Genomic DNA, 72,089 nt, shown 5'->3' on the forward strand with positions numbered 1-72,089 from the left:
ATAACATAATACCTACAGTAGTATCTGTATGTTCACATCATAACATAATACCTACAGTAGTATCTGTATGTTCCACATCATAACATAATATCTACAGTAGTATCTGTATGTATGTTCACTGTATCATAACATAATATCTACAGTAGTATCTGTATGTTTCACGTATAACATAATACATAGTATCTGTATAACATAATAATATCTACAGTAGTATCTGTATGTTTCACGTCATAACATAATATATACAGTAGTATCTGTATGTTCCACATCATAACATAATACCTACAGTAGTATCTGTATGTTTCACATCATAACATAATATCTACATAATACCTATAGTAGTATCTGTATGTTCCACATCATAACATAATATCTACAGTAGTATCTGTATGTTTCACATCATAACATAATATCTACAGTAGTATCTGTATGTTTCACATCATAACATAATACCTACAGTAGTATCTGTATGTTCCACATCATAACATAATATCTACAGTAGTATCTGTATGTTCCACGTCATAACATAATACCTACAGTAGTATCTGTATGTTCCACATCATAACATAATATCTACAGTAGTATCTGTATGTTCCACATCATAACATAATACTACAGTAGTATCTGTATGTTCCACATCATAACATAATACCTACAGTAGTATCTGTATGTTCCACATCATAACATAATACCTACAGTAGTATCTGTATGTTTCACATCATAACATAATACCAGTAGTATCTGTATGTTTCACAGTAGTATCTGTATGTTCCACATCATAACATAATATCTACAGTAGTATCTGTATGTTCCACATCATAACATAATACCTACAGTAGTATCTGTATGTTCCATCATAACATAATACCTACAGTAGTATCTGTATGTTTCACATCATAACATAATACCTACAGTAGTATCTGTATGTTCACATCATAACATAATACCTACAGTAGTATCTGTATGTTTCACATCATAACATAATATCTACAGTAGTATCTGTATGTTCCACATCATAACATAATATCTACAGTAGTATCTGTATGTTCCACATCATAACATAATACCTACAGTAGTATCTGTATGTTCCACATCATAACATAATACCTACAGTAGTATCTGTATGTTCCACATCATAACATAATATCTACAGTAGTATCTGTATGTTCCACATCATAACATAATATCTACAGTAGTATCTGTATGTTCCACATCATAACATAATACCTAACAGTAGTATCTGTATGTTCCACATCATAACATAATACCTACAGTAGTATCTGTATGTTCCACATCATAACATAATATCTACAGTAGTATCTGTATGTTCCACATCATAACATAATATCTCATAACATAATATCTACAGTAGTATCTGTATGTTCCACATCATAACATAATATCTACAGTAGTATCTGTATGTTCCACATCATAACATAATATCTACAGTAGTATCTGTATGTTCCACGTCATAACATAATACCTACAGTAGTATCTGTATGTTTCACAGTAACATAATATCTACAGTAGTATCTGTATGTTTCACATCATAACATAATACCTACAGTAGTATCTGTATGTTTCACATCATAACATAATACCTACAGTAGTATCTGTATGTTTCACATCATAACATAATACCTACAGTAGTATCTGTATGTTTCACATCATAACATAATATCTACAGTAGTATCTGTATGTTCCACATCATAACATAATATCTACAGTAGTATCTGTATGTTCCACATCATAACATAATACCTACAGTAGTATCTGTATGTTCCACATCATAACATAATACCTACAGTAGTATCTGTATGTTTCACATCATAACATAATACCTACAGTAGTATCTGTATGTTCCACATCATAACATAATATCTACAGTAGTATCTGTATGTTTCACATCATAACATAATATCTACAGTAGTATCTGTATGTTCCACATCATAACATAATATCTACAGTAGTATCTGTATGTTCCACATCATAACATAATACCTACAGTAGTATCTGTATGTTCCACATCATAACATAATACCTACAGTAGTATCTGTATGTTCCACATCATAACATAATACCTACAGTAGTATCTGTATGTTCCACATCATAACATAATATCTACAGTAGTATCTGTATGTTCACGTCACATCATAGTATCTGTATAATACCTACAGTAGTATCTGTATGTTCCACATCATAACATAATACCTACAGTAGTATCTGTATGTTCCACATCATAACATAATACCTACAGTAGTATCTGTATGTTCCACCTACAGTATAACATAATATCTACAGTAGTATCTGTATGTTCCACATCATAACATAATACCTACAGTAGTATCTGTATGTTCCACATCATAACATAATATCTACAGTAGTATCTGTATGTTCCACGTCATAACATAATACCTACAGTAGTATCACGTCATAACATGTTTCACATCATAACATAATATCTACAGTAGTATCTGTATGTTCCACATCATAACATAATACCTACAGTAGTATCTGTATGTTCCACATCATAACATAATATCTACAGTAGTATCTGTATGTTCCACATCATAACATAATACCTACAGTAGTATCTGTATGTTTCACATCATAACATAATACCTACAGTAATATCCACATCATAGTATCTGTATGTTCCACATCATAACATAATACCTACAGTAGTATCTGTATGTTCCACATCATAACATAATACCTACAGTAGTATCTGTATGTTTCACATCATAACATAATACCTACAGTAGTATCTGTATGTTTCACATCATAACATAATACCTACAGTAGTATCTGTATGTTCCACATCATAACATAATATCTACAGTAGTATCTGTATGTTCCACATCATAACATAATACCTACAGTAGTATCTGTATGTTTCCACATCATAACATAATACCTACAGTAGTATCTGTATGTTCCACATCATAACATAATACCTACAGTAGTATCTGTATGTTCCACATCATAACATAATACCTACAGTAGTATCTGTATGTTCCACATCATAACATAATACCTACAGTAGTATCTGTATGTTCCACATCATAACATAATATCTACAGTAGTATCTGTATGTTCCACATCATAACATAATACCTACAGTAGTATCTGTATGTTTCACATCATAACATAATATCTACAGTAGTATCTGTATGTTCCACATCATAACATAATATCTACAGTAGTATCTGTATGTTTCACATCATAACATAATATCTACAGTAGTATCTGTATGTTCCACATCATAACATAATATCTACAGTAGTATCTGTATGTTCCACATCATAACATAATACCTACAGTAGTATCTGTATGTTTCACATCATAACATAATACCTACAGTAGTATCTGTATGTTCCACATCATAACATAATACCTACAGTAGTATCTGTATGTTCCACATCATAACATAATACCTACAGTAGTATCTGTATGTTCCACATCATAACATAATACCTACAGTAGTATCTGTATGTTCCACATCATAACATAATACCTACAGTAGTATCTGTATGTTCCACATCATAACATAATATCTACAGTAGTATCTGTATGTTCCACATCATAACATAATACCTACAGTAGTATCTGTATGTTCACATCATAACATAATATCTACAGTAGTATCTGTATGTTCCACATCATAACATAATATCTACAGTAGTATCTGTATGTTTCACGTCATAACATAATACCTACAGTAGTATCTGTATGTTCCACATCATAACATAATACCTACAGTAGTATCTGTATGTTTCACATCATAACATAATACCTACAGTAGTATCTGTATGTTCCACATCATAACATAATACCTACAGTAGTATCTGTATGTTCCACATCATAACATAATACCTACAGTAGTATCTGTATGTTCCACATCATAACATAATACCTACAGTAGTATCTGTATGTTCCACATCATAACATAATACCTACAGTAGTATCTGTATGTTCCACATCATAACATAATATCTACAGTAGTATCTGTATGTTCCACATCATAACATAATACCTACAGTAGTATCTGTATGTTTCACATCATAACATAATACCTACAGTAGTATCTGTATGTTTCACATCATAACATAATATCTACAGTAGTATCTGTATGTTTCACATCATAACATAATACCTACAGTAGTATCTGTATGTTTCACATCATAACATAATATCTACAGTAGTATCTGTATGTTCCACATCATAACATAATACCTACAGTAGTATCTGTATGTTCCACATCATAACATAATACCTACAGTAGTATCTGTATGTTCCACATCATAACATAATACCTACAGTAGTATCTGTATGTTCCACATCATAACATAATACCTACAGTAGTATCTGTATGTTCCACATCATAACATAATACCTACAGTAGTATCTGTATGTTCCACATCATAACATAATACCTACAGTAGTATCTGTATGTTCCACATCATAACATAATACCTACAGTAGTATCTGTATGTTCTCATAACATAATACCTACAGTAGTATCTGTATGTTCCACATCATAACATAATACCTACAGTAGTATCTGTATGTTCCACATCATAACATAATACATACAGTAGTATCTGTATGTTTCACGTCATAACATAATACCTACAGTAGTATCTGTATGTTCCACATCATAACATAATACCTACAGTAGTATCTGTATGTTCCACATCATAACATAATACCTACAGTAGTATCTGTATGTTCCACATCATAACATAATACCTACAGTAGTATCTGTATGTATCACATCATAACATAATACCTACAGTAGTATCTGTATGTTCCACATCATAACATAATACCTACAGTAGTATCTGTATGTTCCACGTCATAACATAATGCACATGTGTATTAATACAAGTGTGAAATAGGACAAGTATAAGGAATTATTAAATGCAAAGCTCTTTAGCTTATTTACACTGTTAGTTTAAATACACTACTGTTATCAAGACATGTTATCACAAGAAGCTAACACTGCTGGTAGATACCCAGAGGGATGTTCTCAGCTTAAATACACTACTGTTATCAAGACATGTTATCACAAGAAGCTAACACTGCTGGTAGATACCCAGAGGGATGTTCTCAGCTTAAATACACTACTGTTATCACAGACATGTCACATGATGCTAATTCTGCTGGTAGATACCCAGAGGGATGTTCTCAGTTTAAATACACTACTGTTATCAAGACATGTTATCACAAGAAGCTAACACTGCTGGTAGATACCCAGAGGGATGTTCTCAGCTTAAATACACTACTGTTATCACAGACATGTCACATGATGCTAATTCTGCTGGTAGATACCCAGAGGGATGTTCTCAGTTTAAATACACTACTGTTATCAAGACATGTTATCACAAGAAGCTAACACTTCTGGTAGATACCCAGAGGGATGTTCTCAGTTTAAATACACTACTGTTATCACAGACATGTCATATGATGCTAACACCCAGAGGGATGTTCTCAGTTTAAATACACTACTGTTATCACAGACATGTCACATGATGCTAACACTGCTGGTAGATACCCAGAGGGATGTTCTCAGCTTAAATACACTACTGTTATCAAGACATGTTACATGATGCGAACACTGGGCCAGTATCAATCAGGCCCATATTTGTAGCTGTGCCATAACAGTTTATCTAATACATACAGTACACATATTGAGATGAGAGAGAAAGAGAGAGGAGGAGAAAAAGGGAGACAGAGAGTGAGGAGAGGGAGAGCGATATGGAGGATAGAAGGGGGAGAGAGGGAAAAAGAGAGTGAGGAGAGGGAGAGTAAGGAGAGAGGGAGGAGAGAGAGAGTGTGTGAGGAGAGATGGAGTGAGCGGGGGAGGAGAGAGAGAGTGAGTGGGGAGAGAGGGAGAGAGGGAGAGAGAGGGGGGAGAGAGGGAGAGCGATAGGGAGGATAGAGTGAAGAGAGGGAGAGAGAGGCATAAGAGAGAGAGGAGAGAGAGTGAGGAGAGAGGTAGAGAGATAGGGAGAGAGATAAGGAGGAGAGAGGGAGAACGATAGGGAGGATAGAGGGAAGAGAGGGAGAGAGAGGCATAAGAGAGAGAGGAGAGAAAGGAGAGAGAGGAGAGAGAGAGTGTGTGAGGAGAGAAGGAGGATAGAGGGAGGAGAGAGTGTCGAAAGAGAGAGTAAGTAGAGGGAGGAGAGAGAGAGTGTGTGAGTAGAGTGGGGGAGTGAAAGGGAGGATAGAGGGTAGAGAGGGAAAAGAGAGGGAAAAGAGAGAGAGAGAGAGAGAGAGAGAGAGAGAGAGAGAGAGAGAGAGAGAGAGAGAGAGAAACTGAGCTGCACTTCCTAACCTCCTGCCCAATGTATGACCATATTAAAGAGACATATTTCCCTCAGATTACACAGATCCACAAAGAATTCGAAAACAAATCCAATTTTGAAAAACAATTCCACAGTGTGCCATCACAGCAGCAAGATTTGTGACCTGTTGCCACGAGAAAAGGGCAACCAGTGAAGAACACACACCATTGTAAATACAACCCATATCTATGCTTGTTTATTTTATCTTGTGTCCTTTACCATTTGTACATTGTTAAAACACTGTATATATACATAATATGACATTTGTAATTTCTTTATTGTTTTGAAACTTCTGTATGTGTGATGTTTACTGTTAATTTTTATTGTTTATTTCACTTTATATATTCACTTTATATATTATCTACCTCACTTGCTTTGGCAATGTTAACACATGTTTCCCATGCCAATAAAGCCCTTGAATTGAATTGAATTGAATTGAGAGAGAGAGAGAGAGAGAGAGAGAGAGAGAGAGAGAGAGAAAGAGAGAGAGAGAGAGAAAGAGGAGGAGGGAGGGAGGGAGGGAGGGAGGGAGGGAGGGAGGGAGGGAGGGAGGGAGAGGGAGAGAGAGAGAGAGAGAGAGAGAGAGATAGAGGGGGGAGAGGGAGAACAGATAAATAAATAGACTGATAAGGAGAATGAGAGATAATCAACTTCATGGCTGTTTATCTAATACAGAGTGCACAGCGAGTCGACAGCTGGAGACGGAGAGAGAGAAGAAATGAATCTGAGTGAGATCAGGGCAGTTCAGGCTCTATCTGAACTAATTCATGGAGCAGCTCTGTTTTTGTTTCTCCAACACCTCCGTAATTAGGTATATGAATTACTCTGCTGATGGCCAGAGGAGGCCTTTATAAACCTCCAGGAAGACTGTCTCTGGCTGCTTGGCTGATATATTTATGAGAGCAAGCAAATGCTAACACTATTGATGTTTCCATAATCACCTTCTCTGGGTTGAAGGGCTAGTCATGAGTGACTGCAAGGGAGTGCTAAGATTACATCCCAAATGGCACCCTATTCCCTATTTAGTGCACTACTTTGACCAGGGCCAACAGTGATGGACTATATGGGAAATAGGGTGCCATTTGGGATGCACCCTAAATGTATCTAACAGATTGTGTAATGGAAGAATGTGGAGAATCTTAGTTGGATAGAGATCAGCCTTGGGCTTAAGTATGACAGTGTTGTAAATTCTCAGACATAAACATATGGACAGAGATGGAAATGTTTTCAACAGGATCTCACTGTTTTACCCAATTTTACTTAAGATTCTGACGTTTATCCATTCTCCAAATGTCACATTTCGTGCTGTTTTGGACACCCTGTGTTCCTTTTCCTGCTGCCACTCGTCCTTTCTGCAAGCTCCACCTCCTCCTTTCTGCAAGCTCCACCTCCTCCTTTCTGCAAGCTCCACCTCCTCCTTTCTGCAAGCTCCACCTCCTCCTTTCTGCAAGCTCCACCTGCATTCATTCTGAATGGTCCAATTAAGGGATAAGGTTTGGGATAGGGTTAAATAAATAAATAGTTACATCACTGGGATTGAACACGCGACCCTCGGAGCCGGAGATAAACCAAAGCCAACGTGATTGTTGTCTCACTCACCGTTGCCCTTAGTGGCTGGTTTTAAAGCCATCTTCCAACATCCTCAGGACACGCATTTCGAAGTGAATCTCGAGCAACCTTGCTGAACGTTTTAGGGGTAAGGTGGATTAATAACTGAGTTACAGTGGTTTTGTTTGAGTGACTTCATTACCTAGTTTTACCTGAGTGCCAATCAAGCTCAGTTTATTTACCCAGGGAAGGAAAATATACATACTGCTCCAGTAACTACTCAGGCTTTGTGTATTAGGGGTGTGTGTGTATGTGTGTGTGTGTGTGTGTTGCAGGTGCCAAGGAGTATTCCCTCTGCAGTACTCCAGAGCAAAGCAAGCCAACATCAGCTGGATTGAGAATGACAATCCTGACAGCATTATAGCCGCACACTCATGAACCTACACACACACAAGCACACACAGAGTCTGTCAGTCAAACCCGCACACAGGCACGCACGCACAGTCACACACTCAGTCACACAAACACACACACACGCACCCCTAATCTGCATCCCCAGGATTTGTGTCCAAACTGCTAGTCTATAGGCTGTGGTCTCTCTGTTTGTTGTCCGTAACCGAGCTCAGACTTTAAATAAACATTGCTTGATAAGCCAGGGGCCAGACCGTGAACTTTAGCCCTTCCAAGTTCCGATTGGGGTCCTCGGCATGAGGTTTACCAGGTGACGCTGTCTACATCCCAAATGCCCCCCTATTCCCTCTATAGTATAGTGCACTAACTTTTGACCAGGGCCCATAGAGCTCCCATCAAAAGTAATCCACTATGTAGGGAATAGGAGGCCATTTGGGAGGAAGCCATGGGGATAGCCCCATATTAATTAAGAACATTTCTGGGGATGGGGAGGTTGGTAAACATTTGGAGTGGGTGAGGGGGTGTTGGTAGGAAATTTACTCTGTCCAGAGTGTCCTGACCTAGAGGTGACTAGGTTAAGAGGGACATGGTGACCTAGAGGTGACTAGGTTAAGAGGGACATGGTGACCTAGAGGTGACTAGGTTAAGAGGGACATGGTGACCTAGAGGTGACTAGGTTAAGAGGGACATGGTGACCTAGAGGTGACTACGTTAAGAGAGACATGGTAACGAGAGGATCAGCTCTTCAGATTTTTTCCCCAGCGATGGACCACCACAGGATCCTTCTCCTTAATCTCGCTTCTCTGCAATCTATGCAATATTTGACATTTAATTTATTATCTTTAAATATATCCATTGATTTCCTTTTTGTAGTTTGATTTGTTTATAAAGCAATAAATACTGAAGCTGTCATGATTTATTATATTTTTTTACCCATATAGTAGCGACTTTAACCCAACAATAGCGACCTCGCCAAGAGGTTCAGCCCTGGTGTAAAGGTTAACATATTGGCAGTCACTGGACTCAAGCTTTATATCCCGGTCTTGGCTACACCCAAAATTGCTACATTGGTGTCAGAAGTGGGATGGCGCCCGTGAGGCCATCAGAGAGGTGTGTAAAGTTGAAGTTGGAAGTTTACATACACCTTAGCCAAATACATTTAAACTCAGTTTTTCACAATTCCTGACATTTAATCCTGGTAAAAATTCCCTGTTTTAGGTCAGTTAGCATCACCACTTTATTTTAAGAATGTGAAATGTCAGAATAATAGTAGAGAGAATGATTTATTGCAGCTTATATTTCTTTCATTACATTCCCTGTGGGTCAGAAGTTTACATCTACATTGCCTTTAAATTGTTTAACTTGATTCAAACGTTTTGGGTAGCCTTCCACGAGCTTCCCACAATAAGTTGGGTGAATTTTGGCCCATTCCTCCTGACAGAGTGTCACGTTCGTCATAAGAATGAGTGGACCAAGGTGCAGCGTGAGTACAGTTCCACATATTTATTACAGTGAAACTTCAAAACAACAAAGAATTAATGAACGTGCAGTACGTAGCGCACATAGGCACTAAACAAAACAATATCCCACAACGCAGATGGGAAAAGGGATACACTAAACATGATCAGCTGCCTCCAATTGGGAACCATACACACACAACAACACAGAAACACAACACCTAGAAACCCCCCCTAGTCACGCCCTGGAAGCTCTGGAAGCGACGCCCTGGAAGCACCGCACTCGCCCTGAAGAGTGTGTCACCAGCCCTGAGTCTCCAGCGACGGTCTACAGCCCAGAACCTCCAGTGACGGTCCACGGCCCGGAGCTTCCTGTGCCGGTGCCATGGCTGGAGCATTCCTCTGCTCCGGCCACGGAGCGGGACTGGACACCGTGCTTGGACTGGGAACCGGCGTCCAGTACCGCTCTATGACCGGAGCCTTCCTCTGCGCCGGTGCCCAGTCCAGGAACGGCGTCCAGTCCCGCTCCATGGCCGGAGCCTTCTTCTGCGCCAGTGCCCAGTCCAGGAACGGCGTCCAGTACCGCTCCATGACCGGAGCCTTCTTCTGCGCCGGTGCCCAGTCCAGGAACGGCATCCAGTCCCGCTCCATGGCCGGAGCATTCTTCTGCGCCGGTGCCCAGTCCAGGAACGGCGTCCAGTCCTGCACCATGGCCGGAGCCTTCTTCTGCGCCGGTGCCCAGTCCAGGCACGGCGTCCAGTCCCGCTCCATGGCCGGAGCTTTCTTCTGCGCCGGTGCCCAGTCCAGGAACGGCGTCCAGTCCCGCTCCATGGCCGGAGCCTTCTTCTGCGCCAGTGCCCAGTCCAGGAACGGCGTCCAATACCGCTCCATGACCGGAGCCTTCCTCTGCGCCGGTGCCCAGTCCAGGAACGGCGTCCAGTCCCGCTCCATGGCCGGAGCCTTCTTCTGCGCCAGTGCCCAGTCCAGGAACGGTGTCCAGTACCGCTCCATGACCGGAGCCTTCCTCTGCGCCGGTGCCCAGTCCAGGAACGGCGTCCAGTCCCGCTCCATGACCGGAGCCTTCCTCTGCGCCGGTGCCCAGTCCAGGAACGGCGTCCAGTCCCGCTCCATGACCGGAGCCTTCTTCTGCGCCGGTGCCCAGTCCAGGCACGGCGTCCAGTCCCGCTCTATAGCCGGAGCCTTCTTCTGCGCCGATGCTCAGTCCAGGCACGGCATCAAGTCCCGCTCCATAGCCGGAGCCTTCTTCTGCGCCGATGCTCAGTCCAGGCACGGCGTCCAGTCCCGCTCCATGACCGGAGCCTTCCTCTGCGCCGGTGCTCAGTCCAGGCACTGCGTCCAGTCCCGCTCCATAGCCGGAGCCTTCCTCTGCGCCGGTGCCCAGTCCAGGCACGGCGTCCAGTCCCGCTCCATGGCTGGAGCCTTCTTCTGCGCCGATGCTCAGTCCAGGCACGGCGTCCAGTCCCGCTCCATAGCCGGAGCCTTCCTCTGCGCCGGTGCCCAGTCCAGGCACTGCGTTCAGTCCCGCTCCATAGCCGGAGCCTTCTTCTGCGCCGGTGCTCAGTCCAGGCACGGCGTCCAGTCCCTCTCCATGACCGGAGCCTTCTTCTGCGCCGGTGCCCAGTCCAGGCACAGCGTCTAGTCCCGCTCCATAGCCGGAGCCTTCCTCTGCGCCGGTGCCCAGTCCAGGCACTGCGTTCAGTCCCGCTCCATAGCCGGAGCCTTCTTCTGCGCCGGTGCTCAGTCCAGGCACGGCGTCCAGTCCCTCTCCATGACCGGAGCCTTCTTCTGCGCCGGTGCCCAGTCCAGGCACAGCGTCCAGTCCCGCTCCATAGCCGGAGCTTGACAGTCTCTAGACCCTGCATCGAGTAGGGGTCTTGACTACCCCCTGAAATCCGTATAATATAGTTTGTCATTTACATTTCAGTAATTTAGTAGATGCTCTTATCCAGAGCGACTTAACGGCTGTTCTGCATCTATTGCAGCGTCAGCGGCTGGCCGTCACTTTCCTTCAGTTATAAGACATGTAATACTAAAACACTGCTTGTTAAAAATGACTTCATGGAAAACAGGAGAATGTCACCTTTAGCATTACAGTGAAAAAAATAATAGTTTACATCAAGTTGTGATTTTGGATGGGAGCAGAATCTCCAAAAACAGCTGATTTCCTCATGAAAGTTATCTACAATGTCCCCTTACAGTATATCTCCGATTTTTTGTAAAGTCAAAGACAACCAAACATTCTGTAATTAAACATCAGTGGTGTATTTAGTCAAATATCAGGCCCAAAACACGTATTTTTCTATTGGCCCCATAGTCTATGTGCAGTAATATTTGTTTAGTAACAACATAGTAAAAGCTGTATATGTGAACATACTACTAATGCAGCGACGTAGCTGGGTTTCTATTCTATGATCCCAGATAGTAGCAGTTGGTATTAAGCTCAGGTGGTCATGGTTATCTTAGCGTAAACAACTGTTTCTGTTTGCTAGTGGGATCAACTCTGTGACATGCAGTGTGTGATGTGTGGTCCAAGCATTGGTTTAAAAAGTGGTACTTAAAGTTACTACTTTAAGTGTGTGTGTGTCTGTGTGTGTGCGTCATATCCCTTAAGGAACAAGAGAAGTGCTCATGACTCTCTGCCTCTTACCATACTTTAGCCTTCATTCCATTCAGATGTATTTATTTGTGTAAGTTAAGTATGTTACCGTCAGCCTACTCTAACGTATTCTTCCTCTCTCTCCAATTGGGTTTACACACAGTCTCACGTAAAAAATAGTTTCCAAGTGAGTGCCAAAGCAAATTCGGGAAAATAAAGTGAGAATATTTCCTTATTTACAGAATAACGAAGGTCCTTGGCCTATTTGTAATGAAACTCGCTGGTTCCAGCCTGGGCCGGCCCTTCGCCCCTTTCTGAGGCGTCTTTGTAGGCCAGCAAATGTCAGACGAAACCACAAATTATCATTGGAGCAAGGCAGGCCTCATGCCTCCCCAGTGTGGCCAAGGATGCCTCCCCTGAAGGTCAGGATTTACTGCATCTGTCCAAATAAACATGTCAAAGCGCTGCAGCGGACAGAGAGAGAGAGAGGGAGAGAGGAGTGGAGGGTGAGCACACTTCACGGAGAGTAAGGGAGTCAGATCCTACACCTTAATGTGTGTGTGTGTGTGTGTGTGTGTGTGTGTGTGTGTGTGTGTGTGTGTGTGTGTGTGTGTGTGTGTGTGTGTGTGTGTGTGTGTGTGTGTGTGTGTGTGTGTGTGTGTGTGTGTGTGTGTGTGTGTGTGTGTGTGTGTTTGTGTGTCAATCTGTGTGTCTTTGAGAGGGAGTGAGGTAGGGTTTCTGCTGTTGCCATGCTCTGGGATTAGGGATTCGGGACTATGGCCACACACCAGCAATTAGACTAGCTTTTTCAATAAAGTATGTCCTGGTTATAATGAACAGCTATAAATACATGTTGCTGTTAGAATGAACAGCTATAAATACATGTTGCTGTTAGAATGAACAGTTATAAATAAATACATGTTGCTGTTAGAATGAACAGTTATAAATACATGTTGCTGTTAGAATGAACAGTTATAAATACATGTTGCTGGTTAGAATGAACAGTTATATATACATGTTGCTGTTAGAATGAACAGTTATATATACATGTTGCTGTTAGAATGAACAGTTATAAATATAAATACATGTTGCTGGTTAGAATTGAAATGAACAGTTATAAATACATGTTGCTGTTAGAATGAACAGTTATATATACATGTTGCTGTTAGAATGAACAGTTATATATACATGTTGCTGTTAGAATGAACAGTTATAAATACATGTTGCTGTTAGAATGAACAGTTATAAATACATGTTGCTGTTAGAATGAACAGTTATATATACATGTTGCTGTTAGAATGAACAGTTATATATACATGTTGCTGTTAGAATGAACAGTTATAAATACATGTTGCTGTTAGAATGAACAGTTATAAATACATGTTGCTGTTAGAATGAACAGTTATAAATACATGTTGCTGTTAGAATGAACAGTTATATATACATGTTGCAGGTTAAAATGAACAGTTATATATACATGTTGCTGGTTAGAATGAACAGTTATATATACATCTTGCAGGTTAAAATGAACAGTTATATATACTGTAAGGACTGACACCAGAGATGAGAAGCAGGAACGGGAAGTCAACATTTAATCAGGAAACAGACAAAGACCAAGACAATAACAGTGTCAACACACAGATACAAAATGACAAACGACAATTAATTCTTAAGCAGGGAACAGAGTGGGGAACCAGACAGATGTAGGGTAGGTAATGACAGAGGTGATTGAGTCCAGGTGAGTCCAATAATCACTGATGCGTGTGACGGGGGGGCAGTTGTGTGTAATGATGGTGGCAGGAGTGCATAATGCTGGGGAACCTGGCACCTTCAAGCGCCAGGGAGGGAGCGGGAGCAGGCGTGACATATACATGCATTTTGTTGCTGTATCTCCCTCTGATATCCCTTTAGCTCTCCCTCTCTCTATATGTCTCTCTCCCTCTGATATCCCTTTAGCTCTCCCTCTCTCTATATGTCTCTCTCCCTCTCTCTATATGTCTCTCTCCCTCTCTCTATATGTCTCTCTCCCTCTCTCTATATGTCTCTCTCCCTCTCTCTATATGTCTCTCTCCCTCTGATATCCATTTAGCTCTCCCTCTCTCTATATGTCTCTCTCCCTCTCTCTATATGTCTCTCTCCCTCTCTCTATATGTCTCTCTCCCTCTCTCTATATGTCTCTCTCCCTCTCTCTATATGTCTCTCTCCCTCTCTCTATATGTCTCTCTCCCTCTGATATCCCTTTAGCTCTCCCTCTCTATATGTCTCTCTCCCTCTCTTTATATGTCTCTCTCCCTCTCTCTATATGTCTCTCTCCCTCTCTCTATATGTCTCTCTCCCTCTCTCTATATGTCTCTCTCCCTCTCTCTCTATGTCTCTCTCCCTCTCTCTATATGTCTCTCTCCCTCTGATATCCCTTTAGCTCTCCCTCTCTCTATATGTCTCTCTCCCTCTGATATCCCCCTCTCTCCCTCTCTCTATATGTCTCTCTCCTCTCTCTCTATATGTCTCTCTCCCTCTCTCTATATGTCTCTCTCCCTCTGATATATTTAGCTCTCCCTCTCTCTATATGTCTCTCTCCCTCTGATATCCATTTAGCTCTCCTCTCTCTATATGTCTCTCTCCCTCTCTCTATATGTCTCTCTCCCTCTCTCTATATGTCTCTCTCCCTCTCTCTATATGTCTCTCTCCCTCTCTCTATATGTCTCTCTCCCTCTCTCTATATGTCTCTCTCCCTCTGATATCCCTTTAGCTCTCCCTCTCTCTATATGTCTCTCTCCCTCTCTTTATATGTCTCTCTCCCTCTCTCTATATGTCTCTCTCCTCTCTCTATATGTCTCTCTCCCTCTCTCTATATGTCTCTCTCCCTCTCTCTCTATGTCTCTCTCCCTCTCTCTATATGTCTCTCTCCCTCTGATATCCCTTTAGCTCTCCCTCTCTCTATATGTCTCTCTCCCTCTGATATCCCCCTCTCTCTCCCTCTCTCTATATGTCTCTCTCCCTCTCTATCCTCTCTATATGTCTCTCTCCTCTCTCTATATGTCTCTCTCCCTCTGATATCCCTTTAGCTCTCCCTCTCTCTATATGTCTCTCTCCCTCTGATATCCCTTTAGCTCTCACTCTCTCTATATGTCCTCTCCCTCTCTCTATATGTCTCTCTCCCTCTCTCTATATGTCTATCTCCCTCTCTCTATATGTCTCTCTCCCTCTCTCTATATGTCTCTCTCCCTCTCTCTATATGTCTCTCTCCCTCTGATATCCCTTTAGCTCTCCCTCTCTCCTGTCTCTCTCCTCTGATATCCCTTTAGCTCTCCCTCTCTCTATATGTCTCTCTCCCTCTGATATCCCTTTAGCTCTCCCTCTCTCTCTCTCTCTCTCTCTCTCTATGTCTCTCTCCCTCTCTCTATATGTCTCTCTCCCTCTCTCTCTCTCTCTCTCCCTCTCTCTATGTCTCTCTCCCTCTGATATCCCTTTAGCTCTCCCTCTCTCTCTCTCTCTCTCTCTCTCCCTCTCTCTATATGTCTCCCTCTCTCTCTCTATCTCTCTCTCCCTCTCTCCCTGTATCTCCCTCTGATATCCCTTTAGCTCTCCCTCTCTCTATATGTCTCTCTCCCTCTCTCTATATGTCTCCCTCTCTCTCTCTATCTCTCTCTCCCTCTCTCCCTGTATCTCCCTCTGATATCCCTTTAGCTCTCCCTCTCTCTATATGTCTCTCTCCCTCTCTCTATATGTCTCCCTCTCTCTATCTCTCTCCCTCTCTCTCTATCTCCCTCTGGGCGGCAGCGTAGCCTAGTGGTTAGAGCGTTGGACTAGTAACCGGAAGGTTGCAAGTTCAAACCCCCGAGCTGACAAGGTACAAATCTGTCGTTCTGCCCCTGAACAAGCAGTTAACCCACTGTTCCCAGGCCGTCATTGAAAATAAGAATATGTTCTTAACTGACTTGCCTGGTTAAATAAAATTAAAATAAAAAATCTCCCTCTCTCTATCTCTCTCCCTCTGATATCCCTTTAGCTCTCCCTCTCTCTCTCCCTCTCTCCCTGTATCTCCCTCTGATATCCCTTTAGCTCTCCCTCTCTCTATATGTCTCTCTCCCTCTCTCTATCTCTCTCCCTCTCTCTCTATCTCTCTCTCCCTCTCTCCCTGTATCTCCCTCTGATATCCCTTTAGCTCTCCCTCTATCTCTATCTCTCTCTCCCTGTATCTTTGATTCTCTTTCTTTGCAGTGAGGTCTAAAGTTGCTGTATATTTTCCTCTCTGTCCAGGAGTCATCCATACGTGCATTTGTAGAAAACATATTTCCATCACTTACATTCACCTTTTAGGGAGTGTTTGCTGCAATTTCTACATTGTGCCCTGAACCTTATTTCGCAATGTAACTAATCTTCAGTTAGATAAATGTAATTGTACCAGTATTCAAGTTGAAGTGCTTTAAGTGCTTTAAGTGCTTATGGCCTTAAACAGCTCGTTGAGAAAGGTCTTAGTGCCAGCAGTACATCTCTGATTTTGTCAATATCCGATTTAAAAAAAAGTTAGTGTGAAGTAAAATCATAATAGTCATCTTCATAATAGTTCTGTAGCTGACAAACCAGTTTAAAATCTATAGGTGATTATCAATTTAGAGCAGTCGGATTAAGTAATAGTAAATTCTGTTTTATTAACAAATGAAAAAACAATCATATCAATAAATGTGAGCATTGCTTTGTGAAAAGCAGGTACTTTATTTAAACATCTATTGCAATGTGAAACGTATTTCCAGAATAAACCCTGATTACGTTTGGTGAAAAAGTGATTTTGTGTCCTCCCTAATCTTTACTGGTGTTATCTACAAACATGTAAATCAGGAGTGTCCTGTAAGATCTCAGAGCAGTCCTCAGGGTATATCATGACAGATTCTCTACCCCCACTGACCTTTCTCCCTCAGCTCCTCTGTCAACAGTCTGCTGGATTGACTAATCTGTTGCTTCCATTACGGTACAGAAAGAGTCTCCAGTGTCCCATAGTTGAGGAATCTTCAGTCCTCCTCTCTTTGTGTGTATGTTTGTTCATGTGTGTGTGTGTTCATGTGTGTGGTTAAGTGTGCGTATGTGTACTATCATCACATGAGTATGTGGGTGCATGTATATTCTTCAGGGAGACCCTTTTTAAAGCACAGTATATACTTTTATCATCCGTGCCATGGTTATATTTGACCTTAATAAAATCTCTTGTGTTCAGCACAAGCTTGAAGTCCTGTACATGGTTCATAAAACAGTGAAGGAAATAAACCATATCTTTTTATGTTGAGCATAAACTGGATTTCTTGTACGTAAAACCTGGTTGACTGTGAAAACGGCTAAATAAGTTAAATATTTTTCCTTTCATTTCAGTTCTATTGGTGTAAATTACTGGTTAAGCCTATACTCTATACACGCAGGTACGCACGCACACACACACACACATACACACACAAACACACACACACACACACACACACACACACACACACACACACACACACACACACACACACACACACACACACACACACACACACACACACACACACACACACACACACGCACAAACTTCACAGTACAGATTCATACTAATAAAGTAGCTGGGCCGTTGGATAAATGTGCACATTATTTTATTATTGGCCCAAAGAGGCTAAACTGTTCCATTAATAATGAGAATGATTGATAGTGGTAATTCACCCTGCATCGTAACTACAGTAGTACACCTTTGTAACCTCGGATTCAGTAGTTCATATTGGAGGAGAGAGAGCAAGGCCTTTTACTCTAGATGTATTCTACCACTGATAAAGTTACTTATGAACAGAACAAATACACAGTATTATTAATGAGTGTACTGTATCTACTGTATTCATCATATTGCCTTTATTGTTGTGTTATTAACTCTCAATCACTGTCTAACCATTTTTATATTATGTATTTGTCATGATGTTTAAGTACAATCTTCATAGAGATACAGTACATTACAACTAAACGTGCGGAGAGTTTGTTTGTATTCGCTACTGTTGAAATGGCCTCCCATCAACTTGGAGCTGTCATTGGAGGAAAACATCCATTTGACAGTGAAGTTGAAAAATCTAACACCTTCTGTCAATCTCTCTGCAGATGTTCCCCATGATTGACTGACACACACACACACACACACACACACACACACACACACACACACACACACACACACACACACACACACACACACACACACACACACACACACACACACACATAGGGTTGAGCAGAGTTGGCAGAACTGGTAGCTCCATGCATTGCAATGGAACAACTGTTTTCCTGAAAGATTCCCCCTGCACTGCCACTGGAATAACAGTCACTCTGTGTCAGTGAGTTCAAGTAAAACAAATTAGACCCATGATTAATGAATGGGAATAACAGCTCAACACACTGACAGAACAGGCCACAGTGATGGGAGTCCCAGACGGAGATCCCCTTCAGTCCCCTTCTGCCCTCAGAGCTGACATTAACCCGTTTAGTATCAACACCAGGTCTCCCCGAGCTCCCATCACTAGGCTGCTGCTGCCCATATAACTCACTCTCACTATGAGCACCTTACAGGGCCCTAGGAGCTCCTCTTTCTAAACCAGGCCAACCTACTACACACAGTCAGTCAGTCAGACTCATGTATATCATAGCAGTGTTAGTTGACTTATGAAAGTCTATGACAGTCTATGCACACACACACCTCTCTGCGTGAAATGTCTAGGATATTGAAATAGTGAAAAAAAGGTTCAGCACAGCTAATTAATTTCCATAATGTAAAATGCAAACACGTTTCTGAGCTGGCTTCTTTGTCAGAGCAGTATTGCGTCTCAGTGGAAAATATAACATGTTTGAAATATTGGTTAGAGTGCCAGCACACAACAACTATCTGGCTCAATAAGTAATATGTTGGAACATAGCACATGCGTTTTCAAAAGAAGAATGTATGTTGAAATTATATATTTTTTTATACAATTCCTAAAAAATGATGTAAAACATATTTTTTCTAAAGAAAAGCTCTGGCTAACATAATGACTGTTATCTGGCTAACATAATACCTGTTATCTGGCTAACATAATACCTGTTATCTGGCTAACACAATACCTGTTATCTGGCTAACATAATACCTGTTATCTGGCTAACACAATACCTGTTATCTGGCTAACATAATACCTGTTATCTGGCTAACACAATACCTGTTATCTGGCTAACATAATGCATGTTATCTGGCTAACATAATGACTGTTATCTGGCTAACACAATACCTGTTATCTGGCTAGCATAATACCTGTTATCTGGCTAACATAATACATGTTATCTGGCTAACACAATACCTGTTATCTGGCTAACATAATACCTGTTATCTGGCTAACACAATACCTGTTATCTGGCTAACATAATACCTGTTATCTGGCTAACACAATACCTGTTATCTGGCTAACATAATGCATGTTATCTGGCTAACATAATGACTGTTATCTGGCTAACACAATACCTGTTATCTGGCTAGCATAATACCTGTTATCTGGCTAACATAATACATGTTATCTGGCTAACCTTTTCCAGGGAACGTTGCACTGCCAAATATTCCATAATGGGGTTGAACGCACACACAAACTTCCTTTGCAAGAGTCTGTGTACAAACCCTTTGCATTTATTGGATTATTCTCCCTAGAGGTAGTATGCATTAAACAGTACTCACAAAATGCAATCAATCTCAGAGTTTGTGTCAATGTGGCTGTGTAGAAATACTTCTGTGTGCAGATAATGGATAACAGCAGTGATGTGTATGAGAGCTCAGTAGACTACGAGACAAAGCCGTACAACGACATTGGGACTGGACGAGACCAGTTGGTCAACAAGTCCAGAAACTGTCATTTGGCGTTGACAGCTATGTTGGAGATGACAGACACGACGTGTCAGCACCCTAAGTGCCCTGCGAGAGTGTTGCCGGTGGCCTTCACAAGGATGTCTTTCTGCAAACCGCTCGCTGCGTAAATATACAATACCCTGGCAAGCATGGAGTCCACCTCCCTCGAGTCTCTGTGGATCCCTAGATTAGAGAACATAATGACTAAACTAAAGAGGTCTTTGCCTCCGTTAAATGCCAATCGTTCAAATACACCCTGTAACCTCCTCCTCCCTGCATTCTAGATCTCCTGTTTACTGTTCGACTGTTAGAGAGCACCTCTCCTCACTCACTACTTCAAGCTGACAAGGAAGTGGAGAGAAATTCAATGCAACTGACATTCTACTTCCCAGAATGCCACTGGTGTAAATATGACACTGACCCTGACAGGCACACCTGTTTTAGATCAATAGCTGACTAACCGAAGTTTGTCAGTATTTAAAAACAGTGTTTTGAAGGGACGTTAGACATGGTGTGGCACATCACAAAGCACAACACATAAACAAGTTGGTTTTAACATCATTCAAGTGACAAACAATAACCACTGCAGTACTCAAAAAGGCTGCAAACAGAAAATGCAGAACATGCAGAAAGTGAGCTCCTCCACCTGCCTGTACCCTCTAACTAAGCTACAGTAGTCTCCAGACCATGTGGCAAAACCCAGAAAGGTATGACAAGTGTGTGAACTATTGACCCTGTTTATGAGCTTCCCTGGGGGGCCTAAGAGGGACAGACTGTTTGTAAATTGAATAAGATGTTCACCCTGTGAATTGATTTCGTTTGACACCAGCAAGGTCTTGACAAAGAAGCACTACTTTCTCTAGACCTCCCTCGGGCTACTGAACTGTTCATTTGGTCATATGTAACTAAGGGCCCTCGAAATACTGTGACTACAGGCAAGTAGACATGCAGGGACAGGTTGGGAAGTTTGGTAACTGAAAGAGGGAGAAGTACAATCAGAGAGAGAGAAGAGGGGAGAGAGGGAGGGCAAGAGAAGATAGATTGTCCTGCAAGTTCAAGGTTAAGGAAAGTGGATCCATGTCTAGAATAACAAATTGAGAGAATCAATCAACCTGTAGTTTTGGTAACTGGTCTATTCAAATGCAACATAAATTACTGACATTTTAGATTCCATTTGTCTGCCTTTTCTATTTCAGGTCATGTGCCTTTCAGCATGTCCTTGTTTGTCAACTGAATATTGTTTAGGTTTAGGTAGGGAATTACTTTTAATGGTAGAGGTTAGGTTGAGATGGACTTAAAGGTAGAGGTTAAGGTAGAGAATGACTTAAAGGTAGAGGTTAGGTAGAGAATGACTTAAAGGTAGAGGTTAGGTAGAGAATGACTTAAAGGTAGAGATTTAGGTAGGGAATTACTTTTAATGGTAGAGGTTAGGTAGAGAAACTCTTCCGGGTTGGAGCGAGCAGTCGCATCCGCACTTCGGTCTGCACTTCGGTCTGCAGGTAGTATAACTTTTCATTACATTTCATTACATTTCATTATAGTACAACGGTTTGATTTGTCTAATCTTAGCAATTTCTTCTTAGCTAGCTACATAGCCGTCTTTGTATCAAAGATAATTGCGTAATTATCGTATTTCGTCGTCCTAACGTATCTGCCCAGCAGCTAGCCAGCTAGCTAACGCCCACCGTCTACATAGCTAGCTACATAGCCGTCTCTGTATCAAAGATAATTGTGTAGATAATTGTGTAGTCTAGAGCGATTTTCTAGGTTACCTAGCCAGCTATTGTCGTTCTTTTAACGCAACGTAACGTAATCAACACTGCTAGCTAGCTAGCCAGCTAGCCCCTGAATCAACAACGCAGCCAGCTATTTGTCGTCCTTAACGTAGGAGACATTGCTAGCTAGCTAACAGCTAGCCAACGTGTACCGATTAGAACTCAACAACCCGGTCGCATTCTGCCTCGCTCCACAGGTAGTATCACATTTTCATTTCATTTCATTACAGTACAACGGTTTGATTTGTTTGATCGTAGCTAGCTACATAGCTAGCTACATAGCTGTCTCTGTATCAAAGATAATTGTGTAGTCTAGAGCGATTTTCTAGGTGACTAAAAGGTAGAGGTTTAGGTAGAGAATGACTTAAAGGTAGAGCTTTAGGTAGAGAATGACTTAAAGGTAGAGGTTAGGTTGAGAATGACTTAAAGGTAGAGGTTTAGGTAGAGCATGACTTAAAGGTAGAGGTTTAGGTAGAGATTGACTTAAAGGTAGAGGTTTAGGTTGAGATTGACTTAAAGGTAGAGGTTTAGGTTGAGAATGACTTAAAGGTAGAGGTTTAGGTAGAGAATGACTTAAAGGTAGAGGTTTAGGTAGAGAATGACTTAAAGGTAGGGGTTTAAGTAGAGAATGACTTATTGGTAGAGGTTTAGGTAGAGAATGACTTAAAGGTAGAGGTTAGGTAGAGAATGACTTAAAGGTAGAGGTTTTTTTAGGGAATTACTTTTAATGGTAGAGGTTAGGTAGAGAATGGCTTAAAGGTAGAGGTTAGGTTGAGATTGACTAAAAGGTAGAGGTTTAGGTAGAGAATGACTTAAAGGTAGACATTTAGGTAGAGAATGACTTAAAGGCAGAGGTTAGGTTGAGAATGACTTAAAGGTAGAGGTTTAGGCAGAGAATGACTTAAAGGTAGAGGTTTAGGTAGAGAATGACTTAATGGTAGAGGTTTAGGTAGAGAATGACTTAAAGGTAGAGGTTTAGATAGAGAATGACTTAAAGGTAGAGGTTAGGTTGAGAATTACTTAAATGTAGAGGGTTAGGTAGAGAATGACTTAAAGGTAGAGGTTTAGGTTGAGATTGACTTAAAGGTAGAGGTTTAGGTAGAGAATGACTTAAAGGTAGAGGTTTAGGTTGAGATTGACTTAAAGGTAGAGGTTTAGGTAGAGAATGACTTAAAGGTAGAGGTTTAGGTAGAGAATTACTTAAAGGTAGAGGTTAGGTTGAGAATGACTTAAATGTAGAGGGTTAGGTAGAGAATGACTTAAAGGTAGAGGTTTAGGTTGAGATTGACTTAAAGGTAGAGGTTTAGGCAGAGAATGACTTAAAGGTAGAGGTTTAGGTTGAGATTGACTTAAAGGTAGAGGTTTAGGTAGAGAATGACTTAAAGGTAGAGTTTAGGTTGAGAATGACTTAAAGGTAGAGGTTTAGGTAGAGAATGACTTAATGGTAGAGGTTTAGGTAGAGGATGACTTAAAGATAGAGGTTTAGGTAGAGAATGACTTAAAGGTAGAGGTTTATGTAGGGAATGACTTAAAGGTAGAGGTTAGGTTGAGAATGACTTAAATGTAGAGGGTTAGGTAGAGAATGACTTAAAGGTAGAGGGTTAGGTAGAGAATGACTTAAAGGTAGAGGTTTAGATAGAGAATGACTTAAAGGTAGAGGTTAGGTTGAGAATTACTTAAATGTAGAGGGTTAGGTAGAGAATGACTTAAAGGTAGAGGTTTAGGTTGAGATTGACTTAAAGGTAGAGGTTTAGGCAGAGAATGACTTAAAGGTAGAGGTTTAGGTTGAGATTGACTTAAAGGTAGAGGTTTAGGTAGAGAATGACTTAAAGGTAGAGGTTAGGTTGAGAATGACTTAAAGGTAGAGATTAGGTTGAGAATGACTTAAAGGTAGAGGTTTAGGTAGAGAATTACTTAATGGTAGAGGTTTAGGTAGAGAATGACTTAAAGGTAGAGGTTTAGGTAGAGAATGACTTAAAGGTAGAGGTTTAGGTAGGGAATGACTTAAAGGTAGAGGTTTATGTTGAGAATGACTTAAAGGTAGAGGTTTAGGCAGAGAATGACTTAAAGGTAGAGGTTTAGGTTGAGAATGACTTAAAGGTAGAGGTTTAGGCAGAGAATGACTTAAAGGTAGAGGTTTAGGCAGAGAATGACTTAAAGGTAGAGGTTAGGTAGAGAATGACTTAAACGTAGAGGTTTAGGTAGAGAATGGCTTAAAGGTAGAGGTTTAGGTAGAGAATGACTTAAAGGTAGAGGTTTAGGCAGAGAATGACTTAAAGGTAGAGGTTTAGGTAGAGAATGACTTAAAGGTAGAGGTTTAGGCAGAGAATGACTTAAAGGTAGAGGTTTAGGTAGAGAATTACTTAAATGTAGAGGTTAGGTTGAGAATTACTTAAATGTAGAGGGTTAGGTAGAGAATGACTTAAAGGTAGAGGTTTAGGTTGAGATTGACTTAAAGGTAGAGGTTTAGGCAGAGAATGACTTAAAGGTAGAGGTTTAGGTTGAGAATGACTTAAAGGTAGAGGTTTAGGTAGAGAATGACTTAAAGGTAGAGGTTTAGGTAGAGAATGACTTAAAGGTAGAGGTTTAGGTAGAGGATGACTTAAAGATAGAGGTTTAGGTAGAGAATGACTTAAAGGTAGAGGTTTAGGTTGAGATTGACTTAAAGGTAGAGGTTTAGGCAGAGAATGACTTAAAGGTAGAGGTTTAGGTTGAGATTGACTTAAAGGTAGAGATTTAGGTAGAGATTGACTTAAAGGTAGAGGTTTAGGTAGAGGATGACTTAAAGATAGAGGTTTAGGTAGAGAATGACTTAAAGGTAGAGGTTTAGGTAGGGAATGACTTAAAGGTAGATGTTAGGTTGAGAATGACTTAAATGTAGAGGGTTAGGTAGAGAATGACTTAAAGGTAGAGGTTTAGATAGAGAATGACTTAAAGGTAGAGGTTAGGTTGAGAATTACTTAAATGTAGAGGGTTAGGTAGAGAATGACTTAAAGGTAGAGGTTAGGTTGAGAATGACTTAAAGGTAGAGGTTTAGGTAGAGAATGACTTAAAGGTAGAGGTTTAGGCAGAGAATGACTTAAAGGTAGAGGTTTAGGTTGAGAATGACTTAAAGGTAGAGGTTTAGGCAGAGAATGACTTAAAGGTAGAGGTTTAGGTAGAGAATGACTTAAAGGTAGAGGTTTAGGTAGAGAATGACTTAAAGGTAGAGGTTTAGGTAGAGAATGACTTAAATGTAGAGGTTTAGGTAGAGAATGACTTAAAGGTAGAGGTTTAGGTTGAGAATGACTTAAAGGTAGAGGTTTAGGTAGAGAATGAGAGGTTAAAAAGGTAGAGGTTTAGGTAGAGAATGACTTAAAGGTAGAGGTTTAGGTTGAGATTGACTTAAAGGTTTAGAGGTTTAGGTAGAGAATGACTTAAAGGTAGAGGTTTAGGTAGAGAATGACTTAAAGGTAGAGGTTTAGGTAGAGAATGACTTAAAGGTAGAGGTTTAGGTAGAGAATGACTTAAATGGTAGAGGGTTAGGTAGAGAATGACTTAAAGGTAGAGGTTTAGGTTGAGAATAGACTTAAAGGACTAAAGAGGTTTAGGTAGAGAATGACTTAAAGGTAGAGGTTAGGTTGAGAATTACTTAAAGGTAGAGGTTTAGGTAGAGAATGACTTAAAGGTAGAGGTTTAGGTTGAGATTGACTTAAAGGTAGAGGTTTAGGTAGAGAATGACTTAAAGGTAGAGGTTTAGGTAGAGAATGACTTAAAGGTAGAGGTTAGGTTGAGAATGACTTAAAGGTAGAGGTTTAGGTAGAGAATGACTTAAAGGTAGAGGTTTAGGCAGAGAATGACTTAAAGGTAGAGGTTTAGGTAGAGAATGACTTAAAGGTAGAGGTTTAAGAATGACTTAAATGTAGAGGTTTAGGTAGAGAATGACTTAAAGGTAGAGGTTTAGGCAGAGAATGACTTAAAGGTAGAGGTTTAGGTAGAGAATGACTTAAAGGTAGAGGTTTAGGTAGAGAATGACTTAAAGGTAGAGGTTTAGGTAGAGAATGACTTAAAGGTAGAGGTTTAGGTAGAGAATGACTTAAAGGTAGAGGTTTAGGAATGACTTAAAGGTAGGTAGAATGACTTAAAGGTAGAGGTTTAGGTAGAGAATGACTTAAAGGTAGAGGTTTAGGTAGAGAATGACTTAAAGGTAGAGGTTAGGCAGAGAATGACTTAAAGGTAGAGGTTTAGATAGAGAATGACTTAAAGGTAGAGGTTAGGTTGAGAATTACTTAAATGTAGAGGGTTAGGTAGAGAATGACTTAAAGGTAGAGGTTAGGTTGAGAATGACTTAAAGGTAGAGGTTTAGGTAGAGAATGACTTAATGGTAGAGGTTTAGGTAGAGAATGACTTAAAGATAGAGGTTTACGTAGAGAATGACTTAAAGGTAGAGGTTTAGGTAGGGAATGACTTAAAGGTAGAGGTTAGGTTGAGAATGACTTAAATGTAGAGGGTTAGGTAGAGAATGACTTAAAGGTAGAGGGTTAGGTAGAGAATGACTTAAAGGTAGAGGTTTAGGTTGAGAATGACTTAAAGGTAGAGGTTAGGTTGAGATCGACTTAAAGGTAGAGGTTTAGGTAGAGAATGACTTAAAGGTAGAGGTTTAGGCAGAGAATGACTTAAATGTAGAGGTTTAGGTTGAGATTGACTTGAAGGTAGAGGTTTAGGCAGATAATGACTTAAAGGTAGAGGTTTAGGTAGAGAATGACTTAAAGGTAGAGGTTTAGGCAGAGAATGACTTAAAGGTAGAGGTTTAGGTAGAGAATGACTTAAAGGTAGAGGTTTAGGTAGAGAATGACTTAAAGGTAGAGGTTTAGGTTGAGATTGACTTAAAGGTAGAGGTTTAGGTAGAGAATGACTTAAAGGTAGAGGTTTAGGTTGAGAATGACTTAAAGAGTAAGGTTTAGGTAAAGGTAGAGGTTTAGGCAGAGAATGACTTAAAGGTAGAGGTTTAGGTAGAGAATGACTTAAAGGTAGAGGTTTAGGCAGAGAATGACTTAAAGGTAGAGGTTTAGGTAGAGAATTACTTAAATGTAGAGGGTTAGGTAGAGAATGACTTAAAGGTAGAGGTTTATGTTGAGATTGACTTAAAGGTAGAGGTTTAGGTAGATAATTACTTAAAGGTAGAGGTTAGGTTGAGAATTACTTAAAGGTAGAGGTTTAGGCAGAGAATGACTTAAAGGTAGAGGTTTAGGTTGAGATTGACTTAAAGGTAGAGGTTTAGGTAGAGAATGACTTAAAGGTAGAGGTTTAAGTAGAGAATGACTTAAAGGTAGAGGTTAGGTTGAGAATGACTTAAAGGTAGAGGTTTAGGTAGAGAATGACTTAATGGTAGAGGTTTAGGTAGAGGATGACTTAAAGGTAGAGGTTTAGGTAGGGAATGACTTAAAGGTAGAGGTTAGGTTGAGAATGACTTAAATGTAGAGGTTTAGGTAGAGAATGACTTAACGGTAGAGGTTTAGGCAGAGAATGACTTAAAGGTAGAGGTTAGGTAGAGAATGACTTAAAGGTAGAGGTTTAGGTAGAGAATGACTTAACGGTAGAGGTTTAGGCAGAGAATGACTTAAAGGTAGAGGTTAGGTAGAGAATGACTTAAAGGTAGAGGTTTAGGTAGAGAATGACTTAAAGGTAGAGGTTAGGTAGAGAATGACTTAAAGGTAGAGGTTTAGGTAGAGAATGACTTAAAGGTAGAGGTTAGGCAGAGAATGACTTAAAAGTAGAGGTTTAGGTAGAGAATGGGAGCTGGGGAGAAGATCTGAGCCAAGGTCAATGGTAGATTTTTTTTCTGAAACAGCAGGATGCTTTTGAAGAGGCCAGGAAATCCCTGCAAGCTGACAGTAGGAAATTAACATATCTGGTTTATCAGTTATGTCTAGGATTCTAGCCTGAAATCCATACAATATGTCCAATACACACAATGTACTTTAGACTGTAGTTACATCTCCTTCACAGTGTCCGTATTAGGACAGTCTCAGTGTCAGCTGGACTTGTATCAGTCCTCTTCAAAAGATGAATGATACTCACATGGACATAGCATGAACCAGAGCTAGCTGGCTGTCTTCCAGTACAAGGAGAGAGGAGACGGCAATACATCTGCTGGAGTCTTCTTCTGGACTAAAACTTTCAACACTCAAAGCTCAGATTTGATACCTCTGTTTCAGCCTGGAGCAAAGTGTTAGACATCAACTGCTCTAGTAGAAGTGGAGCTTTTTCTGGAATGACTTTATGACTTGCAGGGGAAAAGTCTCTCCTGTTAAGTTAATAATGACGTTCTGAGTGTTGAACAAATGCCCTGACCAAGGAGTTAGACTAAAGACAAATGTGTTGTAGGAGTAGGGTGAGTACAGGGAATGAGAGTCATGCCCCATCCATCAGGGAGTGTGTACATGCTCACATGCATACGCACGTACACACACAAGCACACACACATTTACACACCTCTCACAGTGATTAGACTCTCTCGGGAAACCTCTTCCCCTCAACTGGCAGGAAATGACAGAGTGAAATTATTGTAGAGAAAAAAAGCTATTTCATTTTCCAAAGTTATTTTTATTAAGGAAATGAGTCTGAGGCGTCTTGTACTTGTTACAGTAGGACCTGGCCAAGCAATGGCCTGCAGTCATTCAGTAAAATCAACATGTGAGAAAGACTATGTTTGAAAAAGTGAAGAGATTCATCTGATATTAGAGGTACTGACAGGCAGCTAGTGGCAAGTAAGTTACTGTAAAATTTACAGTAATCCATTCACAGTACAAATGTACAGGTTGTTCTGAAATAAGTAATTCTTTTGGAGAAACAATTAGCAACCGCATTCCCCTTTCTTTTTCAGTTATTAAAATTCAAACAAATATACAATAGCTTGAAGAGTTACAATATTGACACAATACCATCAAATATGTTACAAGGGTACTATTTTTTTTACATATAAATCATATCACTAGGAGTAAAACGTATATGCATACAACCTCTTCACTACAGAGGGGAAGGGTTGTGTAAAAGCAAGGAGAGAGAGAGAGAGAGAGAGAGAGGAGAAAGTGAAAGAGCTCATTGTTTTAGTTCGTAAAAACCAGTAGCAGATAAGGGCCACATGTCTCTATGGAAACCAGAACCACCTGGAGCCAGAGTCCAATTATGGAAACCACAACGTCAACAGGAACGCGTGCTATAGTAGGGAGTGAGAGTAGAAGAAGAAAAGAGCTCCTGATTATGCAAACTATAATCAGAAGGCTAAATATATAAACTAAAAGGTTGTGTGGACACTGCGCCACATCACAGTTCATTTCCATCAGGCCAGGTAAGCTATCACTCAAGGCCACAGGCCACAGGCCTCAGCCCGATGACACATTTACAGCGCTTATAATGTGAGAGACTGTCACTAGTCCAGAAACCATATCCTTTTATTTTTACAGGGCGAATGCTGAATACTGTAACGGTTACGTGCTTCCTTAAAACGCGTCTAAATCACCCACATCCCAGTGAGTGGAGACATTAAGCTAATATCTCCCCTAATAGCCCCTAGCATGTCTGAGGTATGGGGAGTGAAGAGTACTACATGATGAGTACTGGACACAGTAAGACTGCTGTTGTGAACATTCCATTATGAGAGAAGACTTGGTCATTTAAAAAAATATATATTTCACCTTTATTTAACCAGGTAGGCATGATTTACAACTGCGACATGGCCAAGATAAAGCAAAGCAGTGCGACACAAACAACAACACAGCGTTACACAGGGAATTAACAAACATACAGTCAATAATACAATAGAGAAAGTCTATATACAGTGTGTGCAAATGAGGTAGGAAAAGGGGGGGTGAAGCAATAAATAGGCCAGAGTGGCGAAATTGTTACAGTATGGCAAATGAAACACTGGGGTGATAGATGTGCAGAAGATGAGTGTGCAAGTAGCGGTACTGGGGTGCAGAGGAGCAAAATAAATCAAATACATGATATGGTGATGAGGAAGTTGGTAGGGCTGTTTACAGATGGGCCATGTACAGGTGCAGTAATCTGTGAACTGCTCTGACAGCTGGTGCTTAAAGCTAGTGAGGGAGATATGAGTCTCCAGCTTCAGTGATTTTTGCAGTTCGTTCTAGTCATTGGCAGCAGAGAACTGGAAGGAAAGGCGGTCAAAGGAGGAATTGGCATTAGGGGTGACAAGTTAAATATACCTGCTGGAGCGCTTGCTGCGGATGGGTGCTGCTATGGTGACCAGTGAGCTGAGATAAGGCGGGGCTTTACCTAGCAACGACTTATACAGTGGGGCAAAAAAGTATTTAGTCAGCCACCAATTGTGCAAGTTCTCCCACTTAAAAAGATGAGAGAGGCCTGTAATTTTCATCATAGGTACACTTCAACTATGACAGACAAAATGAGGAAAAAAATCCAGAAAATCACATTGTAGGATTTGTAATGAATTTATTTGCAAATTATGGTGGAAAATAAGTATTTGGTCAATGACAAAAGTTTATCTCAATACTTTGTTATATACCCTTTGTTGGCAATGACAGAGGTCAAACGTTTTCTGTAAGTCTTCAAAAGGTTTTCATGTTTCATGAGCTGAAATAAAAGATCCCCGAAATGTTCCACACGAACAAAAAGCTTACCTCTCTCAATTATTTTGCACTTCTTTTCTAATTTGCCATGATAATCCATCCACCTGACTGGTGTGGCATATCAAGAACTTGATTAAACAGCATGATCATTACACAGGTGCACCTTGTGCCGGGGACAATGAAAGGCCACTCTAACATGTGCAGTTTTGTCACACAATACAATGGCACAGTTGTCTCAAGTTTTGACGGAGAGTGCAATTGGCGTGCTGACTGCAGGAATCGCCACCAGAGCTGTTGCCAGAGAATTTAATGTTCATTTCTCTACCATACGACGCCACCAACGTCGTTTTAGAGTAATTTGGCAGTATGTCCAACCGGCCTAACAACCGCAGACTACGTTTAACCACGCAAGCCCAGGACCTCCACATCCAGCTTCTTCAACTGTGGGATCGTCTGTGATCAGCCACCCGGACAGCTGATTAAACTGTGGGTTTGTACAACTGAAGAAATTCTGCACACACTGTTAGAAACCTTCTCAGGGAAGCTCATCTGCTTTTCATCCTCACCAGGGTTTTGACCTGACTGCAGTTCCATGTCGTAAGCGACTTCAGAGGGCAAATGTTCACCTTTGATGGTCACTGGCACACAGGAGAAGTTTGCTTTTCACGGATGAATCGCAGTTTCAACTGTACCGGGCAGATGGCAGACAGTGTGTATGGCTTCATGAGGGTGAGTGGTTTGCTGATGTTAACATTGTGAATAGAGTGTCCCATGGTGGCAGTGGGGTTATGGTATGGACAGACATAAGCTATGGACAAAGAACAAAATTGCATTTTATCAATGGCAATTTCAATGCAAGGAGATACCATGACAAGATCCTGAGGCCCATTGTCGTGCCATTCATCCACCGCCATCACCTCATGTTTCAGCATGATAATGCACAGCCCCATGTCGCATGGATCTGTACACAATTCCTGGAAGCTGAAACTGTCCCAGTTCTTCTATGTCCTGCATACTTACCAGACATGTCACCCATTGAGTATGTTCTGTGATGCTCTGGATCGACGTGTACGACAGCATGTTCCAGTTCCTGCCAATATCCAACAAATTCGCACAGCCATCTAAGAGGAGTGGAACAACATTCCACAGGCCACAGTCAACAGCCTGATCAACTCTATGCAAAGCAGATGTCAGAAGCTGGCTTGCTTCTGAAGCTAAGCAGGGTTGGTCCTGGTCAGTCCCTGGAGGGGACACCAGATGCTGCTGGGAGTGGTGTTGGAGGGCCAGTAGGAGGCACTCTTTCCTCTGGTCTAAAAAATATCCCAATGCCCCAGGGCAGTGATTGGGGACTCTGCCCTGTGTAGGGTATTGTCTTTCGGAAGGGATGTTAAATGGGTGTCCTGACTCTCTGAGGTCATTAAAGATCCCATGGCACTTATCGTAAGAGTAGGGGTGTTAACCCCGGTGTCCTGGCTAAATTCACAATCTGGCCCTCAAACCATCATGGTCACCTAATAATCCCCAGTTTACAATTGGCTCATTCATCCCCCTCCTCTCCCCTGTAACTATTCCCCAGGTTGTTGCTGTAAATGAGAACGTGTTCTCAGTCAATTTACCTGGTAAAATAACGTATTTAAAAAGAAAATTGTCATGCTGCATGAGGCAAATAGTGGTACTGACTGGTTTTCTGATCCACACCCCAACTTTTTTTGAAGGTGTCTGTATTCTCAGTCATGTGAAATCCATAGATTAGGGCCTAATTAATTAGTTTTACATGGACTGATTTACTTACATAAATTGTAACTCAGTAAAATGGTATAAATTGTGGCATTTATATTTTTCTTCAGAATAATCTCATGCTTCTTCCATAGCAGCTGGCCTCGCCTAACCATAAAATGTCCATATAACTGCAGTATAACAATATCCTATCATGCTTGACTTCCCGCGGAGTCTGTTTGGACAGTTGACTCAGCGGTGGCTGCAGTTGTAACTCTGATTCAGAGGGTTTGGGTTAAATGCGGAAGACACATGTCAGTTGAATGCGTTCAGTTGTACAACTGACTAGGTTTCCCCCTTCTCCCTTTCCCTTTGTGTTTTTATTCTCAGCCTCTGATTGTGAGAGGCAGTCAGGCAGAGTCGGCACTAGCTGCTGTCATTGCTCAGGCCCGAACTCGGTGGCCAAATTACACCCAACAAGGACTCAACGAGCCATAGGTCTGACGGAGACCAGTTAGGCTAAAATTAACACAAGCCAAAGTGACTTCATAGGTCAGATCACTGCATGTCGTAAGCAATGGTAATTACATGCTAACAAATTCAGTGCACACCTCCAGTTGAACATTGCTTTTCCAGCCTGTCGGTCGGTTTGTCTGTGTGCTGCTAGGTCTGTCAGAACAAATTGGTCTGCATGGAGAACATCACCACAGATGGAGGAGGTGAGATGTACACAAGACAGAGTGGGGTACTATGAGGTTCTGGTGGTAGGTGTCATGTATTGTCATATTATGTCTTGTTCCTGTTCTTTCTCTTCACTCTGTCTCCCTCTGCTGGTCGTATTAGGTTACCTTCTCTTTCTCTCCTCCTCCAGCTGTTCCTCATCTCCTCTAACTACCTCGTTCACCCTTTTCCCACCTGTTCCCTTTTTCCCTCTGATTAGGTCTCTATTTCTCTCTCTGTTCCTGCTTCTTTCTTTGTCAGATTCTCGTTTGAGTTTCTCATGCCAGAACCAAACTATCGTCTCGTTTGCTTCACCCTTGTCCCGTCCCGTCCTGTCGGAATCTGCCTGGCAAGTGCATCCTGTACTCAGCTAACTGTCTTATCGTTGGTACTGTGTCCAGTTCATCTGATGCTACGTTGTGTCCAGTTCATCTGATGCTACGTGTGATCAGGTACCTCTGTCCTCTACGACCCGCGCCTACCCAGAGAGACCTGCAGCCTGTCGCCGCTAACCCAGCTATTCTCCTCTGCTGCTAAGAAGGGGGCTCTTTTGTAATTATCAGAAGGACTTTTTGTTTCATTTGTCGCCCTCTCTGCGGGTTGTCTATTTTTCCATTATCTACATCTGAAGAGGATCTATGTCTTCCCTGTGTTTACATTAAAGGACTCTGTTTTTGTTAAACCGCTTTTGGGTCCTCACTCAAGTGCACAACAGTAGGTGAACTGAGGTAGAATATATAAAACCCTTGTAAAGACAGAGTGGGGTACTATGAGGTTCTGGTGGTAGGTGAACTGAGGTAGAGTATATAAAACCCTTGTAAAGACAGAGTGGGGTACTATGAGGTTCTGGTGGTAGGTGAACTGAGGTAGAATATATAAAACCCTTGTAAAGACAGAGTGGGGTACTATGAGGTTCTGGTGGTAGGTGAACTGAGGTAGAGTATATTAAACCCTTGTAAAGACAAAGTGGGGTACTATGAGGTTCTGGTGGTAGGTGAACTGAGGTAGAATATATAAAACCCTTGTAAAGACAGAGTGGGGTACTATGAGGTTCTGGTGGTAGGTGAACTGAGGTAGAGTATATTAAACCCTTGTAAAGACAGAGTGGGGTACTATGAGGTTCTGGTGGTAGGTGAACTGAGGTAGAATATATAAAACCCTTGTAAAGACAGTGTGGGGTACTATGAGGTTCTGGTGGTAGGTGAACTGAGGTAGAATATATAAAACCCTTGTAAAGACAGAGTGGGGTACTATGAGGTTCTGGTGGTAGGTGAACTGAGGTAGAGTATATAAAACCCTTGTAAAGACAGAGTGGGGTACTATGAGGTTCTGGTGGTAGGTGAACTGAGGTAGAGTATATAAAACCCTTGTAAGACAGAGGGAAGTAACTCCTAGATATAAAACTTATTGGCAGCTTTTGTGTTGTGAACAGCAAATATTTGTAATTCGTATATGACTTTGTGGTGTGTTGCTGTAATGTATGTAACGCCATACAATGGACTGCAGGGCTGTTTACGATACTGTTAGGATCAATGAGTTGCAAGAGGCATTGGGTTGTTATACAATCTGTCAAAAAACTCAACAAATGTCACATAAAAGCACACACACCTTCATGGTAGGCCAGGAGAATACTGTACAAGTAAGGGCAAGTGTCATTCATGTACATTTAGTCTTCATTCTGATCCATTGTATTACAAGTCCACTACACACCTCAATCAGAAACATGTGCTCCAGGTTATTAATGGGTTTTAAATATGCTGTAGTATGGTGTCCATATTAGGAAACCTGAACATTCACAAGGAGTTGACAAGTTCTAATGACTCTAACTCAAACTCCTTGTGACTCTGAGGCTGTCCTAATATGGATACCGTACCATGAGAAACTTCACCGGGGTTACGACTCCAACCGTAGGAGTGTGTCAACACAGTGTGAAATATTCCACCATTTTAGCTCCTCTCTCAATCATTGCTGCCCTAAAAGCCAGGTTCAAACCAACATTCTGTTCAGGCTGAATACCGCAGTAAGACATGGTAATGTCATTATCCAGGAGGACACACGAATGGAGGGAGAGAGGACATTTTCTTTCTTGACATTGAAAAATTAACAAGTGTTATTAAACCGAGATTATTGTATTATTTACACCTAGAATATACAGTAGCTACATGATAACATATACTGAATAAACCTCTGTGGTCTGTACATATAAAGTCAAAAAAAGAAAACATTTTGAAAGCTGAGGTATCAACAAATCTATCCTCAACACTCAGTGCTATTCCACAGTCTAGCCACATAGTAAGACGTGTTGATGCTATTCCACAGTATAGACAGATAGTAAGACGTGTTGATGCTATTCCACAGTATAGACAGATAGTAAGACGTTTTGATGCTATTCCACAGTATAGACAGATAGTAAGACGTTTTGATGCTATTCCACAGTCTAGCCACATAGTAAGACGTGTTGATGCTATTCCACAGTCTAGCCACATAGTAAGACGTTTTGATGCTATTCCACAGTCTAGCCACATAGTAAGACGTGTTGATGCTATTCCACAGTATAGACAGATAGTAAGACGTTTTGATGCTATTCCACAGTCTAGCCACATAGTAAGACGTGTTGATGCTATTCCACAGTCTAGCCACATAGTAAGACGTGTTGATGCTATTCCACAGTCTAGCCACAGTAAGACGTGTTGATGCTATTCCACAGTATAGACAGATAGTAAGACGTTTTGATGCTATTCCACAGTCTAGCCACATAGTAAGACGTTTTGATGCTATTCCACAGTATAGACAGATAGTAAGACGTGTTGATGCTATTCCACAGTATAGACAGATAGTAAGACGTTTTGATGCTATTCCACAGTATAGACAGATAGTAAGACGTGTTGATGCTATTCCACAGTCTAGCCACATAGTAAGACGTTTTGATGCTATTCCACAGTCTAGCCACATAGTAAGACGTGTTGATGCTATTCCACAGTCTAGCCACATAGTAAGACGTTTTGATGCTATTCCACAGTCTAGCCACATAGTAAGACGTTTTGATGCTATTCCACAGTCTAGCCACATAGTAAGATGTGTTGATGCTATTCCACAGTATAGACAGATAGTAAGACGTTTTGATGCTATTCCACAGTCTAGCCACATAGTAAGACGTTTTGATGCTATTCCACAGTCTAGCCACATAGTAAGACGTGTTGATGCAATTTGTATAGACAGATAGTAAGACGTGTTGATGCTATTCCACAGTCTAGCCACATAGTAAGACGTGTTGATGCTATTCCACAGTATAGACAGATAGTAAGACGTTTTGATGCTATTCCACAGTCTAGCCACATAGTAAGATGTGTTGATGCTATTCCACAGTATAGACAGATAGTAAGACGTTTTGATGCTATTCCACAGTCTAGCCACATAGTAAGACGTTTTGATGCTATTCCACAGTCTAGCCACATAGTAAGACGTGTTGATGCTATTCCACAGTATAGACAGATAGTAAGACGTGTTGATGCTATTCCACAGTCTAGCCACATAGTAAGACGTGTTGATGCTATTCCACAGTATAGACAGATAGTAAGACGTGTTGATGCTATTCCACAGTCTAGCCACATAGTAAGACGTTTTGATGCTATTCCACAGTCTAGCCACATAGTAAGACGTTTTGATGCTATTCCACAGTCTAGCCACATAGTAAGATGTGTTGATGCTATTCCACAGTATAGACAGATAGTAAGACGTTTTGATGCTATTCCACAGTCTAGCCACATAGTAAGACGTTTTGATGCTATTCCACAGTCTAGCCACATAGTAAGACGTGTTGATGCAATTCCACAGTATAGACAGATAGTAAGACGTGTTGATGCTATTCCACAGTCTAGCCACATAGTAAGACGTGTTGATGCTATTCCACAGTATAGACAGATAGTAAGACGTGTTGATGCTATTCCACAGTCTAGCCACATAGTAAGACGTGTTGATGCTATTCCACAGTATAGACATATAAGAAGAGGTTTGTGAATATTTTAATTTAAACTATACTGTCTACACTATAGGACTTTTGAAAATGTTGTTGAAAATACATTGCAATGTAATCTAAACACACTGTCTAGATTAACACTGATAGATATTGCGACTGTGCTGAAACCCATCACCCTACCTCCCTGCCCTTAGCACCCAACCTGGTCCTTATCGGACAGAAAGGGGAAGTGGCTGTTCCTCTCCCCACTGACCCTAACTTGCCTCTGCATGCCTGTTATAGGCTAGATCAACTACCTATTAGCATTGGGCTAGGTTCCTCTGGGCAGATCGGTTTAAGTACGTCGGGTGATCCCCCCCCCCCCCCCGGTCAACACTGGAGTGGTGTACCCATCCAAAAATAACTTGTCTGAGGTGTTTAGAGCGCTGGCCCTGACACAGTGATTATAGGGGGTGCTCTAGGTGAGGAAAGTTGTGGTTTCATGTTGAATATCTGAGAAATCCATTGTGAGTTTCACCTTTTGGAGAACTAGTACTTCACTGAGTTATTTACCATGGGGAGGAAGTCGGTGAGTTAATCCCAGGGCCGTTATAAAGAGCTACATGTCAGTCTTTCTAGAATATGAAGGGGCCTGATCGTTGTCTCGAGGGACATGAGATTTCTAGGGACACACATTCATATTTACGGATATAATGTCTAAAACGTGTTCATATTTTTTTACGGCATGTATTAGGTTCAGAACTAGTCTGGAAGGTGACAATATGTTTATTAAAAATGTTGTTCTGACAGGTTAGTCTGAGGTTTTGAAGTCAGGGAGAGGATGAGAAGGTGCCGGGTGATGGACAACTCACCCTTCACCCGCTCTGCTTTAAACCCAGTGGACCCTGAGTGAGGGGGAAGAAAAAGCATAACCTCCTCTCCAAACCTTCACAACCCTCCAATAGATCCATTGTGTAGACCTATAGGCAGCACTTACCTCATTGGTACCACGTACTCATTCGACCCACAATGCTAAGCTCTGGTACAAGGGAGAGGAGGTTGAGGTATGGTAAAGGGAGGGTACAGGGTTGGTTGGAAACAGTAACAGTATATCTTTCTACCAGTAGAGTCATTATATCAACCATGGAACAGTCCATCAGCTGGTTACTTGCCATGAATAACGTCTGCCTACGGTGGCCTCTGGGAGCCATATCATTGAGGATTTTGTGGTTATTTTTCCAAGCCATGACATGTTGCTGCAGTCTCAGACAAAACCATACCTTGATATGGAACGCTCTTTTATGGGAGAGTTTGGATGAGAAGGCGTGGATAACATGCATGTGGTGTTTGTGTTTTGGGGAGAAAGCCGTAAGCATGATGCTGGGATTGTCATGACGTGGTTCACACCCGCTCAGTGCACACATACTAAAGTGTATCAGTCACCCAATAAATCGTGCTGGAGGGAAAACACAACACATGATATATTGCTGTCTAATGAACATGAGCAGAGGTGGTGGAGTGGGGTATGTGTGTGTGTCTGTTTATGGTAGGGGGTGGTTGCTTTTCAGGGTGTGTGTACACGTGTGTTTGAGTGTCCGCCTTTGTGTGTTAGTGTGTGTGTGTGTTCAGGGGCTGGGTGCAGTTTGGGGAGAACCAGGCTACTTCGCTATTCCTGTGGTGTATTGGACACAGGGCCTATAGTCACAAGAGGTTAATTGTAGGCATTTAAGTGTTAAAGGCTGGAAGGTGGAAGGACTTTCTATTTATACATGGTCAGAGGTAATGAGGTGAAATGATTCTGTCTGACAGCGATGGGATCTGACCACAGTGGTGGATGGAGAGGCTCCTGACCTGGCCCAGGCTTCAGGGAATGTTTTCACTCCAAACAAGAGAAGCTGAAACATAACCAGACTAATTCATTCCCATTTACATACGCCCTGCCTTGGTCTGCATCCCAAATGGCACCGTATTCCCTATGTAGTGCACTACTTCTGACCAGGGCCAATAGAACTCTGGTCAAAAGAAGTGCACTATACAGGGAATATGGTGTTACTTGGGACGTAGATTCTGTCTCCATTCAGTTCCATTCATACAGCCATCCATTTGTCAGCATTGCGACGATTGATTGACTAATCAATTAATCCCCAGGTGCTCCAATTAAATGGATATTAAACTAATAGGCTGTGGGATTGTGTTATGCTTCCTTTCACTGTTTATCTTAAGCATGTAACATACACTCATATACATAAAGACACACACACACACACACACACACACACACACACACACACACACACACACACACACACACACACACACACACACACACACACACACACACACACACACACACACACACACACACACACACACACACACACACACACACTGCGACTGCAATTTCAATGTTCTTCTTTCTGTGGCACAAAGACAATTTCGTTCAGAAGATTAGACACGTTTTCTGGAATGTAAATCAAGAAGGGTTTGGGTTAGGATTATGAGGAGTCTGTTGATTGTCTTCATACAATACTGTGACTGAGCAGGCAGTCCCTTCACTTTGTCTTCATACAATCATGTGACTGAACAGGCAGTCCCTTCACTTTGTCTTCATACAATCATGTGACTGAACAGGCAGTCCCTTCACTTTGTCTTCATACAATCATGTGACTGAACAGGCAGTCCCTTCACTTTGTCTTCATACAATCATGTGACTGAACAGGCAGTCCCTTCACTTTGTCTTCATACAATCATGTGACTGAACAGGCAGTCCCTTCACTTTGTCTTCATACAATCATGTGACTGAACAGGCAGTCCCTTCACTTTGTCTTCATACAATCATGTGACTGAACAGGCAGTCCCTTCACTTTGTCTTCATACAATCATGTGACTGAACAGGCAGTCCCTTCACTTTGTCTTCATACAATCATGTGTGAAGGGATACATACAGTGCATTCAGAAAGTATTCAGACCCCTTCCCTTTTTCCACATTTTGCTACGTTACAGCCTTATTCTAAAATTGATTCTAACAATTTTTATCCTCATCAATCTACACACAATATCCATAACGACAAAGTGAAAACAGGTCTTCAGAAATTGAGAATTGAGGCCACTATGTTCTTGGGGACCTTCAATGCTGCAGACATTTTTTGGTACCCTTCCCCAGATCTGTGCATCGACACAACCCTGTCATGGAGCTCTATGGATAATTGCTTTGACCTCATGGCTTGGTTTTTGCTCTAACTTGCACTGTCAACTGTGGGACCTCATAGAGACAGGTGTGTGCCTTTCCAAATCGTGTCCAATCAATTGAATTTACCACAGGTGGATTCCAATCAAGTTGCAGAAACATCTCAAGGATGATCAATGGAAAAGGATGCGCCTGATCTCAATTTTGAGTCTCATAGCAAAGTGTGTGAATATGTATCTAAATAAGGTCTTATATAAATAAGATTTGTTTATAAAAATCTTGAATACATTTTCAAATTTTTCTAAAAACCTGTTTTCGCTTTGTCATTATGGGGTATTGTGATGTCATTATGGGGTATTGTGATGTCATTATGGGGTATTGTGATGTCATTATGGGGTATTGTGATGTCATTATGGGGTATTGTGATGTCATTATGGGGTATTGTGATGTCATTATGGGGTATTGTGTGTAGATTTATGAAGAACATGTTTTATTTAATCCAATTTAGAATAAGGCTGTAACGTAACAAAATGTGGAAAAAGTCCAATTGTCTGAATACTTTCTGAATGCTCTGTATAATAACTCCACCCCACCTCCAACTAAACAAGGGCATTTGTTTAGATAGGGATGGTTGGTTAAAGGCTTGTAGTAAGCATTTCATCGTAAAGGTTTACACCTGTTTTAATCTGCACATGTGCCAAATAACATTTGATTTGATTTGATCATGGCTAGAAATGAGAATGATTACGTTGATTATAATTCATGTAAAGTTTTTGGTAAGGGTTGACGCATTTTTAATTCGGGCTAATCGTGTCTGACATTTTAAAGTGGGAATTACAAACTTTAGATGCCTTTTTAAATATAGAATACACTAAACGTTTGCATTTTCTTCTGGGCAGGAATATTCATGGCAACAAAATAGTGAACAAATTAGATCCTACATCTGTACATCAAGTCCATTTATTTTTTCATTTGTAAAGAATTACAGGATTTCAACATTATGTTGTTAGCTGGCAGGCGTTACCAATAATAAGCAGTGTATTCTGGTACCAGTAATACAGTTAGTGTGTTTACAGTAACACACAGAGGCAGATTGAGTATCCTCCCATCTGTCTCAAAATGGACACTCAATAATACTGTGCAATCAAATCATTTGATTGTGGATTATGTATAACTCAATATTGTGCATATTCAGGTCGTTGGGTCATTGTTGTATATGATTGAAAAAACTATGTATTCCTAATAACTTTTCTAAGTTTAATACAGGTAATTAATACACTGAAATAACTAATTAGACAAATTCACAAGGTATATGTTATGAATGTGGTTGATGGCTATGCAATGCCACTGTTCTCAACTTAGAAATAAAAGTGATATCTACAACATAAAAGGGTTATTCGGCTGTCCCATAGGATAACCATTTGGAGCACCCATTTTGGTTCCAGGTAGAACCTTTTGGGTTCCAGGTGAAACCATTTTATGTTCCATGTAGAACTCTTTTCACAAAGGGTTCTACATGGAACCCACAAGGGTTCTACCTGGAACCAAAAAGGGTTATCCTTTGAGAACAGGCAAAGAACCCTTTTGGAACCCTTTTTCGAAGAGTGTAACCCAGGACTGACTATTATTCTCAAGCACACTACCTGCTCTATCTCCACTAGAGGGAGCTCAACTCCTTAGGGATCAGATAGGATTATGTGGTATTGTATTATAACAGAAGAGGTCACTGATCATCAATTAACTCTCTGTCTATCTATGGGATATTATTGTCAAAGATGGCATCTATCTGATAATACTGTACGTACCCCTAGGTTGTGTCAAGTCAATGAAATCATACTGATCACTCTGTACCAATCCATTCATGACTTCACAGCAGCTCAATTCATTCTTAATATCTATGGTTTCCATATTAGTAGGAACATACTTAACCGTTGGTGACAAAATTGGGAAAGAAAACTGACAAACACTGTTTGACCAGAAAAAAAGTGATTTACTCTTCAGGGATTGTTATAAGAATGTCAATTCTGCTCTCCCTTCTTGGACACTGAAACATTGAATCCCACTCTAATAGGATCACCATGGTATTCTTCCCTCCTTGTTGTTATGTTCTAAGTTACAATTTTCTTACATTTTGTGATAACATTGCTGACATGCAAAACATCTTGGGACTATGTCAACAACAGAGTAATGAAACAAATACCAAAAGATCATTTCCTTTAAGAAACTATCATGTAAGTTTCATCATTTGTAAACGTTTATAAACATGTTTAATTACAATGCATGAGCATTCATAACACGTATGATCGCTAATAAAGCATTTATAATGGCTTATTTGTTAAAGTTATTTTGAAGTCTGTCATATTCATATCCTCTGGTTTTAAAGTTGCCAGATGTTGATTTGTCTTGCTTTCTGTAATGTGTTGGTCTGATATGCAGCACAAGGCATTTCTTCACAGTAAATACAATACACTCTCAAACATGACAAGGCTTCACTTTTCAATTGAAAATAATGACACGTCATTTGGATCTGTGTCCCTTGTTTGTTCAGATTAAAGCCATTTATACCATAGTCAAAGTTCCCCCCATTACCAAGGGCCAGTAGTAGTGTGGGTAGTAAGGTGTGGTCCTGGGGCTGAGCCCTGATCCCCTGACTCATTCTGGGGGTGAGATCTGGAGGACGGCTAGGTGGGTCTGGGACAGGACCTACAGCCGTTGATCATTTGGTAGGCGCCTGCAACCATACCCCAAAAGAAAACGTGCCAAAAATATCACACGATTTTGAGCTGCTTATTTTAATTTATTATCAAAACACCAAGGGAATCTCAATCTCCTTCCTTGGGTTGATCGTTTTTGTCAATTACTGCCTGACTTCCTTCAAACAACTTCTAGGCAAAATGATTAATTTCCTTTTTACTGTATATATGCACATATATTATACAGTATACTCTGAGAATATAGTAAAGCATAGGAAGAGAACAAAGATAGAGAGATGGAAAGGAGCAGGAAGGAGTAGAGAGAGATATAGAGAGGAGGAGAGAGTATAGAGAGAGATATCGAGAGGAAGGAGTAGAGAGAGAGGAGGAAGGAGTAGAGAGAGAGGAGAAAGGAGTAGAGATAGATAGAGAGGAGGAAGGAGTAAAGAGAGAGAGGTGGAAGGAGTAGAGAGAAAGAGGAGGAAGGAGTAGAGAGAGAGGAGGAAGGAGTAGAGATAGATAGAGAGAGATATAGAGAGGAGGAAGGAGTAGAGAGAGATATAGAGAGAAGGAAGGAGTAGAGAGAGATATAGAGAGGAGGAAGGAGTAAAGAGAGATATAGAGAGAAGGAAGGAGTGGAGAGAGAGATATCGAGAGGAGGAAGGAGTAGAGAGAGATATAGAGAGGAGGAGGGAGTAGAGAGAGATGTAGAGAGGAGGAGGGAGTAGAGAGAGAGATATAGAGATGAGGAAGGAGTAAAGAGAGAGATATAGAGAGGAGGAAGGAGTAGAGAGAGAGATATAGAGAGGAGGAAGGAGTAGAGAGAGAGATATTGAGAGGAGAAAGGAGTAGAGAGAGATATCGAGAGGAGGAAGGAGTAGCGAGAGATAGAGAGAGAGAGAGGAGGAAGAAGGAGTAAAGAGAGAGACATAAAGAAGGAAAGACGAAAGTGCACTCAGGTAGTGATTAACCAACCGTTGGGCGCAGCAATGAAATGTCTGTCATTCAAAGTGCCCTTTCCCCCTAGCGCTCATGTTACACAGGCTGAAACACAGTTTGTTTGTTCGCCTCGGAGTAGGCTCTGCTTTTTCCCTTCCTGTCTGCGAGCCGGCGGGGATAGGGGCTAGGGCAGCTATGGCATGACAAGGCGGTCAGTCCGTGGCACCCGTCCCACATTTCCATTGGCGCCTCATGAGAGAGCCTGAAAAAGGTGAGACGGTGTATTAATATGCTCTCCGTCACACTCAAGGCTATCAAAAATAAGTCAGAGGCCATCGTTGCATTATGGAATGCTACAGTGCATTTTGTTTAACATATCGAGAGAAAGAGTTGCCACATATTTTGTATTCATGTCAGGCTTTAGCAAAAATGTGGATGACCTTGCTTGGCAAAGGTAGATTGTACTTTCGGAAACACAGTACTCGACTTAATCAAATAAGAAGGTGCTTTGGAGCTTACAGATATGATGTAGAGTCTGCCACTGTCACACCGTAGCAGAAGCGAATAATTACAACTAATCAACAGCAGTTGACATCCTGGCACTTGGCTCACTCACTGCCGATAGTTAAACCGTCACAGCTTCATACGTATTTCATTACGTGCCTTTTTGATTTAAGCGTCTTGGAGAGATTACTACAGGCAAAACCAACACAAAACAGTGATTCACTGTCTTAATGTAAATATTCTTCTTGGCTCCTTGTCTTCTCTCTTCGTCTACCCAGTATGACTTTTCCAGAGTCGGAGGGTGACCTGCCTGCCGTGGTCGTGCAGCACCGGGCCGGAGCAGACTGGGCCTTCCTCGCTTCATTAATTCAATTCAGCATGGCAGAAAAACAGCCACTTCTCTCTCATAGAGCGCCCTTGTCTACGGAGGCTAGCCTACTGCTCAGATAGAGCAACGTCTTCGCATGCTGCCTGGTAGCCTGCTACACCGTGTCAACCTCACGCTAACGCCAGTAGAGCTTTCTCTTAAGCAGTGTTGTAAAGAGGTCACAGGTTTGCTAGATGGGAGGTCATTTTAAGGCCTTGCCACACTGTGTTTATGCTTTCTTTAGATTTTATAGTGACATTTATTTTAACTTGACACCTCACTGGCCAGTGGTTATAAATGAGATCAGATTTGTAAATGAATTATATAGGATATATAAGTATAAGCCATTTATTGATAGTTAGTAAAAAATATATTTATGTAATAAACAGTTATAAAACACATTGATAGATTTTTTGTTTTTTTAATTTAGCAGTTTAACTTGTAAACCCGTAATACATCCTATGGAACTATACATTAATATGTCACCAAAATATTTTGGGGCAGACATGTATTTTTTTTAACGTTCTTCGCTAATCCTTCTCATCCTGTTGCTCTCCGTCTCTCAGAGATGAAGCACACCTATTTAAGTATTGTGTGGTTTAGGAATTTACCTCACAAAGGGACACCTGATATGCTTTGCTTGTTTTTTTTTCATATGTTTAATGACTGTGTACAGGATTTAGTCTGGTTTGCTTCCTGATGCTATATTATGACACCTTGGCTGTCGTACAACAAAACAGGTCACACTTTAACAGACTACAACGTACAGTTGAAGTGGGAAGTTTACAGACACTTAGGTTGGAGTCATTAAAACTTGTTTTTCAACCACTCCACAAATTTCTTGTTAAAAAACTATAATTTTGGAAAGTCAGTTAGGACATCTACTTTGTGCACGACAGTAGTCATTTTTCCAACAATTGTTTACAGACAGATTATTTCACTTATAATTCACTGTATCACAATTCCAGTGGGTCAGAGGTTTACGTACACTAAGTTGACTGTGCCTTTAAACAGCTTGGAAAATTACAGAAAATGATGTCATGGCTTTAGAAGCTTCTGATAGGCTAATTGACATCATTTGTGTCAATTGAAAGTGTACCTGTGGATGTATTTCATTGCCTACCTTCAAACTCTGTGCCTCTTTGCTTGACATCATGGGAAAATCAAAATAAATCAGCCAAGACCCCATAAAAAAATTGTAGACCTCTTACAAGTCTGGCTCATCCTTGGGAGCAATTTCCAAAAGCCTGAAGGTACCACGTTTATCTGTACAAACAACACCATGGGACAACGCAGCTGTCATACCGCTCAGGAAGGAGACGCGTTCTGTCTCCTAGAGATGAACGTTCTTTGTTGCAAAAAGTGCAAATCAATCCCAGAACAACAGCAAAAGACCCTGTGAAGATGCTGGAGAAAACAGGTACAAAAGTATCTATATCCACAGTAAAACAAGTCATATATCGACATAACCTGAAAGGCAGCTCAGCAAGGAAGAAGCCACTGCTCTAAAACCTCCATAAAAAAGCCAGACTACGGTTTGCAACTGCACATGGGGACAAAGATCGTACTTTTTGGAGAAATGTCCTCTGGTCTGATGAAACTGTTTGTACATAATGACCATCGTAATGTTTGGAGGAAAACGGGGGAGGCTTGCAAGTCAAAGAACACCATCCCAACCTTGAGGCACGGGGGTGGCGGCATCAAGTTGTGGGGGTGCTTTTCTGCAGGAGGGACTGGTGCACTTCACAAAATAGATGGCATCATGAGGTAGGAAAATTATGTGGATATATTGAAGCAACATCTCAAGATATCAGTCAGAAAGTTAAAGCTTGGTCGCAAATGGGTCTTCCAAATGGACAATGGCCCCTAGCATACTTCAAAAATTGAGGCAAAATGGCTTAAGGACAACAAAGTCAAGGTATTGGAGTGGCCATCACAAAGCCCTGACCTCAGTCCTATAGAACATTTGTGGGCAGAACTGAAAAAGCGTGTGCGAGCAAGGAGGCCTACAAACCTGACTCAGTTACACCAGCTCTGTCAGGAGGAATGGGACAAAATTCAACCAGCTTATTGTGGGAAGCTTGTGGAAGGCTACCCGAAACGTTTGACCCAAGTTAAACAATTTAAAGGCAATGCTACCAAATACTAATTGAGTGAATGTAAACTTCTGACCCACTGGGAATGTGTTGAAAGAAATAAAAGCTGAAATAAATCATTCTCTAAACTATTATTCTGACATTTCACATTCTTAAAATAAAGTGGTGATCCTAACTGACCTAAGACAGAGAATTGATACTAGGATTCAATGTCAGGAATTATGAATAACTGAGTTTAAATGTATTTGGCTAAGGTGTATGTAAACTTCCGACTTCAACTGTATCTATTTCCCTCTGGGAAAAACACAGGCTTGTACCGTTTGTCATCTGTACGGCATCCATATTAGGACAACTTCAGTTCTGCTAAGATTGAGGCCTTCCTAATATGGACACCGTACACCTGACAGTGTCACGTTATGACCACATATATTGTACATAATTTGAGTACATAAATTGGTTACACTTTGTAATCACTGTCTTGAGTAAGCCATTATAAATGCTTATTCATGCTGATAAATACTTTATAAATTAGTATATGAATTGCATTCATTGTATATCGTTCAAGTACTTGAATAGGTACTTATACACTTTATAATACCTTCTTGAATAAGCAGGCTTACCAATGTAAGGTCTTATTAGTAATAGTTTATACCTAGTATCACCATAATATTACACTTAATAATGCAACTTCATATTAAATCATTTATAAATAGTCGATGAATGCTTTTAACCATGAATAGATATGTTTAATTACTGAAATCATCTCTGCACACTTGTGTTGACCTGCAATGATTTCCTAATCATTTCTTGTGGTCTTACATGATATCCCTGAATGAGTGAACCCCCTCAGTAAAATGCACAGTTGGTGTAAAGCACAGACTGACGTCTAGGCCAACAAAGTTCATAACCACACTACTCTTGGCAGGAGTGTGTGGTTCTCTCTCAAACCCAAACAAGCAATCAAAAGGTTGACTTGATATGAGAGCCTTTGAGTACATCGGTATGTCAAATGCACTTCAGGACAGTTTTCGTCGTATTATACTCCTGGGGAGGAGTGAAGCTTTACTCATCAGAAAAGGTGTTTACATATTGGGCATGAACACCAAATGCAATCCTTTAACTTGGAAGTTTGGCTGTAAATGTGATCCTGTGAGTGGAGGGAGAGAAAGAGAGAGAGAAAGAGAGAGAGAAAGAGAAAAAGAAAGAAAGAGGTCTGTATCATTCACGTTGTTTTCAGAGCTCACTTCGATAGAGACGGATGGAAGCATTTACATTTTATGGCCGGATTTTTACGTTTGTTTTTTCACAGATGAGCAATTTTGCCCTGAACAAATAACTCAGACCGATTGCTGATAATTGAGAAAGATGGCAGCCATATTGGCCTAGTTCATAGGTCAGAGGCCCTGGCTGATTGCCAGCTGTGACTGGGTCACTACAAATGTGTCATTAATACCTGTGGACTGTCAGGCGCAATGACTCTCAGGATTAGGATTCTCTATAGCTAAAACAACCACTAAGCTCCTGACTTTATAATGCTGTAATACGGAGCAGAAAGGTCTATATTTAGCCATTCTAACATTTCAATGATCTTACGCTACCTTGGTGGTGGTAATACAACCTCCATGACCAAACTCCTGATCAGTCTGACAGTCCAAAGGTAAGATAATAGCGTCCCCCAGGACTATCTGAACACACTGCTGACATAATGATCCCTTGACCCTCGAAGCATGTTAACATGGACATGGCTAACAACGACTCTTCAACATGGACATGGCTAACAACGACTCTTCAACATGGACATGGCTAACAACGACTCTTCAACATGGACATGGCTAACAAAGACTCTTCAACATGGACATGGCTAACAACGACTCTTCAACATAGACATGGCTAACAAAGACTCTTCAACATAGACATGGCTAACAACGACTCTTCAACATGGACATGGCTAACAACGACTCTTCAACATGGACATGGCTAACAACGACTCTTCAACATAGACATGGCTAACAACGACTCTTCAACATGGACATGGCTAACAACGGACATGGCTAACTCTTCAACATGGACATGGCTAACAACATGGACATGGCTAACAACGACTCTTCAACATGGACATGGCTAACAACGACTCTTCAACATGGACATGGCTAACAACGACTCTTCAACATGGACATGGCTAACAACGACTCTTCAACATGGACATGGCTAACAACGACTCTTCAACATGGACATGGCTAACAACGACATGGCTAACAACGACTCTTCAACATGGACATGGCTACTCTTCAACATGGACATGGCTAACAACGACTCTTCAACATGACTGGCTTCTTCAACATGGACATGGCTAACATGGCTAACAACGACTCTTCAACATGGACATGGCTAACAACGACTCTTCAACATGGACATGGCTTCAACACTCTTCAACATAGACATGGCTAACAACGACTCTTCAACATAGACAAGGCTAACAACGACTCTTCAACATAGACATGGCTAACAACGACTCTTCAACATGGACATGGACATGGCTAACAAGCGATCTTCAACATGGACGACTCTTCAACATAGACACTCTTCAACATGGCATAACAACGACTCTTCAACATAGACATGGCTAACAACGACTCTTCAACATAGACATGGCTAACTTCAACATAGACATGGCTAACAACGACTCTTCAACATAGACATGGACATAAACAACGACTCTTCAACATAGACATGGCTAACAACGACTCTTCAACATGGACATGGCTAACAACGACTCTTCAACATGGACATGGCTAACAACGACTCTTCAACATAGACATGGCTAACAACGACTCTTCAACATGGACATGGCTAACAACGACTCTTCAACATAGACATGGCTAACAACGACTCTTCAACATGGACATGGCTAACAACGACTCTTCAACATGGACATGGCTAACAACGACTCTTCAACATGACATGACATCTTCAACATGGACATGGCTAACAACGACTCTTCAACATTCAACATAGACATGGCTAACACTCTTCAACATGGACTCTTCAACATGGAACATACATGACAAGGCTAACAACGAAACATGGACTCTTCTTCAACATGGACATGGCTAACAACGACTCTTCAACATGGACATGGCTAACAACGACTCTTCAACATGGACATGGCTAACAACGACTCTTCAACATGGACATGGCTAACAGCATGCCAAGGGTTCATGGAGTGTAGCCTCAAGGTTGAACCCAGCCTGAACCCCACAATGCCTCAAAACACCAGTTTGACACATGCACTTGTTCACATCCACCCAATTCCCAAGGGCCTAGCTGGCTGCTAGCAGAGACAAAACTCATCAACCTGTCCCTCAATTAAGGCATATTTCCTCAACACCAGTCCCAATAGAGCCTGTATATGACTGTGGTTGCAGGGCCCCCTGCTCTTTTGTTTTGGAGACCCCACAGTGGCCCTTTGATTGGATTCGCAGGTTGGCCCTGGCTGCATTGGCAGCTGCTAGAGAGATCACTCCCTCCCTCCAGTTTGCATGGCACACGCTGAGAGACAGTGCACCAGGGGAAAGAAGGAACGCTTCCAGGTGATTTCCATAAATATGAGCTATGGGCCTCTTTTCCACTTTGGTGAGGGTCCCTGAGGGAGAGCTTTGGCCTGGGATGCATGCAGCAGAAGGACATCCACAGAGCAATAATTTACCCGCAAAAACGCTTCTGGATTTATAGATACCCCGCTGATTGTCATTTAATGGTAGAGACCAAAGAGTTGAGGTCAAGATCACCTCACCAACAGACAGGAACTTCTTTTGAACTTTTGAATCATCAAACTCTTAAAGAACCTACTACACATACAGTACTGTATGAGTGAGTTGTGGATACGTTATCTCTCAGTTATGTGATTAGGTAATGACTTGTACGATTTATGATGGAGACATCATTAAACCAATGAGGATCCTAAGACTTAAAGGTGTTGAGTATCAGGGGTTTGTGACAAGAAAGAAAAGAACATTGAAATATACTGACACTTTTGAAAAGGGTTGCAGGGTCGACACAAATGTTTTGTTAATTGAATGCAAGGTATTGACTTAGGCGTCAACATGTTCTCAATTTTTTTTGCAAAATCTTCACAATGTGATGCTTAGCAATGATACCATGTTGGAAAAATAAATAGTTTTCGAATACCCCTTTACGTCAGTACTGTGCGTATTTTCATCTATAAATCATCACATAACTCTTCATGAGATCATGTGTTTTCAGCTTGATGCATTACAAATAGATTAAAAAGTCATACATCTTACTTCAGCAACAGGACTTAATGCTACAAATAAAAGCCAAGAATCAAATTCCCAAACGTTCAAGACCTCCGCAAGGCTTCCCTAGCATCGCATTTGTTGTGTTTCCAGCATTGCAAGCAGCCATTTTTATTTTCTTTCAACGGCAATAAAATAGATACTCTAAATCGCTGTGTCACGGTCCATTACACTTTAGGCCGTTCGCTCCATGTCATCTCTACTGTCTTGGCAGAGATATCCCAGAATCCTTTACCTGGCTTTAGGCACAATTAACTCTGTGAGGAAAAGACCTGCGCGGGTCACGGGCCCACTCGTCACAAAATCAAAAGAAGCCTTTCTATAAAAACCAGTGTTCCTGCCAAAATGTGGACTGAGGTTGTGACAGAGAAGGATGGTAATGGCTTTCCTTCATTGAATGAACAGAGCAGGAACACTTATATTTACCTTTGAGTGAGAGCAAAGAGACAGACAGAGAAAAGTGGAAAGAGCATAAAAACAGTAACAAGGGCTCTTAAAGTCACTTGGCGTAGCTCAACGCTGAAATCGGACTTATTTTAGGGTATGATTTCAGGGTCGTATTGGAAATGTAGGCTACTACTATATTTAACTAGGGGGAGGCCAGAATGGTGATAAAACAAAATGAACTTGCTTTATGGACGAGAAACTCCCTTTAGTCAACCACTTTATAGCCACCTGCTCTGTGAACGAATCTGAGAGGATCAGGAAAAGTTGCCATTAACAAGACAGTTATATGGGCTCTGGCTTTAAATGCCTTATACTGTAACAATGACATTTAAACTGATGGTTTAAAACACTATCCAGCAGTATCTACACCGTTTGATTGGATACTGTATGACTCCTTAACCACTAACTGGCTCAAATGATGGCGTAGTCTCCAGAAAGCAGAGCCTCATTCACTTCCTTGTGCCAAATCTTGACTTGGACTTTTGCATAAGTTATGCATTGATGTCAAAGGTTAGACCTGGGTCTAAATGTGCACGTGGACCAGTTACCACTAGGAATTATAAGGTCCATAAGTGGGCAGCATTTACCTTGCCAGACAAAGTCAGGCTTTTTCATAGCAAAGATCTGGCTTAGTTATGGCAACCAAACCTGGTTCACTTCGGGGCCGTAATTCCAAGTGGTAACCTGGCCACATCAGCTGTTGGTTCCTGATGGATTTGGGCCATAATAATTTTGCTGAGAATTCAGCACAAAGTATAAGGACAGTTCTAAATGCATGTCAAGGCAGTCCTTAACACATTTACAGAATGAAAGTTACAGGAAAAATGTATGGATAAACGTTGGATAGAAGGGACCGAGATCACTAGTGCTTCCTCTAGAGGTTGACAAGGTCTGAATAATATTTGTGTGTCACTGCTCACTCTAAGCCCCTTCTCTTCCTCTCCTCCACTAGCTCCTAGTCCTCTCTCTAAGAGGTTGAACTCTACCTCGCTCGGACAGTAAATCAACCTTCTCTGGGGAAGCCATTTATAAAAGGCATGACATCTGGTTTCCTCTTTCTGATTGCTGATTACACCTCAGAGTTTTTTAATGCGGCCTGGCCAAGCACCGCCCTGCAGTCACAGGACGAGCTAAAGAAACCTCAGAGCTGTAAATTAACAACATATATTATCCTCGACCGCCATATATACGATCCACTAATCACCTCCATCTCATAGCATGACATTGTAGAAAATCCCCCCTTTCTGTGGTTGATAGAGGAGAGGAGAGGAGAGGAGAGGAGGGGAGAGGAGAGGAGAGGAGAGGAGACCCTAATGGTTTTACCAGTGTGTTGAATCCCTGCTCTTGTGTAATATTAAATCACTGGTTATATTTCTTGCTGCTGCCTTAGCGTTGAATGGCAGAACAGACAGTAGTCACAAAGTGGTGCCTATCAAAAATAGGTATTGTCTCCCAGTGAAAACTAAAGTGGAAGTCAACATTGAGCAGGGGAGTGGCACCTGAATGGACCTATTACAGTAATGCTGTTTTGTATGCCCCCGTGTGTGTTACGTTGAGGATTAAACAACATATCACATGCTAAGGTCACACATATTTCACTTTTATGCAATGGTCTTTTCCCCAAGTCGGCTTTAAAGCGTGACGCAGAGAGAACAAAAAATTAAAAGTCCCTACTGCTGATTTAAGAATCAGGATTTGTTAATTAAGTGCAAGGATGACATCGTAAATCAATCTGATTGAATTTTAATGGCGGGATATCTTCGCTAAATGACGTATCCACATGCTCAAATGACACTTTACATTAAGTCAGCTAATATGCTACTGTACATGTCTCAGACAAGAACCACTGTATGGGACGATGGATCAAATATAACTGTCACATTATTCCAGAACTCCAAAACAACTGCAAGGTTTCAAGGCCTGGAAGAGTATCAAGCCATCTCTCTAGCAGCCAGAAACAGTTCCTGTCATCTCACCTCATACTCTGATGAAGGCTTCGCTCCAAAACACTGGTTTTAACAAACAATCTGTATTGTTGAAGCAAAGGTACATTGTCCTACCAATAGTTACTGAGTATCTTGTCATCTTCAGTTAACCTTCCACTGAACTATCCTCATAGTAGAGTATGGACAATTATTAAGGTACAAGAAACCACACACTTTACAGTAGATATCATACCTGTAGAGCAAGAGAGGAGAGGGATCCATGTTTCCATCGGGTTGACTTTATCATGCGGTGGTGGTGATGGTGGTAGTGGCTGTTTCCTCTAAAGTGAGGGGGATGGGGTAATGGGTGTGATCACATTGACTTAACAGTACATTTACTATATTTTACAGTTCAGTATAGACTAACAGTGCAACCTTGGCGTACAATACACAACACTTACTCTAGCTGTAGTGAGGCGAGATCTGTTTTTACATGTACCTTTCCACTGTTACAAGCTGTGATGAGTCAAGCTGACAGAAGCGATAGTCCACTCGCGACTGTGTTTGCGCAGAACAGGTTTCTGCAGAGCTTCTGAGCATGGAACAAATAACGCCTCCAGCTCATTCTTACACAGCCTCTGTGATTTGAACCATGGTCTCATCCACAATCCACACTGTCATCCTACAGTAAGGTGTGATTTGAACCCTGGTCTCATCCACAATCCACACTGTCATCCTACAGTAAGGTGTGATTTGAACCATGGTCTCATCCACAATCCACACTGTCATCCTACAGTAAGGTGCGTTAAAAAAGAGAAGAAAGTTAAAGACCCCTAAATGGCTTCTTTCATCAGTAACTGATATGTGCTTGTTTTAGTTGAGCGGCTCCATGCCTCTCTTGCCATGTTGTCTTAGGGGACACATAAGGGCTACGGCAGGACATAGAGGTGCGGGAAGGGGTGGAAACATGTGTCATGGCCGGGGAGAGTGGCAGGCCTACAAGCCCAGGCTGTCAGGATGACTAATAGCCCGAGGCAACAGGTCTCACTGTGGGGTGTTAACAATCAGGCAGGGTGCAGGGCATCCGTTTGACAGGGCCTTAGGTAAGACTGACTCCTGACTGCACCAGTCAGCATGCAGAAAGGCCTATCCCTAGAGGTTTGTGTTGCTGTGCTGCTGTTTGCTTGTGTGTATTGATTTGTTGGAAATTCAATACAAATATTCAAAATTACACTGTAATAAATGAATACAATCTAACTAATACGGAAATCAACATATAGGATTTTACATTTTCATTGAAAGGCCGATCACTAGGAGCTTCGTGACTGTACTATATCCATTGTATGATACTAAAGCAAGTATAATTGCTCAAACTAAAATCAAACAAAGATAGAAACAGAAGGCTATATTGTCCCATTTTAACACTAAATCAAATCATATTGTACACAATCCACTTACACCTAGGGCTCTGTGTGTAAAGGAATGAAACTGAGAATCTTTATTTGACAAGTCACCTCAGACCTCCATTCATCAACTCAACCTGACATTTACACACTCACTCACCCTTAGGAAGGTAAAATAGAAACCTAGATGTTCCAGTTTTCAATAAAATGACATTTTGGAAGCAAATGGAAAAGCCCTGCAAGACAGCTGATTAAGAGGCATTAGCACTCATCAGTTAGTAATATCTTCAATTAGAAGTTGTGGGCTGAGCACATAGGACCCCAGTGTCTACAGATGTGCTATCTTAATTTGACCAGTTTTTCACAGCAGGAAAATAATCATTCAGCAAAAGGAAATGTTCATTATGTGTGTTATAATAATGGATATTTTTTTAGGGGTTGATAAACTTTTCGGTAGGTTAAATCAAGTCTGAAATTTTAAAGTGGCAATTACAAACATTATAAGCATTTTTAAAACCTGAGAACACTATAAGTTTGCATTTCCTTAAGACAACAGAGTGGTCAAATTAAGAGAGAACACCGGTACGTCCTTCACTCACAAGGCCTGCGTTTATAGCACCCGAGGTTTGGTAAATATGTTTCATAACAGCATGTTTGCATTCAGATTTTTATTTAATTCATCATAGCTTGTGAGGTGTTTTCCTTTTAGGGTCTCAACACTTTGAACAGTATGTTCTAGTTAGCAGGCAGTATGTTCTAGTTAGCAGGCAGTATATTCTAGTTAGCAGTTAATGTGTTCTAGTTAGCAGTTAATATGTTCTACTTAGCAGGCAGTATGTTCTAGTTAGCAGGCAGTATGTTCTAGTTAGCAGGCAGTATGTTCTAGTTAGCAGGCAGTATGTTCTAGTTAGCAGGCAGTATATTCTAGTTAGCAGTTAATGTGTTCTAGTTAGCAGTTAATATGTTCTACTTAGCAGGCAGTATGTTCTAGTTAGCAGGCAGTATGTTCTAGTTAGCAGGCAGTATGTTCTAGTTAGCAGACAGTATGTTCTAGTTAGCAGGCAGTATGCTCTAATTAGCAGGCAGAATGTTCTAGTTAGCAGGCAGTATGCTCTAGTTAGCAGGCAGTATGTTCTAGTTAGCAGTTAATGTGTTCTAGTTAGCAGTTAATATGTTCTACTTAGCAGGCAGAATGTTCTAGTTAGCAGTCAGTATGTTCTAGTTAGCAGTCAGTATGTTCTAGTTAGCAGGCAGTATGCTCTAGTTAGCAGGCAGATTGTTCTACTTAGCAGGCAGTATGCTCTAGTTAGCAGGCAGAATGTTCTCGTTAGCAGGCAGTATGCTCTAGTTAGCAGGCAGAATGTTCTACTTAGCAGGCAGTATGCTCTTGTTAGCAGGCAGAATGTTCTAGTTAGCAGGCAGTATGCTCTAGTTAGCAGGCAGTATGTTCTAGTTAGCAGTTAATGTGTTCTAGTTAGCAGTTAATATGTTCTACTTAGCAGGCAGAATGTTCTAGTTAGCAGTCAGTATGTTCTAGTTAGCAGTCAGTATGTTCTAGTTAGCAGGCAGTATGTTCTAGTTAGCAGTCAGTATGTTCTAGTTAGCAGGCAGTATGCTCTAGTTAGCAGGCAGTATGTTCTAGTTAGCAGTTAATATGTTCTACTTAGCAGGCAGAATGTTCTAGTTAGCAGTCAGTATGTTCTAGTTAGCAGTCAGTATGTTCTAGTTAGCAGGCAGTATGCTCTAGTTAGCAGGCAGAATGTTCTAGTTAGCAGGCAGTATGTTCTAGTTAGCAGGCAGAATGTTCTAGTTAGCAGGCAGTATGCTCTAGTTAGCAGGCAGTATGTTCTAGTTAGCAGGCAGTATGCTCTAGTTAGCAGGCAGTATGTTCTAGTTAGCAGGCAGTATGTTCTAGTTAGCAGGCAGTATGTTCTAGTTAGCAGGCAGATGTTCTAGTTAGCAGGCAGTATGCTCTAGTTAGCAGGCAGAATGTTCTAGTTAGCAGGCAGTATGTTCTAGTTAGCAGGCAGAATGTTCTAGTTAGCAGGCAGTATGTTCTAGTTAGCAGGCAGAATGTTCTAGTTAGCAGGCAGTATGTTCTAGTTAGCAGGCAGTATGTTCTAGTTAGCAGGCAGAATGTTCTAGTTAGCAGTTAATGTGTTCTAGTTAGCAGTTAATATGTTCTACTTAGCAGGCAGAATGTTCTAGTTAGCAGTCAGTATGTTCTAGTTAGCAGTCAGTATGTTCTAGTTAGCAGGCAGTATGTTCTAGTTAGCAGTCAGTATGTTCTAGTTAGCAGGCAGTATGTTCTAGTTAGCAGTATGTTCTAGTTAGCAGAATGTTGTTCTAGTTAGCAGGCAGTATGTTCTAGTTAGCAGGCAGAATGTTCTAGTTAGCAGGCAGTAGGTTCTAGTTAGCAGGCAGTAGGTTCTAGTTAGCAGGCAGAATGTTCTAGTTAGCAGGCAGTATGTTCTACTTAGCAGGCAGTATGTTCTAGTTAGCAGGCAGAATGTTCTAGTTAGCAGGCAGTATGTTCTAGTTAGCAGGCAGAATGTTCTAGTTAGCAGGCAGTGTGTTCTACTTAGCAGGCAGTATGCTCTAGTTAGCAGGCAGAATGTTCTAGTTAGCAGGCAGTATGTTCTAGTTAGCAGGCAGTGTGTTCTACTCAGCAGGCAGTATGCTCTAGTTAGTGGGCAGTATGTTCTAGTTAGCAGGCAGTATGTTCTAGTTAGCAGGCAATGTGTTCTACTTAGCAGGCAGTATGTTCTAGTTAGCAGGCAGTGTGTTCTACTTAGCAGGCAGTATGTTCTAGTTAGCAGGCAGTGTGTTCTACTTAGCAGGCAGTATGCTCTAGTTAGCAGGCAGTGTGTTCTACTTAGCAGGCAGTATGTTCTAGTTAGCAGGCAGTGTGTTCTACTTAGCAGGCAGTATGTTCTAGTTAGCAGGCAGTGTGTTCTACTTAGCAGGCAGTATGCTCTAGTTAGCAGGCAGTGTGTTCTACTTAGCAGGCAGTATGTTCTAGTTAGCAGGCAGTGTGTTCTACTTAGCAGGCAGTATGCTCTAGTTAGCAGGCAGTATGTTCTACTTAGCAGGCAGTATGTTCTACTTAGCAGGCAGTATGCTCTAGTTAGTGGGCAGTGGTAGATGTGGGCTGGTACAAGACAGCATTGACCTTGGTTGGAACAGCCCTGATCACGTCGGGCTCAATTCCATTTCATTTGAAGGCGAGGACGAGTGAGGAAAATTGATATAGGAATCTGTTTACTTCCTGAATTGATTGAATTTAAATGGAATTGACCCCAGTCCTCGGTCTGGGAAATGTAGGAACCATGCTGGATCCCCTGAGTTTTGACACCACAGAGAGGATTAACCTTACCTGAAGGAATGTCTAAACTCAATGGCAACATTATGACCACTCCTTCTCAGTGTCCTAATATCACTAAAACTCATATTGTGGAAATCCAAGAAAACCAATGTAAGCTTCTATTGTATGTTACTGTTCCATAGCATCCACACTCGCATGTTCTTGATATATCGCCTCATACTTGGAAAATGAAATAAGAAAACACTCCAACTACATTAGGAAAAACGTTTAGCCAACTTGGATCATTACAGTCTAATATTAGTAGAGGGAGAGAAACAGGATACTTCATTTGTAGCCACCACCAGTACAGTACGACAGATTTGTGAGATGCACTAATGAAAAATAAGAGGCTTGTCTCTCAGCCAGCTTCCTCAATCTTCAAACTGAGAACCCTCTCAATGCAACCTATACTGCTCCCTCTCTTCCCAGAACCAAGTTCAAGATGGAGACAGTCATGTTGACAGAGAGAAATACCTGCAAGGCCCTGACGTGCGTCACACACTCCTAAAAATAAACCCTTCTACGAAGAAGAAAACACATTGAACACATTATTTTGGCTCGGACATGGTTTGTTTTTTCTCGATATTGAGAGTATATATATGTATTTCTATGTAAAAAAATAAAAGTGTCAAGGGGGCCACAGGCAGAGTGGTTGCAGGTATTTAGACTGGAGCAGACGTTACAGCGTGGTGTGGAGACACAGGCTAATGGGGCATGTTAGCCTGCAGGCCTCGACGTTGCAGGCACCGACGCTGCCACCCGCAGCTGGGCCTCTGGGGAGCAGTTTCCTCACAGGTCTACCAGTACACTGTTACACAGCACATTGGGAATTATCTACAGCACAGGACTACACCCAGCCATGTGTATCCAGCTAGGACCCCCTATGATGACAGGGATAGAGACCTATGGAACAGACTACATGCTTCGTGCCTTCAGAAAGTATTCCTACCCTACATTTTCTCGTGTTACAGTCTGAATTCAACATTGACAAAATAAAAAAAAGTCTGATCTGCATTTAATACCCCATAATGACAAAGTGAAAACATGTTTCCAGAAAGATTTGTACATTTTTACAGAAATATCTCATTTACATAAGTATTCACACCTCGAGTCAAAACTTTGTAGAATTAACATTGGCAGCAATTACAGTGGTAAGTCTTTCTCGAAACGAAGGGCACCTGTTGAAGAGGGTAAAAAAAAGACATAGTACAGTACATCTATACGTACAGGGCATTCGGGAAGTTTTCAGACCACTTCACTTTTTCCACATTTGTTACGTTACAGTCTTATTCTAAAATGCATTTAAAAACATGTTTCCTCAGCAAACTACACACAATACCCCATCTTGACAAAGCGAAAACAGGTTTTTAGAAATATTTGCATGTATGTATTAAAAAAACAGAAATACCTTATTTACTTAAGTACTCAGACCCCTTGCTATGAGACTTGAAATTGAGCCCAGGTGCATCCTGTTTCCATCGATCATCCTTGAGATGTTTCTACAACTTGATTGGAGTCCACCTGTGGTAAATTCAATTGACTGGAAATTATTATAATTTGTATATTTTTTACCTTTATTTAACTAGGCAAGTCAGTTAAAAACAAATTATTGTTGACAATGATGGCCTACCCTGGCGACGCTGGCCCAATTGTGCACCGCCGGATGTGATGCAGTCTGAATTTGAACCAGGTACTGTAGTGACTCCTCTTGCACTGAGATACAGTGCCTTAGACCACTGCACCACTCAGGAGCAGGAACACACCTGTCTATATAAGGTTCCGCAGTTGACAGAACATGTCAGAACAAGAACCAAGCCATGAGGTTAAAGGGATTGTTCGTCGAGTTCTGAGACAGGATTGTGTCGAGGCACAGATCTGGGGAAGGGTACCAAAAAATGTCTGCAGCATTCATAAATGGAAGAAGTTTGGAACAACAAAGGCTTGTCCTAGAGCAATCGGAGGAGAAGGGCCTGGGTCAGGGAGAAGGGCCTTGGTCAGGGAGGTGACCAAGAACCCAATAGTCACTCTAACACAGCTTCAGAGTACAACTATCTCTGCAGCACTCCACCAATCAGGCCTTCATGGTAGAGTGGCCAGATGGAAGTCACTCCTCAGTAAAAGACATATGACAGCCCACTTGGATTTTTGCCAAAAGGCACCTAAAGGACTCTCAGACCATGATTAAAAAAGATTATCTGCTTTGATGAAACAAAGGTTGTAGTCTTTGACCTGAATGCCAAGTGTCACGTCTGGAGGAAACTTAGCACCATCCCTACGGTGAAGCATGGTGGTGGCAGCATCATGCTGTGGGGATGTTTTCAGCGGGCAGGGACAGGGAGACTACTCAGGATTGAGGGGAAGCGGAATGTGGCAAAGTGCAGAGAGATCCTTGATGCGCTCAGGACATCAGTTCTAGACAGCGCTCAGGACATCAGACTGGGGTGAAGGTTCACCTTCCAACAGTACAACGACCCTGAGTACACAGTTAAATAAAGGTTAAATAAAATAAAATAAATTAAACACAGCCAAGAAAACACAGGAGTGGTTTCGGGACACATGTCGTTGAGTGGCCCACCCAGAGCCCGGACATGAACCCAAACAAACATCTCTAGAGGACCTGAAAATAGCTGTGCAGCGACGCTCCCCATCCAACCTGACAAAGCTTGTGTGGATCTGCAGATAGGAATGGGAGAAACTGCCCAAATACAGGTGGGCCAAGCTTGCAGCATCATACCCAAGAAGACACAAGGCTGTAATCGCTGCCAAAGGTGCTTCAACAAAGTCCTGAGTAAATGGTTTGAATACTTATGTAAATGTGATTTTTCTGTATGTTATTTTTAATACATTTGCAAAAATGTCTAAATACATGTTTTTGCTTTGTCATTATGGGGTATTGTGTGTAGATTGATGAGGGGGGAAAATGATTTAATACATTTTAGTATAAGGCTGTAACGTAACAACATGTGGAAAAGGTTAAGGGGTCTGAATACTTTCCGAATGCACTGTACAGTATATATTGGAAATACTGTTACAACAATAATGTTACATAAGGCTCCTTCACACAAGATTGATTTAGCTAAATGTACACTTTTTTAAATGAAAATTAAATATGTTCTGACATCATGGTGTGCACAGGCCTTTGCCTGATACAAGTTATTCAGGCTGTTGACATCATCAAGCAAGAAACACTCGCTCACTTTCCATAGCACCAACACAGGCTTGTGTATCTTCCACTTGTGGTCTGTTCATTTGCAGATTAGTGTAAAACTTAAACAAAGGTTTGCTAAACAGTGTTAATAGCCAATTAGCGTGAGCAGAGGTGACTGGTTTTACTTTGACCCCTCCACAACAAGAGGTTTCCAAGCCATTTTATTTCTCAGGTGTGTTCAGCATGGTTTTGGTGTGGGTGGACAGGTTTACACACTCAGTTAACAGTAAGAGAACGTGTCAGAACAATGAAAAGAGACCACCAGACTTATCTTTCTGGCATACTGGCCCCTTTTCATGGCAGAGATGCCTTAGTGAATACAGGTTGGGGACTAGTGTCTTGGCATAGATACCTTAGTGAATACAGGTTGGGGACTAGTGTCTTGGCAGAGATACCTTAGTGAATACAGGTTGGGGACTAGTGTCTTGGCAGAGATACCTTAGTGAATACAGGTTGGGGACTAGTGTCTTGGCAGAGATACCTTAATACAGGTTGACTATGTCTTGGCAGGTTGGTGAATACAGGTTGGGGACTAGTGTCTTGGCAGAGATACCTTAGTGAATACAGGTTGGGGACAGTGTCTTGGGGACTTAGTGAATACAGGTTGGGGACTAGTGTCTTGGCAGAGATACCTTAGTGAATACAGGTTGGGGACTAGTGTCTTGGCAGAGATACCTTAGTGAATACAGGTTGGGGACTAGTGTCTTGGCAGAGATACCTTAGTGAATACAGGTTGGGGACTAGTGTCTTGGCAGAGATACCTTAGTGAATACAGGTTGGGGACTAGTGTCTTGGCAGAGATACCTTAGTGAATAGTGAATACAGGTTGGGGACTAGTGTCTTGGCAGAGATACCTTAGTGAATACAGGTTGGGGACTTAGTGTCTTGGGGACTAGTGTCTTGAGAGATACCTTAGTGAATACAGGTTGAGGACTAGTGTCTTGGCAGAGATACCTTAGTGAATACAGGTTGGAGGACTAGTGTCTTGGCAGAGATACCTTAGTGAATACAGGTGGATGTCTTGGCAGAGATACCTTAGTGAATACAGGTTGGGGACAAGTCTCTTGGCAGAGATACCTTAGTGAATACAGGTTGGGGACAAGTGTCTTGGCAGAGATACCTTAGTGAATACAGGTTGGGGACTAGTGTCTTGGCAGAGATACCTTAGTGAATACAGGTTGAGGACTAGTGTCTTGGCAGAGATACCTTAGTGAATACAGGTGGAGGACTAGTGTCTTGGCAGAGATACCTAGTGAATACAGGTTGGGGACTTGTCTTGGCAGTGAATACAGGTTGAGGGACTAGTGTCTTGGCAGAGATACCTTAGTGAATACAGGTTGGGGACTAGTGTCTTGGCAGAGATACCTTAGTGAATACAGGTTGGGGACTAGTGTCTTGGCAGAGATACCTTAGTGAATACAGGTTGGGGACTAGTGTCTTGGCAGAGATACCTTAGTGAATACAGGTTGGGGACTAGTGTCTTGGCAGAGATACCTTAGTGAATACAGGTTGGGGACTAGTGTCTTGGCAGAGATACCTTAGTGAATACAGGTTGGGGACAAGTGTCTTGGGGACAAGTGTCTTGGAGATACCTTAGTGAATACAGGTTGGGGACTAGTGTCTTGGCAGAGATACCTTAGTGAATACAGGTTGGGGACTAGTGTCTTGGCAGAGATACCTTAGTGAATGCAGGTTGAGGACTAGTGTCTTGGCAGAGATACATTAGTGAATACAGGTTGAGGACTAGTTTCTTGGCAGAGATACCTTAGTGAATACAGGTGGAGGACTAGTGTCTTGGCAGAGATACCTTAGTGAATACAGGTTGGGGACAAGTCTCTTGGCAGAGATACCTTAGTGAATACAGGTTGGGGACAAGTGTCTTGGCAGAGATACCTTAGTGAATACAGGTTGGGGACTAGTGTCTTGGCAGAGATACCTTAGTGAATACAGGTTGGGGACTAGTGTCTTGGCAGAGATACCTTAGTGAATACAGGTTGAGGACTAGTGTCTTGGCAGAGATACCTTAGTGAATACAGGTTGGGGACTAGTGTCTTGGCAGAGATACATTAGTGAATACAGGTTGAGGACTAGTGTCTTGGCAGAGATACCTTAGTGAATACAGGTTGGGGACTAGTGTCTTGGCAGAGATACCTTAGTGAATACAGGTTGAGGACTAGTGTCTCGGCAGAGATACCTTAGTAAATACAGGTTCAGGACTAGTGTCTTGGCAGAGATACCTTAGTGAATACAGGTTCAGGACTAGTGTCTTGGCAGAGATACCTTAGTGAATGCAGAATGCTGTTTTGAGAAGTGTGGGATGGTGCCCTGGGTCATGTTCAGTTGGGAGGTACTACCTGAACTCTGCCCTACTGAACCAGTGGTGTGTATTCACAGATGCCAAGGGAAGACAGGTTTCCCCCAAAAAATAACCAAGAGAAATTACACATAAAATCATTTATATTTTGTTTCTCTGTTTGATAATTGTCCTTTAATATGCAAGAGTCTGAATGTATCTCACCGGAGAAAGCATCTGAGCAAGCAAAATAGCGCCCCTCTGTCTGACCAAAAAGAGTATGACATTGTTGCCACCCATAGCATTGAATGCAATGGAAGCCAGCAAGCATTTGCTTCCCTTGATAAAATAATAGCCGATCAGCATTGAACTAAACTGAGTGAGCTCAACTGTGAATGGTCATGGCGCATCCCAAAAAAACTGTAAAGGGAAGCCAGTTTGGATGTGGCTTCACACCAATCACATCAAATCAAAAGCAAAATGTCACTGACAGAAAAAACGTTAATTATTGCATCTCGTTGTATCGTTGTCCTCCGGTGGCTTGCTAGCTATAATTGTCCCTTTGCCTAAATTAGCCATGGACGGAGATAGGGATTTAGACTTGTGCTTTTACTTAAATCTCCATACTGGACAATGATTATAATGGTGATTCTGATCCAAACATAAATTCATACATTGTGCGCCATTGTGCTAGATCTTGTAGGCTGATGTTAACTAGCTGGCTCATTGTTGCCCGTGAAAGGAAGAGGTTAGCGAACAAGCATTTTAGCCAGGTAGCCTAGGACAACGAAACTAAAAGTGTGCAATGTCCTGTATGACAGAGTCATAGACCGTTTTGTCAACATGAATGAGAGGAGGATGGCATTGGCATTGGCATTTCTCTGCAAGTAGGGTGAGTCAACATCTTTTTCTACTTGCATGAGTGTGCACACACACACACAAATCAGAACCATGGACATCCACATAATTTTTAGCTTACAATGATTGGACTAAATTGTTTTTGGTATATTTTAGTCGTCACTGTATTAAACTAAGCAGAGGTGATTAGATGATGTTGAAATGATGAAGTGTAAATGGTGCTGGAATAGTGAAGGCAGCTCCTGTTTTCTTTGCGACTTGCGGTAAGTCTCCATGGTTCTAAATCAATAGTTGTTTAGTAGTCAAAAAATGTGGGAAACATTTACTTGACCATGCTGTAGGTCATGTAACTGTTTGTTACATGCAATATGCTTTGTGGATTTCACCAGGTTTTGTGATGAAACAAATGTGTGCTTGAATTTATTCTGCCAGCGTGTCTTCTTATTGTCTCAGCCTTAAGCCTATATATATATCATGGTAGCAAGGTGTAATGAATACTCAGGGAGAAAAAGGTGTAATGAATACTCAGGGAGAAAAGGTGTAATGAATACTCAGGGAGAAAAGGTGTAATGAATACTCAGGGATAAAAAGGTGTAATGAATACTCAGGGAGAAAAAGGTGTAGATTCACAAGCAGAATGCGGCTGGTGTTTATTTTGCCTTCGCAGAAGGCAGGAATCGTGGTCACAGGCAGACAATGGTCATACACAGGTAGGCAAACAGGCAGGTGAATCAAAACTAGGACTGAAGGCTATAACTGGCTATCACAAACAAGCTAGGAAAAGGCTGAGTAAAGTCAAAGCAAACAACACCTCACAAAGGTACAAACAGAATGAACTGAACTAAATAAGGAGCTGATGAGACCAGGTGAGTAACTAACACAGGTGAAACCAATTAACAAAAAAGAAAGACAGGGCTACGTTCATGAACACAAAGAAACAGGGCTATGTTCAAAAACACAAAGAAACAGGGCTATGTTCAAAAACACAAAGAAACAGGGCTATGTTCAAGAACACAAAGAAACAGGGCTATGTTCAAAAACACAAAGAAATAGGGCTACGTTCAAGAACACAACAAAACAGAACACAAGGTTGAATAAAAAAATACATACAGAACCTTACACAAGGCAATTTAACTAACATGTTATAGAACAAACAACGCAATAATCACAACATGGCTTTTTTTTCTGGATTGGCTTCCTTGGTGATTTTATCCACATACCGCTACTGCACAACACTGATGTTAAGAATGACACAACACTGATATTCTGTTATTATCTATGTAGAGTCACTTTAATACCTACATGTACATATTACCTCAATTATCTAGACACCGGTGCCCCCTGTATATAGCCCCGCTATTGTTATTTACTGCTGCTCTTTAATTATTTGTTATTCTTATCTCTTACTTAAAAAATGTATTTTTGTAGGTATTTTCTTAAAACTGCATTGTTGGTTAAGGGCTTGTAAGTAAGCATCTCATGGTAAGGTCAACCTGTTGTATTTGGTGCATGTGAGCAATAACATTTGATTTTACGGCTGCTGTCCCTGTACAGGGATCAACATCAGCGGAAATTTCAGAGTGACAACTAATAGTACTCGATACAACTCAAACTTTCATTAAAACACACATGCAGGGTACTCAATTAAAGCTACACTCGTTGTGAATCTAGCCAATATGTCAGAATTTTAAAATGCTTTTCGGCGAAAGCATGAGAAGCTATTATCTGATAGCATGCAACCCCCGAAATACCCAAAGGGGACGTAAACAAAATAATTAGCGTAGCCGGCGCTACACAAAACGCAGAAATAAAATATAAAACATTCATTACCTTTGACGAGCTTCTTTGTTGGCACTCCTATATGTCCCATAAACATCACAATTGGGTCTTTTTTTCAATTAAATCCGTCCATGTATACCCAAAATGTCCATTTATGAAGCCCGTCTGATCCAGGAAAAAACTGCTTTCCTAAACGCAACGTCTTTTTTTTAAATTAACAAAGTTGCCTATAAACTTTGACAAAACACTTCAAACTACTTTTGTAATCCAACTTTAGGTATTAGTAAACGTTAATAATCGATCAAATTGATCACGGGACGATCTGTATTCAATAGCAGCAAGTCTTGAAATCATGGTCAATATTCTCCCTTTCATAACTTCCACCAGTGTGCTCGACAACAGGAAGTGCTTATTTCTCATTTGACCAAGGATTAACTTCAACCCAATTGCCAAGACTGGCGACATCGTGTGGAAGCTGTAGGAACTGTAAACTGGACGCTATCTATTTTCCCTTACCATAGACATTTCAGAGACTGGCGGAGTGATATTTTTTTTGGGATTCCTTGGGATTTTGCCTCCTACACACGTTCTGTTATAGTCACAGACATGATTTAACCAGTTTTATAAACTTCAGAGTGTTGTCTATCGACACATACTAATCATATGCATATACTATATTCCTGGCATGACTAGCAGGATGTTGAAATTTTGTGCGATTTTTAACAAAAAGCTGCGAAAATTCGCCGCCTCTTTAAGAGGATTTATTAAGAATGACACAACACTGATGCTACTGGACTAAACACAACCTTGTTACAGATAGATCTGCATCCTCAAGTAGCTGACTTGGAATTCAACCTTTCTTCAGCTACTGGTTGTGTGTCACTTATGTCATCTGTCTGTGAGTGTGTTTGACAAAGTAGTGTCAGTTTCCACAGCGTCATTCACACTGACCACCTATAACCTGGTAACTAGGACTGTTTCAAGGTTAAGGGAATACTTCCCTTTATCTACAGCCTGGTAACTATGACTGTTTCAAGGTTAGGGGATCACCTCCCTTTATCTACAGCCTGGTAACTATGACTGTTTCAAGGTTAAGGGAATACTTCCCTTTATCTACAGCCTGGTAACTATGACTGTTTCAAGGTTAGGGGATCACCTCCCTTTATCTACAGCCTGGTAACTATGACTGTTTCAAGGTTAGGGGATCACCTCCCTTTATCTACAGCCTGGTAACTAGGACTGTTTCAAGGTTAGGGGACCACCTCCCTTTATCTACAGCCTGGTAACTATGACTGTTTCAAGGTTTGGGGATCACCTCCCGTTATCTACAGCCTGGTAACTATGACTGTTTCAAGGTTAGGGGATCACCTCCCTTTATCTACAGCCTGGTAACTATAACTGTTTCAAGGTTAGGGGATCACCTCCCTTTATCTACAGCCTGGTAACTATGACTGTTTCAAGGTTAAGGGAATAATTCCCTTTATCTACAGCCTGGTAACTATGACTGTTTCAAGGTTAGGGGATCACCTCCCTTTATCTACAGCCTGGTAACTATGACTGTTTCAAGGTTAGGGGATCACCTCCCTTTATCTACAGCCTGGTAACTATGACTGTTTCAAGGTTAAGGGAATACTTCCCTTTATCTACAGCCTGGTAACTATGACTGTTTCAAGGTTAGGGGATCACCTCCCTTTATCTACAGCCTGGTAACTATGACTGTTTCAAGGTTAGGGGATCACCTCCCTTTATCTACAGCCTGGTAACTAGGACTGTTTCAAGGTTAGGGGACCACCTCCCTTTATCTACAGCCTGGTAACTATGACTGTTTCAAGGTTTGGGGATCACCTCCCGTTATCTACAGCCTGGTAACTATGACTGTTTCAAGGTTAGGGGATCACCTCCCGTTATCTACAGCCTGGTAACTATGACTGTTTCAAGGTTAGGGGATCACCTCCCTTTATCTACAGCCTGGTAACTATGACTGTTTCAAGGTTAGGGGATCACCTCCCTTTATCTACAGCCTGGTAACTAGGACTGTTTCAAGGTTAGGGGATGACCTCCCTTTATCTACAGCCTGGTAACTATGACTGTTTCAAGGTTAGGGGATCACCTCCCTTTATCTACAGCCTGGTAACTATGACTGTTTCAAGGTTAGGGGACCACCTCCCTTTATCTACAGCCTGGTACCTATGACTGTTTCAAGGTTAGGGGATCACCTCCCTTTATCTACAGCCTGGTAACTATGACTGTTTCAAGGTTAGGGGATCACCTCCCTTTATCTACAGCCTGGTAACTATGACTGTTTCAAGGTTAAGGGAATACTTCCCTTTATCTACAGCCTGGTAACTATGACTGTTTCAAGGTTAGGGGATCACCTCCCTTTATCTACAGCCTGGTAACTATGACTGTTTCAAGGTTAGGGGATCACCTCCCTTTATCTACAGCCTGGTAACTAGGACTGTTTCAAGGTTAGGGGACCACCTCCCTTTATCTACAGCCTGATAACTATGACTGTTTCAAGGTTAGGGGATCACCTCCCGTTATCTACAGCCTGGTAACTATGAGTGTTTCAAGGTTAGGGGATCACCTCCCTTTATCTACAGCCTGGTAACTATGACTGTTTCAAGGTTAGGGGATCACCTCCCGTTATCTACAGCCTGGTAACTATGACTGTTTCAAGGTTAGGGGATCACCTCCCTTTATCTACAGCCTGGTAACTATGACTGTTTCAAGGTTAGGGGATCACCTCCCTTTATCTACAGCCTGGTAACTAGGACTGTTTCAAGGTTAGAGGATCACCTCCCTTTATCTACAGCCTGGTAACTATGACTGTTTCAAGGTTAGGGGATCACCTCCCTTTATCTACAGCCTGGTAACTATGACTGTTTCAAGGTTAGGGGACCACCTCCCTTTATCTACAGCCTGGTAACTATGACTGTTTCAAGGTTAGGGGATCACCTCCCTTTATCTACAGCCTGGTAACTATGACTGTTTCAAGGTTAAGGGAATACTTCCCTTTATCTACAGCCTGGTAACTATGACTGTTTCAAGGTTAGGGGATCACCTCCCTTTATCTACAGCCTGGTAACTATGACTGTTTCAAGGTTAGGGGATCACCTCCCTTTATCTACAGCCTGGTAACTAGGACTGTTTCAAGGTTAGGGGACCACCTCCCTTTATCTACAGCCTGGTAACTATGACTGTTTCAAGGTTAGGGGATCACCTCCCGTTATCTACAGCCTGGTAACTATGAGTGTTTCAAGGTTAGGGGATCACCTCCCTTTATCTACAGCCTGGTAACTATGACTGTTTCAAGGTTAGGGGATCACCTCCCTTTATCTACAGCCTGGTAACTATGACTGTTTCAAGGTTAAGGGAATACTTCCCTTTATCTACAGCCTGGTAACTATGACTGTTTCAAGGTTAGGGGATCACCTCCCTTTATCTACAGCCTGGTAACTATGACTGTTTCAAGGTTAGGGGATCACCTCCCTTTATCTACAGCCTGGTAACTATGACTGTTTCAAGGTTAGGGGATCACCTCCCTTTATCTACAGCCTGGTAACTATGACTGTTTCAAGGTTAGGGGATCACCTCCCTTTATCTACAGCCTGGTAACTAGGACTGTTTCAAGTTTGGGGACCACCTCCCTTTATCTACAGCCTGGTAACTATGACTGTTTCAAGGTTTGGGGATCACCTCCCGTTATCTACAGCCTGGTAACTATGACTGTTTCAAGGTTAGGGGATCACCTCCCTTTATCTACAGCCTGGTAACTATGACTGTTTCAAGGTTAGGGGATCACCTCCCTTTATCTACAGCCTGGTAACTATGACTGTTTCAAGGTTAAGGGAATACTTCCCTTTATCTACAGCCTGGTAACTATGACTGTTTCAAGGTTAGGGGATCACCTCCCGTTATCTACAGCCTGGTAACTATGACTGTTTCAAGGTTAGGGGATCACCTCCCTTTATCTACAGCCTGGTAACTATGACTGTTTCAAGGTTAGGGGATCACCTCTGTAGACTCTTTATACTCTTTAGTTGACATGCTTGTATATCATAAGCTTATAACAATGTTATATCACTGTTCAGTGAATTAGTATATTTTTCTGAAATGCAGACTTTCCAGATATAAAGTGTATAAAACTTTGAATAAAAGATGTGAACTAATTCGGTATGATGTTTAACTTGTGAGAGTTGTTTTTGTGAGTCATGCAGCTCTGCTGAGGGAATATTATTTCTCTGATCTGGAGATGTGACTGCCTGGGGTGTTGGCAGAGTCCTGTACGGTCCAGGAAAACTCTGAACGCTGAATGAACGGTGTGATTAAACGTCTTTATTTAAGCCCATGAACTCAAACAGGTAATCAGGGCCAAGGTTCCACGTTTCCCCTCAAATCACTCCTCTGGAAGCTCTGAAGTGAGTGTGATCAGTCTGTGTGTGTGTGTGTGTGTGTGTGTGTGTGTGTGTGTGTGTGTGTGTGTGTGTGTGTGTGTGTGTGGCTGTATGTGGCAGTTCCCCGCTGTCAGGTGGGATTGAACACAGTGTCCTCTGCAGTGCTTGGGCCATTGCATACTGTACATACAACATAGACAAACCATTAGTTGTTGAAAAGTTCAGTGGGGGAATGATACCAACAGTTGCGTGGCTCTTTCTACAAACACAAATGTGTCTTGATTTGTTTTGAGATATTTTCATGTATTAATGAATCAATCTGATCAAGTGGTTTAAATGAGATACATGTGACACATGGATAAACAATGACAATCAACTGACATCAACAATTCACTCATTCTTTCTCCAACTGGTCCGGCCAGACAACAAATACATTGTCTTTAACTCCCACCTCGTTGAACCAACTGGGTTCAACTTCAGGTGACCTGCACTCCACAATATATTGTTAGCCCTCTGAGCTACAGCCAAGGCGTTGGCACGGGGAGCTAACGCAAGACTTTAGCTCATCAATTTACTCATCAATACGTAGGTGATTCAGTGAACCACAGTCATGTTGTGATTAACCTTGCTTTAGATCTGAGGATTTGTTTTAGCTCTCCTAGCCAATACCTAAGCTTTAGCTCAGCAGACTAACACGGTCTTGTGACGTATATAATATTTGATTCTTCATCATCCCTCCCTCTCCCTGTCAGAAGGTCAGTGTATAGAAAAGGATTATGGCAGTCCTCCCGTCAGACTGTTAGATCCTACTCCACAGTAGGAGCTCTTCCCATCGCTGAGATCATTTTCATCCCAACTGGCCCCAGACCCCATCCTGAGTTTGACTTGGCATTTTCTCCATGGGCTGGCAGACCTCTTTGTACTAGGACTGGGACATTCTGTCTCTACCTAGAGGTTGAACTGACCTGCAGGTCCCTGCTGACCTGTAAACACTGTCCATCTGTATAATCCTACGGCTGTTGGTTTGTAAACTGATGTCAAACATGTCCATCTGTCTTGTGGGTTTATCAAGCTCGTTCACGTATCACAACCAGTGTTATGACTTCAGCCGAAGTCGGTCCCTCTCCTTGTTCGGGCGATGTTCGGCAGTCGACGTCACCGACCTTCTAGCCATCGCTGATCCATTTTTAATTTTCCATTGGTTTGGTCTTGTCTTCCTTCACACCTGGTTCCAATCCCATCAATTACATGTTCTGTATTTAACCCTCTTTTTCCCCTCATATCCTTGTCGGAGATTGTT

The sequence above is a fragment of the Oncorhynchus nerka genome, linkage group LG26 (genome assembly GCF_034236695.1).
Source record: "Oncorhynchus nerka isolate Pitt River linkage group LG26, Oner_Uvic_2.0, whole genome shotgun sequence".
NCBI lineage: Eukaryota > Metazoa > Chordata > Actinopteri > Salmoniformes > Salmonidae > Oncorhynchus > Oncorhynchus nerka.